The sequence below is a fragment of the Cinclus cinclus genome, chromosome 2, assembly GCF_963662255.1.
Source record: "Cinclus cinclus chromosome 2, bCinCin1.1, whole genome shotgun sequence".
Classification (NCBI taxonomy): Eukaryota; Metazoa; Chordata; class Aves; order Passeriformes; family Cinclidae; genus Cinclus; species Cinclus cinclus.
The window spans coordinates 42,608,991-42,681,079 of NC_085047.1; the positions used below are offsets into that span (position 1 = coordinate 42,608,991).

General features: G+C 37.0%; 2 protein-coding genes across 2 annotated transcripts; one reads left to right on the forward strand and one right to left on the reverse strand.

The window, feature by feature from the left end:
* Positions 1-8,757: 8,757 nt before the first annotated feature.
* On the reverse strand, positions 8,758-20,057 carry ANGPTL5 (angiopoietin like 5). Its single transcript, XM_062514481.1, has 8 exons — positions 19,956-20,057; positions 18,075-18,222; positions 17,004-17,107; positions 16,541-16,634; positions 15,661-15,761; positions 11,255-11,375; positions 10,040-10,225; positions 8,758-9,077 (listed from the first exon to the last, which is right to left on the reverse strand). The coding sequence occupies exons 1-8, from the start codon at positions 20,055-20,057 to the stop codon at positions 8,758-8,760; spliced, it is 1,176 nt and encodes a 391-aa protein (XP_062370465.1).
* Positions 20,058-23,412: 3,355 nt separating this feature from the next.
* On the forward strand, positions 23,413-57,347 carry CEP126 (centrosomal protein 126). Its single transcript, XM_062514488.1, has 10 exons — positions 23,413-23,495; positions 24,260-24,385; positions 32,902-33,047; positions 34,409-34,514; positions 37,646-37,844; positions 47,835-49,953; positions 53,787-53,911; positions 54,211-54,298; positions 54,823-55,032; positions 57,295-57,347. Exons 1-10 carry the CDS (start codon positions 23,413-23,415, stop codon positions 57,345-57,347), a joined length of 3,255 nt encoding a protein of 1,084 aa, XP_062370472.1.
* The last annotated feature ends 14,742 nt before the right edge of the window (positions 57,348-72,089 follow it).

The following is a 72,089-nucleotide window of genomic DNA, read 5'->3' on the forward strand; positions in this document are numbered from 1 at the left end:
AGGCCATGGGTGGAGCTGGGGCAGACCCACGGGCCTCCACAAGGATGGGATTAGAAACAAACTAGAAAGACTTAACAAAATAGCAAAGGCAAGAAGCAGAGGTAAATAAAAGCAGGAGATGATTTTCCTGGTGTGGATCAGACAGTTTCAACATTTGTCAGAGCACTGAGGAGACAGAGAGATGAAGAGAGTTCAGCCAGGGACAGGCACGTGCTAGGTGTCTAGTGAACAATTTAGTTTCATGCCAGTGTAAATTTTTTAAGGGAGTATGATGTAGGTGAGAAAGCAGGGTTCCCTGACCCTGTCTAAATCAACAAATGGCCATCAGTTTTCCTTCCTTTCCCCCCTACAGATATCTCCATGCCAAGCTCTAGCAAATCTTATTCTGCCCAGTTCATCCTTTCCTCCCCAAATCCCTGTCCACAGGAAATGGTGGGTGTGGGAGGCACGTGGAATCAAATCAGTTTGGAAAGAAGGTGCAAAGTCAGCATTTGAGAATAACCTGTTGGGGGAAACTATGTCTGCAGCAGGGGTTGGGAAGGCAGGGAGGGGTGCTGGCTCCCTGAATCCCCACACCCAGGACTGTCAGGGGACAGGAACACACAGAGATGGAGTGGCATGGCACCTACAGAGGGAAACTCTGAGGAGCAGGGCTTTTATTTGGTCTCAGCTCTCAGCTGATTGCTCCTGGGCAACAGCTGATTCCTTGGAGCACAATAGCTGCTGTTGTGCCAGGTCACTACTGCTGTGCTTTTGCCACCTCTCAAACACCTCTGGGGTTCCACTCCACATGTCAAAGGGGATTTTTAGATCTCATCTGGAGTCCCAGATCTCATATTACATTGAGCTTCTGAAGAGCAACTGAAGAACATAGATGAAAAATGAAAAAGTTAATAAAAAACAATATAGCAAATAATTTTCCATAAGTTTCTAAACCCAGTATTTTTCAACAGAAAACAGTTGGCCAGGAAAATTTCTAAGGCTTTGTCAGCTCCACTAAAACGATTTATTCATTCTTCACCAGAAATAAAACAATTTTTTAAAATATTATAAGAACCATGTACAGAGGGCCATTTAACAAGCAAACACCTTAAAATGCTTTCAGCATTCCTGAAGAAAATCCTTGCATAGGTATGCAAATTCAGAAGCAAGGAAACATTCCTCTACCTCAAGCATTTAATCAACTCACTATACTCATGCCTGTAAAGGACTCAAATGATCACTATTTCATAGAGGTGCCATCAAAAACTTCTGTAATATTTTTGGTGTTCACTTTATAGCTAAGGAACTTGACATTTTCTAAAGGTCAGCCTCTTCAAAAAAGCCTTATACAATTTACAAATTGACCAAAAGGGCCAGCTGAGATCTGCCTATCCAGCAATAAGAATTATCACATATTTGTACAGCAGATCTGATTCCAGAATAATCATATTATAAACTACAGAACATAATTTGCTCCCATTTAAAATGGGTTTTGAAAGTTTTCTCTCAAAAGACCACCCATTTCTTAATCTAAGATTACATGCTTCTGTGCATTGCAAGACTTTCTACCATGAAGCAAGTCAGAAATAGAGTCTTATGTCCCTCCTTCATATCCTTGACTTAGAAAATTCCATGCAGGCAGTCTATATTCCAAAGAATCTTTTCCCTTAACTATAATCAGGAAAGGCACATTTGGCTCCAGATAGTGATTCAGAAATGTTTTTCTCGCTCCTGGGTGACTTCTAAAAATGTTGAATCTTGAACTTGAGCACTTCCTTATCTGATGTAATTTAGAAAGCAAGTTTGTAAATAATTGGACTGTACCTGATATTGATGACATTAACTGCATCTATTAGTGAATCCATACATACAATTACTGTCTTTAGTAACTCTGTATGTAGTGATGTATAAAAAGATGAAGGTTTTTCACAGAACAGCATAAACTATTCAATAAGATTATGTTTGATTGTGTCCAAACCAACTGGGGAATTTTCCTATCCTTTTAAATCTTGTTTCATTACAGCCCAGAAAATAAATTAAGCCAAGTAACCCTTCATAAAATAATCTACAAACTCACCAAATAAAAGCTTGTCACACACATTTTTCAAAGTCAACAGAAGCATACAGCCTTTCAGGTTAAAAGTATTTTACAGCTACTTCTGTGAAGCAGATTAATCACAGTTGATTCAATTCAATAGAGATTTCACTTTATAACATAGCTGGAGCACACTCTATATATGCAAATTGAAGGAACATCTTGCCCCTATATGTCCAATACTAAATTGAAATAAATATTTCAGCTAAAAATCTTCTGCTTTTATTTTATAATTGTGGGTTCCAAACTGAGTCTTCAGCTTCCTGAAAAATACCTCCTTTCAGTATCCACCTACTCCACTGTGGGGTCCCCCCACAGGCTATGTGCACCTCCAAGCACTGCAGGGGCACAGCTGCCTCACCATGGGATGTGCACCAAGGTGTGCAGGGGAATCTTTGCTCTGCTGCCTGGAGCATCTCCCGCCCTCTTTCTGCACTGAGCTTGGGGTCTGCAGAGCTGTTCCTCTCACACATTCCCACTCCTCTCTCTGGCTGCAAGTTGTCTGACAGAATTCAATGACAGTTTGCCTGATGTTAATCCCAAGCAAAAAAGTGTAAGTTCTACAAGGGATCTGATCAATACACAACAAGAATAGCAGTAGGTTTTCCCCATCTCAAATACATTATCCCAGAGCTGCTACCACTGTCATTGATGCACTGGGCTGTGGCCAGCATTGGGTCCATCTTGGAGCCAGCAGCCATTGACTCATTTGGACATGGGGGAAGCTTCCAGCAGCTTCCCACAGAAGCCACCCCTGCAGTCCCCGTGCAGATTGCCTGCTGCCAAAACCTGGATGCACAAACTGGACACAGTGTTTTAGAATGATAATCAGTAATCAATCATTCATTTCCATTAGAATGCAAGAGTTACTTCTGCTTATGTCTTGTAATTATTAATTTAAAAGGACAGAAAGAAAGCACAGAAAAATAGTTGGAGCATCTAAAAAGGTATTAGGAAAAGAATATAAAGCAAAATCTGAAAAGTTACATAGCCAAATTCTTTCAAATATTTTGCTAGAAAATAGAATGTGCTTTTTCTTCTGATTGCAATTTCTGGATAAGAAAGAAGCTATTAAAATTGTAATAGCTAAAAGGCTTTCTACAAAATATTCTTTTGTATTGCTAGGACCTTCTCAACTTTTGTACTCTGGCCTGCTCAATTCTGTTTATTTCTCAGCATTTTAGAGGACTGCCAATGTGATTTGATCAGAATTAAATCAGAATGCTAGAAAAGTTTGAAAAATATTTAACCTTGCAACAATACAGAACTTTATTGAATATTATGAGGCAGAAATAGCTGCAAATACAAAAATGAATCTGTTGTCATATGCAGAAGACATACAATATGAAGCCAAATTTTTTAATACTGTTTTGTGCTTGTGTGCCTGTGTTGAGTTCTGTTTCATAAATCATGTATTTAATTTTGCAAACCAAACCCCCCCCCCCAAAAAAGAAAAAATAATTTCTATTTTATATCTGTTCATTGTAGAAAATTAATTGGATTTTGACATTTTTTGCCTGCAGTTAAATACCACAAAAGAGCAGAGACTGGAAGAATTCCCTTCATTTTCCTGCATATCTCATAGTTTTCCTAACCCTGTTTCAGCTGAGGGACACAAACCTATGCTTTTGTACATGGTCCAGGAAAAGAGGAACAAGGAGGGAGAGAGTGACATCTTCTCCCTCTGCACTTACTGTGGGTACATGGTGAACTCAGAAGTCCTGATCTGATGAGTGTTCTGACCAGCTCCTGGTAGAAGTGTCCTCTAACGCCCACCTATGAAATGCCATGCATTCCTTCTCCATGAAAAGTCAGGTTCATCAGAGGAATGAGGGTCTGGCAGGCACCCAGGCACAAGAGGAGATAAGCACAGTGACATTAAACCACAGCCCAAACTTATGCATCCCACCTTAACTAGGAAGCGCTTCCTACATCCATCTCTGGAATTGCAACTTCTGAGCACTTACAGAAAATTACCCACCACACATATTACACAGTCTTCATCCAGAGGTCCATCTAAGCAAGCCTCATACCTGATGGGAGCCTAGACCAGATGCTTGTGAAAGCTATCAAGGTAAAACAAGACTTAGTATCCAGAAAGTCTTAGTCTCTGGTGCAGGGGCTCCCTGACCTAGTGACAATGTTTGTGAACATAATAGCATGAGGCGAGATGTAGATTGGATGTTAAGGAAATTTTCTTCACTGAAAGGGTGGTAAAGTATTGGAAAAGATGGTGGAATCACCATCCTTGGAGGAGTTAAAAAAAAAAAGTGCAGATGTGGTGCTTAGGGACATGGTTTAGTGGTGGACCTGACAGTGTCAGGTTGAGTGGTGGGACTCGATGACCTTAGAGGTTCAACTTCCATGACTCCATTCAAGCCTTTTTGAATGCATGCAAACTTTCACTATCTTTACCAAACTGTTCTGTGAGCCCCTTTTCCCTAGAGCTAAATATAAAATTCCCCCTAAACCATTGCACAGCGCTGTACACAGCAAATAATGAAAACCAGAGTAGATGGAAATCTTGATGGGCATTGCTATCAGGGTTTTCTCATGGAAAGCAAACACCAGTGACTGCAGTTCTGGGCTGCAAAGAGAACACAGAACAGGCTGTGCCTCCTGCCACCCCGTGAATCCTGGGCTGGGGTAGTTCAGGGAGGTAACATGTGACATCTCTGCTGGAGGAGACTGTAGGCAAAATACACCAGAAAAAGAGGGGAGAGGAGGGGAGGGGAGGGGAGGGGAGGGGAGGGGAGGGGAGGGGAGGGGAGGGGAGGGGAGGGGAAAGGAAAGGAAAGGAAAGGAAAGGAAAGGAAAGGAAAGGAAAGGAAAGGAAAGGAAAGGAAAGGAAAGGAAAGGAAAGGAAAGGAAAGGAAAGGAAAGGAAAGGAAAGGAAAGGAAAGGAAAGGAAAGGACCCTAGAGCGCGGCGCTCCCGGCTCTTCGGCGCCCCCTAGCGGCGGCCCCGAGCTGACCGCGAGCCGCTCTCCCCGCCCGGTTTGGAACCCAGTGGGATTCAAGCCCTGAGCAGCGGGCGAGAGAGCTGGAAAAACGCTCTCGGTTTTCAATGGTTTTGATAACAAAGTATTACTGGAACCCAAGCTGAGCCTGGTCTTTACTTCTGAAGACTTTGTTGTTGTTGTTGTTGTTGTTGTTGTTGTTGTTGTTGTTAGCCTCGCCTGTGAGTTCCCTGCCAAGGACAGCCTGCCACAAGCACAAAACCCAAAATGGTCGGATCAGGTGAGCTTAGAGAAAAGCTGAGGCAATGGAAGATAACACATGGAAAATATATGGTTGTAAGCCCCTTTGATACGGGTATTAGCAGCCTTCTGTCTCACTGAGAATTGCACTGGAAATACATACCTGGGTTTATCTGCTCGTGCATGATTTCTACACACACACACACAAAGCCAAAAATTTAAATGATGGAGTGAAAAAGCTTTCTATAATTAAAGGACCATTCCCTTCTATACCTGTATTATATCTTTGTACAGTTCTGGATAGTACAGTGTCATTTGCACTGTTCTGTACAAGAAATATTCATTAAAGCATGTTGTAAAGTAACAACTTAACTTCTGGTTGATGAATATAGAACATGTCAGCAAAATCTGTGTCCACTAAAAGCCATAGATGCCTTTATTTCCTCATTTTAACTCATTTTACAATGAGCTGCTAAATGAAGTGCATCCCGTCTTTATAGATCAGAACACCTGGTAGATCAATACCCAGCCAGGAAAAGGGTGTGCAGGTTCCCAGTACTACTTCTGTAAATAACCCAAATTCTCTATACAGCTATACCAACAGAAATCCCACAAAGCACTTCTCCCATGCCAAGGGATTGACTCAGCTGGCTTCTGTTTGGCAATGGGACAATACAGGGCATACTTCAGAGGGAGACATGCAAAACAAAATTAAAACCACCAGAAGAGTTTCTTGTGACCAGAACAGTCAAATAACTAAACAATTTGAGATCACCAAACTGAGATTTACAAATTTAAGACACACTGTGGGAAAAAGAAAACAAAAGAAGAGCAGTTTTGTAGCTTCAGAGATTACTTTAATGTCCTTTAATGGCAACTTCTCATAGTTTGAATATCATCCCTGGAGTAGATATTAAGTGCAGTTAAACCAAGGTACTCTTTATTTGAAATACTCAACTGGTTTCTCTTAATATGTTACACCCTACACGTTACCTTATATTATAGTTGACACAAGACTGTTTGGGAAATAACCAACTGATTACCCATCCTAAACACATGGCCACACAAATCTTTTGCTATTTTATGACAGCTGGGAACCAGCAGTTGCAAATATGAAGCATAGGCCCCTGGAAATAGATAATGTCCTTGAAAATTCTCTGTGTTTATTTTTTTGTTTGTTTGGGGTTTTGTTTGTTTGTTTTCTGTTACTAGGGAGGAAATGGAATGAACCTTTGAAAACAATAGCCATCTATCGCTTGGAAAATGTTCTCTTGTCATTGCTGTATTTCAGATATGCGCCAGAAAGCTGCCAACTAATCTCTAGCACTCTGATTTTCTAGGCATACCCTACATTTTAAAACAATGCCTGTTTGCAAGAATGATTCTTTAATCTCTAATTATCTTTTCAGGTCCATCTCCTTTAAGATTTGTTGCTGCCAGCTAATCTAGCCAATGTTGACAATGGGGAGAATAAGCCTCCTAATTAAATGTGGTAATATCTACCAACACAAGTCTGCAATCTTCATTTGCCACGTTCATTTTTAAGCAGGAATTCTAATTAAACCAAAAGCAGCCTCAGGGTGTCAGTAGAATATAGCTATATATATCCAAAGTACCTACTTAGACTCCTGCTTGAAGGCTCAGACCTGGTTGATGATGTGGCCTCAGAACAGAGCCACACCATCAAAGTTTCAGGCTTTCATTAAAGCCATTACATATCCATGAAATTTCCACACCGGCGTTCTCCAGTAGGATTCCTGTGCCACAGGCTGAGGACTCTTTCTGGCATAAGAGCCCTAATACAGTGAAAACACCCAGGCTTGCAGCCAGAAATAAAACACTTTTAAAGCTCCAGTGCTTGTCAATCTGAGTGCAGAAGCTCTTTCATTTAAGCATCTACCTTTGTAAGTCTGCTGGGTCCAGGATGCCGTTCAAAGCAGTTGCATTCCTAATACAGATGGTGTGAGGGCAGGCTGAAGAGGTGTACAGAAAATCTCTACACCTCTAATTTCAAAGACTCCAGTGTCTGACAAAAACAAACCCCCACTGTGCTCAAAGAATTCAGTCTGCCCCAAGAGCAGGACCTAACCCCTTTCTCACAATGCCTCTACAAGGCATGTGATATTTTTCCTCAACTACTTTCTACCATGTTTCTCCTGTAAGCCTCTCCGTAAGGATAGTCCTCAGCTTCCCTCCAGCAGAGAGGAAAACACCTGCTTTTAGCAACTTTTAACCTCCAACTGTTAAAGGCTAGTCAAACATACAAGAAAAAAGGAATCTTTCCTCCCCTTTAACCTTGTGACATACCCTATGAAAAGCTTTGTTTCCTCTTATGGCTACATAAATCTTTGGAAAGAAGTCCTAAACCATGGTGGCTCTGAATTGATGATGGTTTCTGCTCACTGCATTAATGTTTGGTTAAAATAAAAAAACAGCAAAGAGGAAATTCATGGAGTTTTAACGATTTTCATTCCACATGCCACTACAGAGCTGATCTGCTGGAACTGAAGCAAAGATGAGAAATACCATGCCTAGCTGCTACAGATTTGATGCAGGTTCCAGAAACACTGTACTGACAATATTCACACTTTTATTGATATTATTCTACTTTTACTGACAGAAATCTAAAGAATTCACAATCCTTAGTTTTAAATGTGTTTACACAATTTAAGTTGGTTTTATTCATTACCACATTATCATTCACAAAGTGAAAGCCACTAAGAATGAAAAACAAAAGATCAGGCCCATATAACCAAAAATTAAAACTGCAAAGGCTGTATGAAAAGCTATAAGTTTTCTTTGAAATAAAATTTCATTTGTAGCCAATTGTGAAATAGACAATGGTAGAGTCAAAACTGGATTATGAAATACATTGACTGTGAAAATTAAATATAAAATTGGTCATAGTTCTTGAATGTCAACTATCAAACTTACTCGTATAAAAATCATGCCAATGGTATTAAAAACCTTATTGATACATTGAAACAACTGTTATCTTGCCTGATAAGGAATATAGAAAGAAAAGCTGATTCTGGAAATTAACTTAAGATGAAGTATTTTTCCAAAATGTTATGATGAAATTGCCAGGTATATGTTTTTTTTAAAATAAAATTTGCTGAAACTTCTTGACAATTTAGATATGTGGAGAGCATAGAAAGACCACATTCAAAAGTCAGCATTACACTTTTTTTATAATATTTTCTTCTGGTTCTGAGATTTTTCTAAGAGGCAGTTGAATAAAAGCTGACAAACACTCAGCTTAATCCTTTTTCTGAAAACCCAGTTTTTCTCAGGACCTTCTTTTTCAAGCTGGAACACTATAAATGCTGACATTTCATAATAAAAATGAGTAACAGTATTATAGAAATATCTAATAAAGTTTTAAGACTGAGCTATTTGAGTGAAGATGAAGGGTATTTATGATTGTAATGATACATCATTCCACAAAATTGCAAGGAGAGATATATTTCTAGTTTCATATGTTAATGGAAATATGGATAATTGGCTCTCCGAATTTTCATTGAAACTGATTTAATTTTGACTGGCTTTTTGTTCACTGTCCATGTATCCCAGTGAATCCCAGTTGCAAGGAATCTACCTGTGTAGCGATGAACACCATTAAGATTTGCAAGGCCACACTTGCTGAACCACCATCCAGTGTTATCACTGAAATTACTGCAGCTGTTCACTGGCTGTCCTTTAATAGTGCACACTGGCCTGCATCCATCATTATCAACATCAAAAGTGCTGAAAGGCATGGTATTTTGGTTATCTTCTCTTCTATATCCTCTAAATGCATCACCTAAGTACAACAGATAGAACAATAATTAGTTATTTACAGATAAATGTTTCTTACTGGATGCACACCTGGCAAACTTTTCCTCTGAATTTATTAGAAAAGTAGAATTCTTCAAAAGTTGTTCAAGAGCACCAGCTAATGAGCTGCAAAAGTGCTGAAGATGCAGGGAATAAAAAGAATATAATACCAAGAAATATGGAAGAAGCTGAAATTAAATGAAAAGTCCTTGTATTTTTGTTGCTTTTAGCGATGTGTGCTGTCTATGCAAGTAAAGGCTTCTGTTCTCAACAACAGAAGAAGAAAAGATAAAAGTAAACACAAAGGGTTGTAACTTCAGATTTTCCAGTAACATGCCCAAAGCCCCAGAGTGAGTCATGAAATAAGATGGAATTGTTAAAACACAAATGTCAGTTATTACTGTCTGTGTTGTCTTACTCAAGAACTTACCGAAGAAATAGTATTTTTCACAAATACAGAGTAAAGGACCAACACTTTCAGAGAGTATCTATTTCATTGACAATAAGGACCATTCTCGCATAACATGGAAAAAATCAGTAAGACATAATGCAATGTTTAATGCAAATCTTTGCACACTTAGTATATTTATGCTGTTATGGGAAGTCTGGAATTAATTTGTGTCTAGGTATCACCCAGCAACTGTTACACACTGTAGGCCAGCTTTGTTCCACTCAGTTTCTTTCTCTATCCTTTGTACATGACTATCTGGGCACTTCTGAATTATCCAAAGCATCATCAGGAACACTGCCAATAACATCTGTGATGAGATAATGAGCACCTAAATAATTGTTCATAAATAATATATGCATAAGTGTTCATTATATACCACAGAAAAACACACTAGAAATAAAATTTTTGAAGTTAATTATTATTCTTTTGAATGCATTTTTTTCATATTAAGAGAGGGAACAACCACTTTTAAATACTTCAAAGAAGGAAGTTCTTACCAGCATTTCCTGAATAATGCCCCAAATGGATCTTAAAAGAACATGCTTCATCCTCTATCCAAAATCCATCATATGACGCATAGGCTTGCTTGTCATTTTCTGATTCCAAACCCACATAAAGACTGAAATGAGTGGCTTTTTGATTTACTATGTCAAAAATCTTCCTCAGTCCAAGCCAAAATTCTCCTTAAAGAGAAATATAATATATAGTCAAGAAAGGGAAACTGTAAAAGAAAAAGTGATTGTTCCTGTTTTTTTACTTTCCTTCCTGAACTAAATGTAATAGAAGTTGCATTATAGGCTTATATTCCTTTGAAAAACTAATGAAGGAACAGAGTAATCTTCCTACTTCCTTAGGAAATCCTGAAGAATTCCCATGTGTGCATCATCTTCTTTTCTCTCTGTACTAATTTTTAGAAAATTGTCCAAATGATAGATTTTAAATATTTGTCTGCAATATATCTTAGAAGACCACAAAAACTGGATGTGCTAAAGATCCACTTGCATCAACAGAACTCAGTAGCACTCCTAAGGGCAATACTGAGAAATGATAAATGTTAGTATTCTATGAAATGCAAAAAAAAAAATGCAAACCCTATTCTCGAAATTTAAGCCCTGTTCTCGAGATTTGCTGCCTCTATAAATCACACTTGTAGCCTCATATGAGCTGCACTTCTTTCTACAGAAAAATTGTGACCTGTGTGCTTCCATTGCAATTCCAGATAAACATCTGAAAAAGCAAATGGGTTTAGGCTTGCAGGATTAAAGGTGGCAATAAAAAATTAATAACACATTTGTGTTGGTATAAGCTACGGAAATATTTCCATTGTTCATAACTTTGCAAGCCCAGTGGTGAAATGTTATTGATTTTTCTCTGCTCTAAGGAAATATTTTACAAAAGTGATTCAAACCAGCAAAGGCACTTTTTTTTTAATCTGAAAAGAGCAGAAATACAAACTATAAATTATTTCAAGCAGAAAATATAGTATTTTATACACTCTTGTGAGACTGCAATCGGTGAAGACTCTAGTGGGGTAATAGTCATTATTGGGAAGATCACACAACAGATTTGATGAAAAAAAATTCCTTAAGTAAAAGTAAGACTTTTAAGAAACAAGAACTTCATACTACTAAAACTACCATGCAATTTAGTAGATATGTAGCTCACATAAAAGCAGGAGAAATGTAGAAATTTAGAGTATTTAAAATTAATACCAGTAAGGTCACCAAATCCATCCAGATATTCAGACCATGTTCTCTGAAACTGAACGATTCCATCAGTTCTTTTCTGAACCACAGTCCATCCACCTCCTTGAAAATCCATGTCACACAAAACCTAAAATAGGAATGATTAAACATTCTCGAAGCAGATTTTTGAAAAACACAGTTTAATAAAGGTGGACTATTCAGAGTTTTGCTAAGTAACATACTTTTCAAGTATCTTTTTAAAGAGCTCTAAGAAAAAAAAAGGAAAAAATGAAGATGCGTTATTTTCTCATATGTTCTTGTTGAACTGTTTGGTTTGGATATTTCTTCAACCAGTAGAAACTGCTGCATGTAACAGTCTGCTCCTAACAGATACAATAAATAAGCTTTGACAAACTGTAACATTTATAGCATGAAAGGGAAGCAACTTGCAATGTCATGTATTAATCAGGCAAAATATCATCGATACAGGTAGCAACACTGAACAAACTTTTACTTCAGCAAAGCAAAGTGGACACAACTTCTTACATGCTCTCCATCATCATCATGCTTTCTTCCATAGAATATTGTGTTTGTGGCACCTGGGAAATTTAGAGCCTTTAGTAAGGGTGAGGAAATGGAAAACAGTGACAGCAATAACCCGGCATATAACAGTAATCCACAGCAGCAAAAACCTCTACCTAAGAAGTGGCCCTGATTCAGGGAAGTCCCAATGTGAACATATAACTGCCTGCAACTGAGCAGTACCATACACTGAATTCAAAAGATCAGCTCTCAAATTTGAGTCTTTATGAGTCTTTGCTAAAATTTGTGCCCAGCAGTATGTCAAATGGCAGTGGTCCAGCTGCCATCTGCTCTGCTCTGGAATATCACATTATGTGGCACGTTTTCTCCTCAGCCCAACTAACTTAAGATATGTAATTGACTTTCCCAAGTATATCCACAGTGCCAAATCTTGATCACTCCAACTGGGATTATAAAGTCTGGGAATTTAATGTGAAAAGATCATATTGCACATTTATACACTGCACTACCTAAGATATGCAAAATAGTTCTAAGGGATAGTATCCATAATTAGTGTTTAAAAACATGGACTCATTTTTGTCTCCAAATGTGACTAATATCAGGAGAATTAACCTGGAAAATGCTTATAGGTAGAGTAAGTGAGTGAGCCAGTAAGCTTCTTGTGGTAACAAAAGTAAGTTCAGAACATAATGCTGGCTGTGATAACATTAAGCTGATGCACAAGTGATGGAGTGAAGTAAAATTTTTTTTGATGCTACAGGAAACATACAAAATGAAACATGTTTCAGAAAAGAGAGATTTGCAGTCTTAGCCAGCTGATAAAAGTGGAAACTAGGTGTAAGTCAGTTTAACCCTCAAAAAAAATTGTGGCAGACTGAGCATTATATGTTGAACCTTCATTGCCTGTAGTAGCCAGATATTTTTCAGGAAACCAGACTTGCTCCTTAGCAGGAAAACATCAACATCGTAGTCAGAGCACCTGTGATTTAACAATGTCTTCTCAATGAACGACAAGAAAGCAACACGACAGAGCTGCAAGTTAATCTAATAAAATCTGAGGGATCTTGGATCTTCAAGATACTTTGGGCAATTCTTGCAAAACAAATACTAAATTAATCATAGTAAGGTTCACGTGAATGAATAAAATATTGTGACCTTTATTCCCTGGAGAATCACATGCTTATTTCAGTCACCCAAGGAGGACAGAACTGGAATAAAAAGAAATACAGAAGATTCCAAAACAAACATTTAGATGAAAATACCTAAACCGCATTCAAAATTACCCCATTGCCTCATCCACTGTCTTAAGAAGATGATTGCATGCTTGGCTACTCCTCTGACTATGAGTCAGAAATACTATGAGGTATAGTATACCACTTGGTCACAACATCAATCTTAGGTCCAATATAAATCAGCGGGAGTGTTGATAATTCACAGAAGGAGCATATATGGTTCTACATGAGAGGTCATCACCAGCTAAATAAAAATATTACATAGATGGAGACAAATACAGCAGTAGCTGTGTAGTTTTCCTAATCCCTTATGGGAATTTTGCAATTGTAAAGCCTCAAAATAGCTAATCTTTAGCAGTTTGCTCTGTGTCTCATATCATGAAAGGTATGAAGGGCATGATTGTGCCAGCTACAACCTAAATTAAATGAGAAGGAGGACACTTCTACTGAATATTTCTTCCCTTTCCACCCACAATGTATATAAGAGGTATATTCTAAACAGCTGTTTAGTTTGTCTGATCCAACTGAGAAATATCATTGTTCTAAATTTACCGATTGAAATACATGTAAGAAATTGATCACGGTTAACTTTTCCGAAAGTGAAATTGGTTTTAATCACCTCATGAATAAATGTTCAGGCAAAAGACTATTTGAAAGTAACTTTCTGTAGTGACAGAAACCTGACACTACCACTAAAGCTAGATTTTCTTATTGCTCCTGGAATTTGGAATTCAATTAGCCCAAGTTAAGCATCAAAATCTATACTCACTTTTGGAAACATGAGGTATCAAACATGAAGAATAAGAATGTGATCACATTGTTTAAATAGTTTTCATTTAACTTATATCCTTATGCATTTTATTCTAAACACATTTTCATTTAGGTTCCACTGCATAAAAAGGCACCTTATTGCTGCAAAGATCCACAATGAAATTAATTGTTTCATGTTGGGTTTGTTTCCTGTTTTTTTACCATAGTTTCTTACTATGGTTTCTTATTATGGTTTTCTGCCTCTGTATTTTTTCTTATTTTACTGGTCTGCAGACCAGCATTTGCAGATAGCATTCTACATTTAGAACTCTTGGCTATTAGCCTCTAAAAGATGCTTTGCAATTTCTTTTTATATTTTAATGTCTTGATATTTTTGTCTATCATTTTTCTTGTACTCCTTTTATTCTTCAACACATGAAAGAATTCACATTAAATAGTTTTCCTTAAAAAAACATTCTTTATGGAACAAATATTTTAGATATTTTTCTCTGAGAGTTTTTTTGGCACTGTCCCTCAAGTTCTGCGCAACATTTACCAGACAAAAAATGAAACGCTCATTCTTCCCCTTATTTATTGTTACCTTGTTCTTTTAATCAAACTGCTATGATTTTGCTTTTGCCTTTCTGGAATCTCCTTCAATACAGAAGAAATTCTGAAACAGATGCCTTTTTTGCTATGTGGTAGCATTTTGTTCATACTACAAATATGGTTGTTCTGTGAACACTGCAACATGTCTTTGCCTTTCTTTTACATGGAAGGGACTTGTTGATGAGTTACAGATCTTTTTCCTGAGCTCACTGCATTGTACGGAGAGAATTTTTATATCAAAGGTTGCAGAATCAAGTTCATTTTTCCTTTTGAGATGCCAGCATAATTCTGAAAACTTTTCTTAACCAGTTTAAGCTCCTTTTTGTAGCATTTTGAAGGGCTCCACTTGGCTAGAGAAAAAAGGACTCATCCTGCCTTTGTTACATATAAAGGAACACTATAAAGTGAGATATTAAACTTTGCTAGTTATTAGTTGGCTTAAATTCCTCATTTTTCTTCAAAAAATAATGACCTCAACCTGTATGGCAAAGTTGAAGGTTTGAAAGTGCCACATCTGCCTTTCCACTATGCATAAAGCCTTCCCTAAATAGAACAACCCGAAATGGAAATAAATATATAAACAAAATATTTCTTCTGTTTGCAAGGACCTTAATATACTGAGTCTGAGGAAATTAACCCCAAATTCCTTTCTTCTAGATGAGAACAATTAATCTGAGCAATTACATAAAGTGCAGTGATAGGAAGCATGATTGCTGCAGTTTGTTTTAGGGATATATATCCTTGTTTTAGGAATATAAATCCTGCAAACTGGATAGGAAAACCACAATTTCAGATGCCTCTGTGCCTCAAGACTGGATTATAATGATACTCAGACAAGAGCTAAGCACCTATTCCTCAAACCAAAACACATCTGCACCTACACTTGGATGACTGAATCAGCAGTCCCATCACATGAGAATGCAGTTTTATACAGCAGAATCACTCTAAATCTAAAAGTCCCATCTTAAAAGCTAAATGGATTAGTCAATTGCTCTTCAGTTTTCCATTTCTAAAACAGAAAACAGGTCTTCTCCATACCCAAAAGAGGAGCTGGAAAACACCTTGGGTTTTTCTCGTTGGTATTTTTCATTACATAGGAAAACTGACAATGAGTTTAAATTACTTCATCGAAAATAAAAAACTTGTCAAAACTACAGTAATAGCAGACATGTGCAGATGATTTAATATATTTTTCATTCATATGTTGAGAAACTGTCATGGAAAACACTTTAAGTCTATTAAAAGTATTCTTAATGAATATTCTCAAGCAAATTGTGACTATAATAATAAATGTATTACCTCAAAAGGATAATTTGATCCTTCTGGATGGATAATGTACAGACCACTTGGAGTTTTTGAAACTGAACCAACAGTATCTTTAATATGAGTGCAGTCCAGACCTAAAGACAAAAGATATTCAAGCAAGTTCATTAGCAAAATATGTTTTTAAACATAGATTAATGCAGGAATATAACTTTTCTTGGTGGCATGAATTATTTGAAATACAATTTTCTTCTGACACAAACTTTAAAATCATGTTTTGTCATGAATATCTCTTGTGAATTAAAATTCTCTAAACACCATTTAGATTCTAAGTAAGTACAAATGACACTGTATTGACAAAGTTCTTTCTAATCTTAATAGATATGATACATACCTATATGAAATTAAAGATTATGTATCTGGGTCAATTTACAAATTCTTTTTTCATTTTATTTATTACACCTGTGCTGTGAAAAAGATATATTATCTGAGAAATAAAGTATTTTTCCTACAGATTTTTGTATTTATACTTGCAAAAGCCTTTTCAATATAAAGTATATATGAAAAACATTCCATTTGAATAAGGATACTGCAGATGCAGAGCACACTTTATTTTATTGCAAAAGAACATGCCATTCAGCAGCTTCAGATCACTTACTAGCTGATAATCATACTTGGTATTTTACATAAAAACTAGCATGCTAAACACAATGCCCAGAGCTACTAGCTGCAAATTATTTAAAACAGTATTTATGATAACACTTTTAAGCAGTTTATTAAGTTTACAGAGTTTATATGATATTAACACAGGATAAGTGTCAAGGTTAAAATTGCTTGCCTTTGCTTTAATTAGCTCCTTTTCAAGATACAAAGATAAAAGGGGAAGGTGTCAAGACTACATTGGAAAAATACTTACCATGAGATTGAACTGCTTTATAAGGAAGTGGATCCAGATGTTTTCTCAAAATTACTGTGTTCAAAAGAACAAGTTTGTTCATGAGTTCATTTACCTGTAAATTCAAATAAAAGATTTTTAATTAGGCTGCAATGAAAAATTTTATATTCTAAAAATTTTTTTCTGACTCCAAGCAAACATAATTTGTGATATTGTGATGATAATAATTTGTACCAATGTGAAGGAATGGTCCTCCACTTTCCCTACTACAGTGTGACACTGAGATGTGAAACACGGTACTTACCATCCTCATAGAAATGGAACTCACACCCTACCACAGCTATAAGGACTGGTGATAAGACACTCTAATCTTACTGGTTTAATGACAATTTAATGGTTTAATGAGCCCCATTTTTCCTCAGAAAGACAACACCTGCTGTGAGAAATAACAAATACAAATATTTCTAATAAAGAATAAAATTACCTGATTAGAAAGGTAATCCAATGAAGACTGTTGATCATCCATCATGTCCCTTACCATTTTTTTTGTACTTCTGGCATATTCAGCAAGAGAGTTCTGCAAATTTCCTTCAAAAGAAATATGTTCATCCACTTTGTTTTCATAGCTCTAGAAATATTCTTGACTAAATGGCAACATACTTATTTATGACATCTAAGTGAATACTGAAGGTGTTTTACCTTACAGCACCTGAAAGTGAAATGACAGTAATACAGAGACCACAGATTAAAGCCAAAGGTGCTAAAAATTTCAGACTTTTTGATTGCAGTAAAGACATCTTAAGAAGTGATGGTTCTTCTCATTTTTTGAAGAAGAAATTAACCTTATCCTTGGGTAAACTGGACAACCAGTTACTGGATGCCACAGAAATAGAAAGAGAACTAGAAATAGAAATATATATGATTAAAGACAGATATATATATATAAGGTTTCTTGTCACCTTGCTAAAAATAAAGATCATCATCATGGCATATAATTAGTAGTATATATTTTAAAATCATATGAAAAAACCTAGAATTTACACAATTATTTTTGGAGGCTGATTATAAAATTTGCTGTGTAGTTTGTCAAGGTAGTGAATAGAGAATATCCTGTGTAACCCTCTCTAAAAGGTGAGGTGAAGCACACATTTACTCCCATGTAGCTGATTAAGTAGCTACCTAATTAACTACCTCCCACTTACACCCCCACATCCAGCTATGATGTTTAAATAAGGAACAGATACCCTCCTCTTCCTCTCTAATTTAGAGAGATACTGACATTCAGAGGTTAACAGATCTAGGTGGGTTGTGTGGCTCCTTGGATTTGCCTGTCTTCACTAATGATTTTTACTTGTCACACCAGCTGCATCCCAAAAACAGGGTACCCCAGATTTTCTGGACAATGCACAATTTGGGCAGCAGGGTCACAGGGCTGTCACGCGTGCTCAAGAAGATGAAAAAAATAAATTTGCACAGCATAGCGTAGCAGAGGAGAGGATAGCATAGCATGGCACTGCATAGCTCATCACTAAAAGTATTCTTTATGAATACATACTGCACATGTAATGTTTGTCCCCTCGTAAAATTTTAGCTTGAGCATCACATGGTACAAGGCATTGTTCTTTTTGATTTGAAATATCTGCAGATTTACTTTTCTCTTCTGCCTGGAGTGGTTCCTCCACAGCTCCAACATTCCTTGTGTCCTGTTTTACCAAACAATGGAGGGGGATATAAATTGAACATAAAGCACACATAAAATAGCTCGGTCTGTGAAAATGAAGTAGATTGCTTCACAGGACTTCCTTCAAAACCTGTTTTCTTTACAGCTTTATCAAGAGATAATTGACAGAGCTGAGACCAAAACCGATGAGATGTTCTCTGCTTTGCCATACCTCACAAAAAAAAAAAAAAAAATTAAAAAAAAAAAAGGTAGTGACAGAGGTAAAGAATAACCTCTGTAAATTAAAAAATACCACCACCATTTCTGGTGAGGTATTCTACTTGTGAGCTCTATAAGTGGGAGGCAAGAACTTGCAAATCCTGCCTTTTAGGAATCACCATACCCAACAGACATCTAAATGCTAAGGAACTTATTTTTACTGGAAAGGAGCAGGCTTTTGGATTTGCCAGATATTAGCAAAATACTTTTACTCTTGAAAATTCCTAAATTCAATATTTAAATGCTGATCAGGGAAATACTTGCAAAAGTTTTTAACTTATGCACACATGCAGTCATGAGAAGATATGCAGACCAATTCAGCATTAAAACAAATATTTTAAATGTTCTTATAGGGAAAAGAGTAAAGGGACAGTATTCATGGGTACATGATTACCTGAAATAGTGACAATAATAGCATTAGTAAAAGTAGTTACACCTGTTACTGATATTTTAAAATAATATTTTCATATTTAATAGTTTTTCTTTCATGGTGCCATATGACATAAAATAAGGGAATGCCTCTGATTCATCATTTAAAGAAATTACTAAAAGTAATTCCCAAAATATGTGTCATTGTCAAAAGACTAAGCAACATATTTTCATATGAGTCTTTGTTTGATGATTTCGTAATCTCAGCAAATAATTTGCAGTATGTTCATATATTGTGTTTTCAAATGTAAATAGGATCCTTATATCCTATGTCAAGATTTTAATGAAAAACAAAACTTATTTAGACTTTAATACATCTTCAACACAGTTTTCTTTCCTCTCCCAGTCTTCTCTTTCTGGAATTAGTACTATACCAGCAAGCAGTGAACAGGGTATTTTCCCTGATTTTAGCTCTTTAAAAGTGAAAGTAAAAACTACAAAAAACTGTCAACAAAGGAATTTTGCAAAAAAAAAAGGTTTCTGAATTACTAGTGTAATTGCATTTTGTACCTGGAGAATGGTAGAGAAGCAAAAGAATATGTTTCTTTAATTTTGAAATAAGCACAAAATAAAGGAAGAAAAATTATAAACACATCTCTAGAACTTATAAATAGAACACTTGAAAGCATGGCTTGTTCCAGGGCTGTCACAGCTACTCACCAGATGTTCAATTAAACACTGTTAAGCAAATATTTGTAATCAATATTTATCTTCAGCAAAAGCCAACATGAAACAAGCAATTAAGTCTGATCTCAGCATTTCAAGCAAAAACTGACTCTGCCAAAAACAACAGTTACTCTGCATTTAAAGTAATGCAGATGAGATTAAAAATATGACATAACAACTGAGCTGTGATACAGGACATTAACACAAAAATGTTCTAATATACTGAATTCCTAGAATTTCAATGTAGTTTCTTTTCTTTATCTGAAAAATACATGATTCCTCTGTATTTTCATACCTATCTTGAATAAGGCAATCCTTATTTTTAAAACATCTGTCACTTTTCTGTGAAGTCACTCAGTTTCATTCATTATCTTACCTAAACAAAGTAATAGAAAAGCTTACCTTAGGTGAACAATGTTCGCCATTATTTATGACAGTCTCTCCTAAACCAAACAAAAAAATATTAAGACAAATAAATGAAGTTACCCTAAAGTGGTGGTTCATCTTTTACTTGAAGAAATGCAAATGTTTTGATGGGTTTCAAATTTCTGTGGAAAGAATTGTACACTATGAAGGCCTGATCTAACTATTTGGGAATGTCTACTGCACAAAGGGCAGCCAACACATCACTCCTTTACTGCCTGGATTTAATAAACCAAATTTCAACTGCACAGTAGATTTCATATATTACTATTTGCATCCTGAGGAAAATTACTGCTTTCCACCTTCATGTGACACATCAAACAGATATACTTTCATTGTGATAAAATCTGACAGATTTTCTTATATGCTATTTTTGACCATTTATGTATATTTGGCATGAGTATTCTGTGCTACTTGAAAGAAAAAAAACGTAGTATTACTTGATGTTTTCAAATTTTTACCAAGTTTTTTATCATTAAAATTACAGAATCTGTATTGTGATGGTAGTGCACCCGAACAGACTGTGAAGGCAATTTTGGAATATGTCATCAAAGTAAGTTCAAAATAGAAAACTGAAAAAACATTATTTAAAATTAGTACTTTGCATTGCACAGAAAATCTTTTACCAGGAGAACAACAGCTGTCTTTTGGTTTCACTGGTAGCCCACCCATTTTAACCCAAGTACTGAGACTATCATTCAATACAACGATTTTTATCCCTGAAAAAAAGTCAAAGTACAAGAGAACAGCATGAAAAAAAAAGAAAATTAAATGTAGTCTACAGAAGCTTAATTAAAACTATGAGGCACTTACAGATTTCACACACTCAATTCCAGTACCTTTGTATTTTAAAACTGGATCTGATAGTCTAACCAAAAAAAGGTTCAGAAAGGTCCAACATATTTAGAGACTTTAGACACATTAAAGAATTTAAATTGTTTGTGATCTGGCGACATAAATGAAACCTCACCTTCCAATGTACCACTGGGAAATACACTTTCTAAAGGATCTTCAGAATACAGTGTTCAACTGCACCTTACACTGGTACAAGACAATGTTCCAAATTTGTCTTGATAATCTGGTTCATCTCCACCTCTATCGAAAGCTGGAATACACTAGAAATAGCTTTTGCTACTAAGATTTGTTGGTAGCAACCAACATTTGTTGGGAGTGGGGATTAATACACTTTTAAATCCAATGTTTTCTTTAAAAATGAATTGCTAAATGGTACTCAGAACCTGTAACTGAGAGTATGTTCAACTGCCTGCAAAATTCTGAACAACGTGGCTCTTCAAGATCCTTCAAAATCAAATTTTTAATTTTTTCTGAAGTACCACATGGCACATAATAGTTTTCCAGTATGAGGCTTAGTAGGGTTTAATTAGTGCATCAGCTGATGCTCTCTGAAGAAGATGCAGGCTGTGATCATTAGTTCAGTCTCAGGAAGAAAGTGAGAAGATTTCCATGGCTCTCTATATATGACATTAAGGGCAAATGAATGAGTTTTCTTCCTCTTTCTATGTTCATCAATAGGCAGCATGACAAATTTCAGGCAGGAATGGTTAAAGCAATCAGAACATTAACTTCTCCCATGAAGTTGCCTACACAGCTTGGAGAAAAACTATAGGACATCAGCAGAGTAAGGAAAGAAAAATGTGTTTTTGCAGCAGCACAGCTATGCTCCAGCCTTCAAATAAGACTTCAAAATAAATTCAGAATCCATCCCACAAAGTTTCTTGCTGCCCCAGAATAATCATGCACTTCTGAATTACATGGCCCTCAGCTTGTCACCTTCTTGTCCCACAGTCTGAAATATGTGAGGTTACTCATGAGAAGAAATTATCCAATAACCCTAAAGGAGGACTACGAAGACTTAAAAAAAAGTAAACAAGAGAAAGACAGAAATATATATAAACACCATACTTAGTTCTGAATTTCAGAAGGTATCTTAAGGTGAAGCTACAAGCTGCGTTGTGCTAGATCAAAATTTTCAGTAAATCTAAGAAAGCTAAAATTCTGTCAGCGACATGCATTGACCACGACCTTTAATCTTCCTACGTGTGACATGGGCTCAAATTCTGCAGTTTCCCAGCTCTGCCTCAGTTCTGCTTGAGTGACTCAGTTCTCCATCCTGACAAAGCCTTCTACTGCATCCTAAATGAAACAGCACATTTTATCAGGCAAACTGGGATTTTAAATGTATATGTGGCTTGAAAAGCACACAGTGGTAAATTGACAACCACTTTTCCCCCTTCTGCAACACAACAGAACAGATGGGGCAATGAAGGGGTGAATTTGGGGTTGGTTTTCTGAACTAGAGGTGAAAGACTTCCATTTCAGGGTCATCTTCTCAACTGCACTAACTGGGATACTATAAACATTAAACACATTTGGCAACCTGACCACCATTGGTCTTGACTGTAAAATGGTAACAGCAACACCCACCTCCCAAACTGCACTACAGATATGGGGGAGGAGGTCTGTGGAGAGAAGTATTTTACAAATGCAGAGTACTATTTTTCTATTCTTACCTTCCTAGTCAAAGACATAGAACAGCTGCGCAGAGGATGAAAAGAAAAAAAAAAAAGAAAAAAAAAAAGAAAAAAAAATTGGTTTAAGCTCAAATACAGCAGCCAAGAAATGTCTCACCAGGAAATCACCAAGGCATTTAGCCTGTTGCTGACAACTCATCCAAAGCAGGGCAAGACACTAAGACAACACACCCGGCTTTGCTTAAATAAGAAAAAAAAAGTTTTGCAGTCTTAAGAACAAACTGGGGGGGGGGGGGGGGGGGGAGTTGTTTTTTCTTTTTTTTTTCTTTTTTACTTTTTGAAACTACACTTAATGGACTTTTCATCATTTTTCTATAATATTCATCATTTTGTGCACCAACGGACGCACGAAGAAACTTTTGGGGGTTGTCGTTATCGTTGTAATTTCTGCGCCCCGCAGAGTTCTGCAAACCCGCTGGCGGGGCCGGGGCGGTGTTCGCCCCACGAGAACGCGCTCACTCGGCCCCCGAGTGTGCCTGCGGCTTTTAAAGGTCATCCCGCGACAAAGCACAGCGCTGCAGAGGATGGAAAACCCTGTCACGGGGTCCGGCCCCGCTGTCCCAGACGGGACGGGACGGGACGGGACGGGACGGGACGGGCCCGCGGGGAGGGCGCGGAGCGATTCCCACGCGTGGCTCCCACCCCGGCACGGGCACCGACGAGGACCGACCGGCCGGGCGAGGCGGGTCCCGGCCCGCCCTGTCCCCAGCGCCCGCCTGGAAGCCAGCAGATGCTGCGCCAGCCAAAAGCCCTCTCGCCGCAGACCGCACCCCCAGCGCCGCGGTCCCGCCCCGTTGCGAAGGAAGCGGCGTCGTTGGTTGCTACGAGGCCGGGCAGGACGCGCGGAGCGGCGCGGCGAGGCCCGGCGCTGACCCGGGCGCTGGATGGAGCTCGGCGGGAAGGCCGGCGGGGCGGCGAGGGGATTCGCCCCGCAGGAGCGTGCGGGAGGGCGGCGGAGCATCCCTGCGTATCCTTGCTGGGCCGGGCCTCTCTCGGGGCCGGCCGAGCCCTGCTGCGAAGGAGGGCCGTGGCCGCGGGGCTGCCTGGGGCCCGTGTGGGGCGGCGATGGCGCGGCCTCCGCCCTGCCCCCGGTCAGGGACCGCCTCAGGGGTGTCTTCAGACTGAACCTTGTACGGTGGGGGCGTTTAGCTGCCGTGGGAAAGTTCACTTCTCAAGCAAGTTCGGAGTTTTCTTGGTTCCCCACTTCCAGGAGATTATGCCAGTAGGAACAGTGTTTTCCATCCTAACTTGTGGGTTCTTGTTTTTTGAATTTTAGTGGTGAGAGCTACTGTCACAAACTCTTAAGTTTGGCCTGCACAGTGCTACTTAAATACTTGCTGGTGTGATGCAGGACTGATCTGGCTCTGTGGAGAACTTTCATTTAGTGGTGTTAATCAATTTTAGTGCAAACATTAGAGTATTTGGGGGGGGGAGGGGGGGGGTGTTTTCCTGTGTCCTTATGTTTATATAACTACACAAAATGTCCCTTCAAATGAACATAATACAGGTGGGATTTTTCAGCTGGTGTTATGAAAGATGAGTGCAAAGCCTCTTGTAAAATCCCTTTAAAGAGTAAAATGCAATTACATTTTTTTCTGGATGAGCATATAGTTAGTTATGACTGTAACATATAATTATGGGACCTACTCTATATAAGGTCAATCACACAGGCTGTTGTACCTTTTAATGAGTTGTTCCATCCAGTTTCTTTTGTCCTTAACACAGTCTTAGGGGTAGAGATTTAATATTATGTTTTGAACAGGATTTACAAAAGGAACGTCAAGCATTGAAAGAGGATCAAAAAGTACATCGGAGCAAGGCTATGAAATATTTGATGGAGACAAACAGAAGAAGAAGGCAAGTAACTAGGGTTCCTTTAATGGAGGATTGTAAAAAAAAAAAAAAAGAAGAAGAAGAAAAAAGAGAAAACCAAATCTCTACTGTTTTCACATTCACTTTGATAGCTCACTGCTTTGGCCTAGACGAATCTAAGCTGAAAAGTTTCACCAATCCAGTTTATTGCTGTAGGACAAATAAAATATCAAAAGAGCAATATTCTATTTATTTGCTAATTTTTGGAAACTCACTATAGTCACATCTCATATAAACTAAAGGTAAGTAGCACTTTCATCTTGTGGCTCTGATCTGCATTTCTAGTGTTTTATTAGCTGTGGTGGATGTATGAAAAATGTGCTCAGCTGTACAGTGTGGGCCAGCAGAAGGCAGTTGTTGCCTTCTGAAGTGGGTGCTTTTCTGTCTGCATGGCGTAAGAGCTGCACAGCCTCCCCTTCATGGTGAGGCCTTGTGCTCCCACTTCCCAATAAACACAAAGCAACATTTTTCTTGTACAGGATTATATTTACAATAAAGTTATTTTGTGCTGACATTTTAAACAGAGCTTTGCATAATCTGTCTTCTGCATAAATGAGAATGCAAAGCCATGAAATATTCTGTGGCAAATGGATTAAGTAAATTATGCACTGAAATGTCTCAGTGAAGTCCTTGTAAGTAGTTTATTGGGCATAGAGGTCTTTTCCCTCACACTGAGGTGGTGCTCACACATACAGGGGGCTCAGCTTTGTGTACTGGAGAGGCAGTTGGGTTCCTCCTTGCAAGCCCCCAGCTTCACACCAGCTTCTTCTGCCTCTTTTTAACTTGTTAATGATTCTGCCTCACAGTTCCCCTATCAGATGACTTCTGCTGTACAATGTTTACTTACTGGCATATGTTCATAACTTATAAGAGAGGTGGTATATATTGTTTATATTGCCATTTTAGCCTAATAGCATGTGCTATCAACTCACCTTTTGAAATATAAAGAAAAATGGAAGAGGAGATATAATCACCTGTGAGTAATTAAAGACAGAGTGCAACCCACAACCTTTGCAGATAATAAACTGAGTCTCAGTTGAAAAATTAAATACCTGATTTCATTTTCTGGAACAGAACCACTGTAATGCTACACATCTCAGATGTACACTGTTTATTGTATTACTGGTCTTGAAATATTATACTCTAATGTAAAAGCAAATACCAGACAGCCTGCATATTTTTGACAGACTGGTGTAGTTAAAGTAATACTCATGGATACATAAATACATTTCCATATGTATTTCATTGCAGCCTTAAGAAACACAGTACAAATCAGGTGAGCCACTTAAAAATTTAGGTATGGTATTCATAAAATGAAGTCATTTCAATTTGCGATGATTGAGTATGGCATAATTATTAGCACAATAAGTAATTCAAATGGAAATCTGTGGTAACAAGTTTTCTAATAATTGAAAAGGAATGAGTTGTTTAATATTAGAAAGGTAGTAAGTACATACAATGTTGTAAGCTGTGACATATATAATTAAAAATTAAGGGTCACTGAATATGTATAAGAAAGTAATTTGAAAATAAAGTTCCTTGAATATAAATCTTTTTTCCTGGCAGTTATGCAGGCGGGAATTGATTGATCAACCCTTGGGTCATATCTCAAGTCTATATGAGCCAAGTTCCATTAGCTTTCTTACACATGTAAAGGTGCTAGATATGATGATAGTTCTCAAAGGTAGCATGACCTTCTTAAGCTCCATGTTTTCACCTGGCAGCACCCAAAATTCTTCCTGCCACAGGTTACAGGCATGTATTGGGAGTTATTCTTGGCAGTACTAGTGTATGATTTCAAAAGAGAATTTGTATCTTTTCCATTTTTTTTATATGGAGAGTGTGAAGTGTGGCAGTCCATTTTCTACCTGTAACCTTCACATTGAATGGTTGAGGTTGAAAGGGACCTCTTGAAGTTATCTGGTTGAACATCTCCACTCAGAAAAGGGCAGCCTAGAGCTGGTTGCACAGGAATACCTTTTGAGTTTCTCCAAGAATGGAGACTACAACCTCTCAGGGTAATCTGTGTCAGTGCTGTCATCTTTACAAAAAAAAAAAAAAAAAAAAAAGTGTTTCTTGATATTCCAAAGGAAACATCTGTGTCTCAGTTTGGTCCTGCCAGCAGGCAGCACTGAAGGCACCCTGGCTCTCTCCTCTTTTCGCCTTCATTCCAGGTATTTAAAGACATTACTAAGATTCCTTTGAGCCTTCTCCAGGCTGAACAGCCATTCCTCCTAGAGAGATTCCCCAGTCCCTTCATCATCTCTGTGGCCCCTCATTGGACTGTCTCCAGTGTGTCCATGTCTCTTGTACGGAGAGCTAGACACAGTCCTTCAGTCCTTCATCCTGCAGTTCAGGATTCTCTCAAGTAATGGGGGCTGCAGCATGAGAGGAAATGGCCTCAAATTGCACCAGGGGAGGTTTGGATTGGATGCTAAGAAAATTTTCTTCACTGAAAGAGTTGGCAAGCATTGGAAAAGGCTGCCCATTGATTGCAGTGGTTGCATATTGTATACTTCAAGGCAGGGTTTACTGGTGGACTTGGCTACACTGGGTTTGCTGCTGGAGTTGATGATCCTAGAGGTCTTTTTCAACCCAAATGATTCTATGTTTCTGTGTTTAATGAAGATGTTAAAGAGGATTAAAGTACTGCTTCTGGGGTTCACCACTATGTACTGGCCTCAGTTAGGACTTTGTGTCACTAATCACCACCCTCTGGGCCTGACCATTCAGACCATTCCCATTCCACCTCACTCTGCTAATTCAGCCTGTACAGCAGCAACTTGTTTATGAGGATCATAGGAGAGACAGTATCAGCAGCCTTAGGAAAGTCCAAATAGACAATACCTCCTGGTCTCCTCTCATCTACAGGACTGTCATTGCTTTATAGAATTTTATGAAGTTGTTCAAGCTTAACCAAATTTAGTGTCAACCTTAAGTTTATAAATTTTCTTCTAAAAAGGTAAAAGCAATGAATTCCCTTTAGGAAGAAGCACTAGTGAAGATACAGGAGAGTTTATGCTCTCTCCTTAATTTTGTGTCATTTAGGTTAATTTTCTTCATATTACTTTTTGGCGGAAAAATTTTCTGTGGGTTTTTATTTGTGTTTTTTTTGTTTGTTTTGTTTGTTTGTTTGTTTTGTTTTGTTTCAGGAACCACCAGTAGGCCTCCTTTAAACAAGGTTCTGTCAAAGCACTTTTTAAGCTAATGAGTCCTGCATATGCATATGCAAGATTCTTGCAGATTGAGATCTTCTGTTTTCAACCTTTTCTATATGTACTTGTAAAGAAATTTTTCTTGACAGTCTACTGTTGATTTGTTGTAAATACTTCTAAAATGGAGTACCTTCAGCATTAAAAATACTCATCTTCTACAGGCTGTTAATTGGTGTAGTAGTAAAAGACAAAAACATTACTTGCTCAGAAAGAGCAAGGATAGCTTTGGAAATAAAAGTCTCAGTAACTTAAATCACTGATCTTTTTTCAACCCCCCTGATGTAGTCTGGCTGTTTTGCTTCTCTTGTACTGACCAAGCTCCTTAGTTTTGTGTTAACAACAGTAATTCAACACAGCAAAAACAAAACCCCATAGCCTACAGTTTCTACTGGTTGCCTGAGTATCAAGAAAGTAATTTCTTTATTGTCTCACTGATACATGAAGTTGCAATTTCAAGATCAGATGAAGAATGAAATATTCTCTGGGGCAGTAGCTGGCAGACATTCTGTTTAAACAACAGTATTCTGGAAATAAGAGCTACTGACTACATACTTGATGCAAATGAACAGGATATCATATTTTATGTTTCTATAACACACTGCTTTCTAAATGCCAGCTGTCAGTTTTGTTGGGGACTATAGACTTCATGCTGTTACTGCTCAGTGCAAAATGTATGTCCCATTTTACTCTGATGTTACTGTCTGCAGGTAGCTGGTTCATTCTGGAAATGCAGTTGTCTATGTGCATTTTAAAATAAACCTTACAGTCCGTTATCTTGGTTCAGCATTTTGAATTACCTTGAAATAGCTAATCCATCTGTTGAAGTTGGGGAAAGAAAACTGTATCAGTTTCCAATCTATTCCCAACCTATTGTTCTTTCCATAGCACTTTATTTTCAACATATGCACAAGCTTTGTGCTCCACCTACTGGCTGATTAACATTGATTATTTGATAAAAGCTCTTTAAATCATTCATCACTTTTGTTGATAGAGAATGAAAAGCAGCCTACGGCCAGAAGTACAAGAACAATGTGAGCACTTGGTAAACAGAGAGGGCGGAGTGTTAAGAATTCTGTATTGCTTTCTACATCAGAATGGAACTGTGGAAAGTAGGTGATCACTGTAACCATGTGGACTTGAAATGCAGTATTGCCATTTCTGATAATGGGCCACAGGACTGTGCTGAATTTGCAAGGCCTTGAAAAATATGCTTGCCAAGCTTGCTCTCTTTGAACTTTTCTTGACCTGACAGCAGCTTTGTTCTGCTCGGTTTAGCTGTAACAGTAATTTCTCTAAAAGACCAGGTGTCTGTGGCTGATTTATTTTGCCTTTGTTTATTTTTTTATTGTATGACCATAGTTTTATATAGATAGCAGTAAGAAGCAGTTACTATATGCAGAGAACGAGATATTTATGACTCTAAAATAATGAAGCAGTATAGAGGAAGGCAGGCCTGCTATGGTAGCAAGGCTTTGAAAACTGGAGGTGCAGGATGTGGTATGGAGGAGTACAGGCAGCGAATAGTAAGAAATGGCACACAGGCTTGGCACTGGAGACCCCTTGGCTATACTCACCAATAGTCAGCTAAAGAAATGCAGAACTAGATCTGACAAACCTGGGTTTAGAGGTAACAGGGAATAGAAGAATAGTATGTAACATACATTGAAGGCACCATGTATGGAATATTTGGAGGTACTCTGGAGCTACAGATTAATAATGATAGAGCAGACGTGTAAAAGTGTATTACTAAATATAAAAATTACTCCAAGTGGATCCTAAGATGAGGGAGAAGAAAGCATTTACATGAAGATCCTATTGGTCCTGCTGAAGGGACTCCAGATGCTGCCAGTTCATCCTAGCACTCCAGCAAAACCAGAATGAAACCACAAGCCTTGGGATGCAAAACAGCAATGCAAGAATGAGCATCAGGAAAAGGGATAAAAACTCAATGTGTAAATAACAGTTCAAACTGGTTTATCACTATTATTGAGCTCTTTTCTGTATAGATATACTCTAAAATTATTTTTCAGTAACAATTCTGGATTGACAATACTTGGACTCTTCAGATTTTAATTATGCTAACAAAAAGACAGTGCTTCACTATATGAGGTGTTCTTGGGTTTTGCCTATGAACAAGACTTGGAATGTGACAACTGGTACAAAGTGCAGGCAGCCCTCCTGTGGATCTTTGGGGCATATTGCAGGACAGTCCTCTGTGAGCCCGTACAGTACTGTAAGGGTCAGTCCTTCTGAAGCTCTTACAGCAGTTTCAGGCTGTCTTTTTGTATTCAGCATACAATAATCAAAGAAGATGAAGGAATAGATTTAATATGTCTTACTGGTCTTGGTAAGTGTCTCAGATAAAAAAGTTGATTTTTGGGAAATTTCCACAGATCTTTTTAAGGACATAAGATTGCTTCCTGTTTGCCCATAAAGGGAAATTTGAGTGTGAAACCACATTCTAGCCCTTTCTTGATCCTGCTTTAGTCTTTGACCACACAAATATCTCCCTACCTCAATATTAAAATTACTGTGCACTGGTTTGCAACTTGATGTGGCAAGAGAAGAATAATATCAACTCAGTATCAAAAGGCTCATTTCATAGCACTCCATACACACTGTATATATTCCTTTTTTAATTATCATATTCATCCAAGGCTGTAGTAAGCATTTAGTTCACCTGGGAATGTAGCATCTATCACTTCACTGTGAAGACGGTTTAATAAAATTATCCAGGATGTAGTTCCACCATCTAGTCATACTGTTTTTAACATAAAAATGCCTTCCACATAATGTCTGTATATGTGAGACAGCTAAGTATTTTCAGTTTCATATTCCAAATTCTCCATAAATATTTTGGCAGCCGTTTCAAAAATTGCTGCTCCATTGGGTTGTTTATAGTAGACAGAAAAATTGGGTTAAAAAAACACCAGTCAGGAAATTCTTCTGCTAGCTATCCATCTTAAAGCCGTACTCTTTTGCCAATGTTACATCTGTGATATGAACCTGAGTTGGTGGCTTAAGGAGAGTACATGAACAAACATTTGCTTTTAACTGTTTTTCTGTAAGATGTAAATGTGTATTTTTAAAATTGTTTATTTTATGTAATGCACCTGGGTGTTACAATTTATATTCTGCCAGGTCAAGAAGTTAATAAGGCTTCACTGAATAACTTTAATACATTTCCTTACATTAAAATAAGATACTTTTTTCTCCTTCTTGTCTTAATCCGAACCAATTGTGTTAATTATGAGCTGTGCTGAAAAAGACCTCTTGCATCAGCATTTGGACTCGCTCATTCCCAGCTATATGAAACAACAGTCTTCCTTTTAATACTTGTGATTAAGAATGTGGAAGAATGCAGCTAAGTCATATTCAAAATAATATTTAAAAAATAAATACTCTGTCAGAATTGATTTTTTTTCCTTTTTGGAATTATTCACTGGATTTACTCCAGGTGTAAAGTTGTAAAATTTCCCACATGTCTGAATTTAACAAGTACAGTTCAACTAGAGGCCTTCCTGATCAGCTTCTAGAGATATTAAAGGGCATCAAGAAGAATGTGTTTAAAGCACTTATGAGGATAGGCAAGTCTGTTTCCTCTCTTGTGATTTTCATTTAGTCAGATTTCTGTATTAGATTTTAAGGTGAATGAAATACTGAAAGTATTGAACTCTAGTTCTTTTTAGTTCTAACAGGTTTTCACAGCTATGTATACATGAGTTTTCAAAACAGTGAAAGTTCTTTGTCTCTGTCTGCTATGCTTTGGCTTCCAAGTGGATTAAAGTGGATATTCCTGTATAAGTGTGTACTTGGGAATTAGTTGGCGGTTTTTCTGGTTTTTTACTATTGTGCAATTACAGCCTTTAAGCTTTCTAAAATAAAAAGTACCTATTTCAAATTTTTGTGTTTGTTTTCACAGGAGATCAGTCATCACTTTGAAGGGATACTAGACAGGGTCAAGTTGAATATTTCAGTTTTAACTTTTTCCCTGAGAAGCAAAGAGAAAAATAAATGAAATAGCTTGAGTTAAGGAGTAGATCTGTGAAGTAGCAGCTTTGTTCCAGTAAACAAGAACTATTAAAAAACTGCTAGTGATTAGAGTTATGGGAAGGTATCTTATTGTGATGAGAGAAATGAAGAACATATGGCTAAACATTTCTTTCCACTAATGCTGGCAAGAGGGGGACCCTACTTAATGTCCTAGTGACCTGTTAAATCACATTTTTGATACACAGATGGGAAGTTCCCAGCTGTAGTGATCTTTGCATGGCAGGCTTTCAAAGTTTCACGTGAAGACCATTATTTTTATATTATTTCTGCTTTTAGAATAGAATCTTTCCAGGGATGAGGCATCTACAACCTCTCTGTGTGGCCTGCTCCAGTGTTTCACCACCCTCACTGTAAAAAATTTGTTCCTCATGTCTAGTCTAAAGCTACCCTCTTTTAGTTTAAAAACATTAAATATGACTTGCCTACATAGGCACTGTGCCAATAAATATTCTGGGCATATTTCACTCAGGGAGCTAGTTTTTCAGTAAAACTTGATGATTCTGTCAGCAGGAGAAAAGATTCCACATTGCTTCATGAAGCTCATGCCTGCTGAAGGAAACTTTTGTGATGATGGTTGTTTTTTACTAGAGCCTGCTTTGCTTTCCATTCAGTGAGAGGACACATTTAATGTATTTTTTAATAATAACAGATATTGTCAATTATAGTTTCACGTTACTTACTGTTTTATCCCATTTTGTGCTTCCAAACTGATGGTCTTTGAGGAAGATTCTTAACAGCTATGACTTGATACTTACTCTTGCATATTTATAGGTAAAAGCTGTAGTCCTTTGTGCTATTTTAAAATAGCAACTTTTAAACTGTTATTATTTCCCCAACAACTTGTAAAAAGCACGCACAGAGCATTTGCAGTTAACCTTCCTACTGATTTGCTCATTATGATACACTTATGTAATGCTGTAAAGGCTGTTGTAAAAGTCACATTGGTGACAAGAACTGATCGAGTCTCTGTTAATTCACATATAAAAAAGAATCAAATCCCTGGTTGAGGTTAAAAAATAAAAATATGTTTTGACTCTTCTTCAGCACCCACTGTCCCATTTACATACCGACAAATTCTAAAAATCTGTCTGTGCTGAAGTTAATAGCATTTAATTTATGGACAAGCAAGCTTTTGTACTAGAATGGCAAGTTGGTAAACAAATAAGTTACTAATATTTTGGTAAATGTAATTTCTAAACATAGGAATGATCTACTTTTGCTTATTAAATACAGGGCCTTTGAAGAAAGACAGAAGGAAGAAGAAGCAAAAGAACAAAGGTTTAGAGAACAAGTTCTGCAGCAGAGGAGAATTAAATTTCAGGAGGCAACTGCTAAGTTCCAACATGCTCATCAGTCCTTTTCTCCACACAAACAAACGGGTTTGTCAGTTAAAAATTAACCATTATTCACAATACAAGTGTTTTTATATTCACGGAATCAGAAAATAGTTAAGGTTGGAAGGAACCTCTGGAGGCCATTAGTCTTTTCTATTAGTAAACAAAACAATTAACTTCACTCAAATAATTGAATTCACAAAAGCAAAACTACTGACAAGTTCAGATCTGATACATATGACAATTGGGTAGGTGAAATAAAAACAGATTTTTTTTTTTTCTAAAAACTGTATTGTGAGGTATTGCAGTCACAGCAAGTCCATGACCTCCTTGAGGTATTGTGTCTTCTTGGGTTTTCCTCGCTTTTTTGACTTCAGTGTACTTACTGGTTGCAGTACTGTGCTTTCACAGCTGGGTGAGAGGTGCTACAAAGCCACTGACAATTACTAGGATAGTATAATGATCCTCTCTTTGAACCTTTGAATATAAAATATTCAAAAATGTCCATTTTGTTTATCATTAAGTAAATGTAGTCCTAGGATATATTAATATGTTACATAACTTTTTTTTTTTTCCTGAATTAGTCTACTTTCTAAGCTGTACTCTTGCTGGGAAGCAGTGATCACTTCAGCTCAGTTCCTGCTTTCTTGGAATCAGTGCAGATTGGCAGGATTTTGTAACAGCATTGGCCAAGTCTTATTTCCTGTCAACTTTCCAGTGTTCAAATGCTTAAGATATGGTCTATTACTTAGGTATTCTTTAACAGATTTACTCTCTCAACTGCAGTTGTGCCAGCTGTGAGGTAATGTCTCTGACTTCAAGATCAAATGTCAGATTAAAATTACAAAATAGAACAGTACTGGCTTAGGGCTTCTTCATAGCTCTACTGACAGCCCAGACTCTGTAGCAATAGAAAGAATCACATTTTTTTCTCTTGGTTGTCATTTCTAGAAATTCTGCCTCTGCTACTCTCTACCCTACTTCTATTCACCTGAAAGTGGCAATACATTGTGCCTGTCTGGACTCCTTTCCCCACTGGTTCAATTATTAAATTACAATTTGGCCTCTGTAAAATATCTGCAAGCCATAACATTGGCTTAGTGCATGAGTGGAATAATCATGATGTAAAAACAAAGTTAGATTTTTTTAACCTCGTATTTTTTCTACAGTGCAGTTTAAAAGGAAATAGCAAAACTGTTGAATACATGTGTGACTCTAAACACTTAAATAGACTGGGATTTTGTTTCACAGGAACTTAAGGTGCTCTTGCATGTCTAATAATGCTAAACTGCTGTGTTTATTGTAGCTGTCTGGATTTAGGCTTCTAAACTTCAGCAACTTAACCAAACCATTTATGGTAAAATATTCCAATTTTAAAAAACTTTTTCCCCATTGTGTCTTTTTAGCTTTGGTCTCTCCAGTCCAGACAAAAGCACCTTTTCAGTTAGAAGAAGCTCTTGAACAAATTAAAGGATCAGTTTTAACACTAAACATAAATGAAATCGACTTCAGGTAAGCATTCCTGTTTACTCTGATAATAAAAGGAAGTAATTTTCTTACTGTATTCAATAAACAGCAAACAATTACCTTTATGAAATTATAGGGCATTTCTCTCGTGGCAAAGTAATAATTTCTGTGAACTTTTCCAATGAAACATTATGCAATTTCCTTGAGTTGTTTGTGTCCAGTTGGTAAAACAGCATAGGAGATGACACAAACCTTTTCCCTTCAGTGGAATTCTGGGAGCTGTCAAGACTAACTCAGTCTCCAGTCAGTTATAGCCCAACTCAGATTGCCATGGTTATCAAGCCATTTGCTATTCTCAGAATTATTCTGTCTAGGTGATTTCTTATCCAGATTTTTTTCCTTTTGGCATCCAAGGATACTCTAGTTTATATGTTCACCCAAGGATCTCCTTTCCAACTGTTATTCCTGTATATCTCATTCTTTATTGTGAATGTAGAGTGTTCTGGTAAAAATTTAACCTGTAATTTCATTTTTTTTTAATCACATAAAATTTTATTTGCATACTTTTCATCCTACCCAAGCACTGTTACTAAGATACCTTGACTTATAACAGAATGTTCCTTCATACATTGTTTATTCATCTGCTGTATTTTCTACTAGTTCCTGGTTACCCCTTTCCTAATCTCTCATTTCTTTCACATTGCAGCTCAGGGGGTTATTTTTGCTATTGTTTCTTTTGTTATTCCTTTCTGCATTTCAGTTATTTTCTGTATGATATAAATTGTGCAGATGTTCAGAATAGAGATAAATTCTGCCTGAAAGAGGTCTCCCTACTTTCAGGCATCAGTGTGTTCTTTATTGTGACATTAATACTCAATATGTTTACATATTTCTTCTGATTAAGATCACATTTGCTGGTGATAAACTGGTCAGTTGAGAAAATATTTTATAACTCATAGAGCATAACACTCATGCTACTTTCTAGTCAACATTCATAGGAAGATTTCAAGAATAAAAACAAAGAAACAAACAAGAAATCTAAGGAGATTAAATTTATATGTTCATAGTATTTGACAGTTTGTTTTCCCATAGTAACCAAATTTAAGAGAGAGCTAAGAATCGTGCAGTTAATTATATTTCTGTAAGTTTGAAAAGAGAAATCGCTCAAGGAAAAAGCATGAAAATCAGTAACCCCAGTATCAGAAAGGTTTAAAAGTTGAGTCCATTATGATCTATTGGGAGGTCATAAGACATCTAATACAGATAAAACAGAAGAGCATTATGAGAAGGTTCTGAACAGTGAAGGTTCTTCAAAACTCACCAGTTCCGAGCTGTAGAGCTTTAAAAATTTCTTGTAATCCCTTTAATTGGAAATTTTGGGACGGGTACTAGCTAATTCATGTGAAGTAGTAGATACCTTTCTATATTTCTGTTGCTTCTTGCAGTTCTATAAATGCTGAAGCCAAAAGTCTTGTGTTGTCTTCAGAATTTACCCTTCCTCAGAAAGAGAATGCACAGAATTCATTGACAGTCCCCTCTTAGAGGAAGGAATGAATACAGTATTAAGTATGCAAGAGAAATATATCTTCAGACCCAACTGAATATCTGTGAATTTTAAAAGATTCTAGAATTCATAATGTCTGTGCTTTAAAAGGTGTAAAGAAATAAAGTAAGCAATGGAGGCATATTAACTCCTCTTGGAGAAAGCAAAAGTCCCAAAACACCTAGTAAGTGTATTCCATGCTGCAGCAGAGCCATTTTGCTTCTAGTAGGGTTTAGTTATTATATACTAAAGCAAATATTTTACAGAACTCATTAGCCAACAGATGCTGGGATGCTTGTACATTAGGTGTGTAAATGGCATGCTGCTCTTTTTACAAGATATATTTCCCTGTTGGTGTTTAAAATTGCTGTGTTTGATGAATTTCAGTCTTGGGATACAAACTTTAATATGACAAATCAAAAATGGCCTATGGAAAAGTTGGAATGTTGAAACTTTTATAAATAGAAATGGTCCAAGCATGTAGAAATTTTTATAAATATGAATTGTCGAAGTACTCAAATAAATATAAAAAAAGTTGTGTGTGTCCAAAAAAACAACAAACAAGATTTTTCGGGGCCAGGTGTCAGTCGGTCTGGTTCACAACAGCAATAAAGTTTTGGGATAGGGCAGATATCTGCCATTCAATAAAAAACCAGCATGGAGTTTTCTGAGTTCAGTAAATAAATAGGTGACAGCCTTTGCTGTCAGCCATCTCATCAGAAATAATAAATTCCATTTTAGGCTCTCCTTAAGTCACTGCAATTAAGCCAATGTTTTTTGCAGTCTTGTATAAAATCTCCTGAAAAATAACAATAATCTTAATGGTTTGAAAGTTTCCATTTTCCATTGCTCTAAAATTATAAGTATTGTAATAAATACCAAAAAAAAGTCTTATTATTTACCCACTTGAACTTGAAATAGATCCACTAAAAACGAAAGGGATAATTTTAAGTACAGGAAGAGAAGGCTCAGAAGAAAGACCTTAAGCTGAAGAAATGGATAGAAATAGAGGAAAGAGGTTACTGAATTTCCATACATATGTGAAAAATATGTCTTCAGCTGAGAGCTGGACAGAGGGCCCAACAACACTATTCCAAAGCTATTCCAAAGATTTATTTATTTTTTTTTTGGTCAGGCAACAAGTACCAATTCTTTAACATGCCACAATACTGACATTACTAATCATTGGTAGATTTGGGGTCTCTGGATACTAGAAAGCCTTCTTGCTCTTCAAAGTAAGGGAATACCTGACAGCATCAATACAGTTATGCTCTGCACATGCCAACTTTAAGGAAAAATAAAGCCTATTTTCCTGTTTGTTTTTTCCTTTTTTAAAGAAAAACAACCCCCCCCCCCATGTTCCGTTCCTCTAAATTACCAAACTCTTGGCTGACATTTTCAATATTAATGCAGCCTGAGGCAGTCACCCAACAGCCCAATCAGAAAATTTTATTTATAAATAAGAGAAGTTTTAAAATGGAAAGTGTTGGACACTTTCAGACAGTACTAAGAGCTTTTGTTGGGCTTTTCATCATTTATTGATGGTGTATACTTTTTGTAAGAAACACATTTAAAAGTGTACAGTTGATGCATAGAAATAAGACAAAGTAATAATTTGCTTGTTTGTATCAAGAACCACAAATGACGCTTCATCCTCATCAGCATCTAGAAGTGATTCTTTCCACCAGAAGCAGAATTCAGCAATGTTTGGCTGTGATGAAACAATACAGGAGAGCAGTAGAACAGACACAGATAGTCACCAACTTCTCTTCCAGAAAAATATGAATGAAATACAACAGCTCCTTGAAAAACAGCATCTCAATGACTTGGAGGTATGATATTTTCATTTTCATGTGATTCATTGCAAGATGCCTGTAAGTGTGACAGAAAGTTTCTTGAATGTGATAAAAATGAAAGTTCCGTTCAGCTGTCTTTATCAATTAGACAACATGGGAGGGCACACTGCCTTATCAGTAGATTGTTTTTGTAAAAATTATGCATATTTTCCAGTAAGAAGTCAGAGATCTTTAAAAATCTTTGTAAGAATGCTTTCGCAAATTCATCCAAGATACCTGTTATGTTGTCCTTTTTTTCCCGTTAATGTAAGATTTGTATGTCAGACTTCTTGTTTCTGACATTGGTAGCCAACAGTTGATCACAGGAGTCTTGTGCTACTTCTGAACTTAAAATGGTGATTTTCAGTGCACACCCAAGTTTCTGCTGTGCTGATTGTGACAGGTCAGCACAAAATGTTATAGCAATATAATGATGGGCATATCAAATGTTGGGGGAATTTTTTTGTTTGGTTGTTTTTTTTTTCTCAGGGTGTGGTGATATGTGAGAGATTGACTTCAAGTCTCTTAAGATCATTTTTTGTCATCTTTGGAATAGCTGCTTCCAGCAATGAGCTTTTTCTGCCTGTAGTAATTTTTAGACCAAAAATCACTTTAAAAAGTCACCTTAGAAACAGTGAAAATCGAGAACTGAGCTCTACAGTGATTTTTAGTTGTCCATTTTTAAGTGTGATTTTATGTCTCAGTGCTGTCTGATTTTGGAAACACTGTCTTCAACATTATATTTTCTGGAAAAAAGAGGGCATACTTTGGGGCTCATTCTTTTGTTTCTATAATATCTATTGGTATCCAGAGACGTGGTATCTGAAATGACCTGGACTCCATGAAGCCCATCCATTGATTTTAGTCATGGCTGAAGGCATGGAATCATTGGTGGCCATAGAACAAGGGCTTTTCCTTTTAGTACAAGTGTATGGATAACTTGTGAAAGACTTGAGAGAGTTCAGATATGGTTTGATACTGATGTTTCTAGGAGCATTCATCTCTGCCTTTGTATCTATTTTGTTATGATGGTTATGCATGAAAATCTTGTGCAGCTAATGTCGAACAGAAAATCTCAGTCAACTGGAATGACATTCAAAAGTTGAATGAAGAAAAAGCGTGGTTTGTACTGGCAGTGCTCATTCTTATTTCTAAGCATAAAATAAGGAAGAAAAAGTGACAATTTATGGAAGGGAGCTGATTAAACTGAATTCCAGATAACCACTTTACAAAAATACGAAAAAGTCTAAGCTTTTTTTTCAATATCCCATTTGCATTTCCATCTCTTAGAGAGTTTGCAAATCCCTTCCTAAATGATGATGCTGTATTTGGCAGTAGCTGCATTAGAGCATCTTAGAATTAGAAAACAAAACACACTCTCTTAGAGAAAAATATATAAAAAGATTCTTCTAAATGTATTTTAGGACTTCTATATTGGAGTGTTTTATCAAACAGAATTATCACTTCCTAAGTGAGTTCTAGGGGAAAATGGCTGTGAGTCATGCATAATTTTTTGCTTTCAGTTTTTATTAAATGTTATCATCAATTTTGTACACTGCATATAATATAGGAATTTGTATTTAAAAATTAATGTACTTTTGAAAATACATGTAAAAAAATTTGCTTTTTTTCCAGAAGGTATTTTTCTGCTACCACTAGGGGTTGCTCAGCTTCTTTCGTCTGATGAATAGTTTCAAAATGTAAACATTTATACTTCAGACATTTGGATTTGCTTTCTTAAAATTGCACGCTTTGGATTCTGTTTAGAAAAATAGTCAAGAAAGCTATTGACCTTGTTCTAAGGCTTGAGTTTTGGAAGTGTAATACTTGGATTGTGCTGGTGGCTGGTGTGCATGTGCATTGCGACTTCCGGTTTTGTGAAATAATATTTCTAATACTCTTACTAATAAAATTTATAATTTATAATGATTTAGAATACACTTACTGAAATCAATCGACTTCAGTAGTCTTGATACTACCTGTTTTCCAAAGTAATTTCTGAAATTAAAGTATTTCACTGTGCACATGCTTTGCAACCTGGCCATCCACTGAAATCCTTTGACCTCTCTTTGTTTCTGTTTTTACAGGCCCAACAGGATTATAAAGATTCCTAAAATTCTTTACTTTCCTACAGGGCAATAAAGTTCTATGTGAACCTTTTACCAGTAGATTTGTTGTGTTCTGTGCTTTTAATCTCTAAATATTTGTACAGATTCATTGGTAAGCCATGGGTTTTAGTGGCTTCTACCATTTTCCAAAATTATTTCATGTAAAGTATTGAGAGCAGTAGATTTTATTTTATGCAATAGTTGCATCCAAGCCACTACATCAAAATTACTGTTTTATGTTCATGATTATGTTCCATTTTGAAGAATTTAATATTGCTAACTTCATTCACAAAAAAAGGTTTTGTCTCTCCATCTTTTACTGGTTTTATTGCATGTATAAATAAAATCTTTAGAGTGGAGCTGGTAGAATAGTCTTTATCTAAAGCTTCATGCAGCTTTTCACCAATGACATTAGTCCCAAGGTGCTTAACATTTTTTAGAACTGTTAATTCATTATGTTGAAATTTTCCATTTCTGGTACCTGCCTTGAACTGAATAATTTAGAGAATTTCCACTAAATGGCTCAAATGAGACAAGAAAGAGTATTGTTCAGGTATTTTTTATCTTTTTTTTTTTTTTGGTCACCTCTTCAATTTCATGGCCATGCAACATTATTTTGGTCAGAACAATATTTCTAGTCTCTACCAAAAAAAATACATTATGCTTGAATTAAACTGATAGCGTAACATTTTATGTCTGCGTTTCATTTTTTAAACAAAATACTTGGAAGTAAGAGCTAATTCAAGACAAAATCAGTATCAATTATCACATGGAGATTGTATTTTCCTCTTCCCCCTTTATATGACTATAATTAGTTTACTCAGGTGGTATCTGTGAAATCCAAATTTAAACCCCTTTCCAACTGATTTGGAGCAGGGTTTTACCATGGTTCACTGCTTTTTCTGAGCATATTGTGCAGTCATTGAAGTACTTGGTGCCACTCTTTCTATGGCTACCATTCCCCTTGGAAGAAAACATGTCAAATAGGAATGGAACACTGGTATAATTTCTTAGATATTGCAACCCAAACACTAACCTTAGCAGTTTATTCTTATATTATGTCTAATACAGGAAAAATTTGTATCTTACTGTAATGTGTGTGTTTAGACATGTTACATGTAAAATCACATAAGTCTCTTGAGAAACAATGAAGAATATTTTCCACTGAACTGCCTGATGTCACCGACCTTGCAGTTCACTTGTAAGACTGTTAGCTGTTTGTGTTACTGTGCTTTTTGAGTTTCAGTGTCTGTGAAATGAGGGTGTTTCAGGTAACTGATGGAAAAACTGTAGTGTGACTGGAATGAGTTAACCAGAGGTTCCTTCTGCAAGAGGTGTTGTGTCAGTCTAATTCTTCAGAGCCATAGGCAAGACCAGCATGGAAAAAAAGGAGTGCTGTCTACAGAGTCTCTCCCAAGCATCAAGAACTTTTAGAATGCTCAAGGCTAGTTTAGGGAAAACAGACTCTGTTGGGGAGGCTTAGGATAAAATGGCCTTGAAGCAGAAGTTAAACTCGATTTTGTAGAGACCATTCAACAACTTGAAATAGGTTTCTACAGTTGCCTTAAATCTAGAAATGTTGGCCATTTTTTTACTTGTAAATGTGAGTGTTGACATTTTTATGTTGATCATTTAAATTATATGACAGGCCTGACTGATTTCCTTATTTTCCTCTTGGCAAGAGGAGAGGTGTTCAGTTTTCATTAGCTTTCAACCAATATTGTGGCTAACGGCTATCTTCCACATTATTTCAGTAATCCAAAATTCACTTGTGCTGTAAAGACAAATGGAAATATATCTCCAGACCAAATTATTTTACCCAAATACTCGACCTTGTTTTGATTGTGTATTCCTCAAGAGTAGGTTTTGAGGTTTTGGGGGAGGTTTTTAATAAAATAACTTATTCTAAACTTGTGCTGTATAAAATCACATGACAATCTTCATACCTGACCATCTGGAGTTCATTCAACAGTGTCTTTGCTCAGTTCAAAGCATTTCTTGAACAGGTAGTAATCTAGGATTGAAGCTGAAACCACTTTTCAGTACAGAAGAGATTGTTTCAGAGTTAGACTAATACATGGATAAGGTTTTGTTTGTGGATAAGTTATGATTATTATACATACAGCATAGCTCACAAACCACACGAACAAGGAAATTGGTAGTGTCCTTTAATATATACATGTTCCATTTTTACAAGCATATAGTTTTTTCATAAGAATTGCCATACATATTAAGCATGACTCCATTTTTGGATTTACATTCATATCCATGTGTCCATGTGTGTGTATATGCGTGCGTGTGTGCATGTGTGTGTGTGTGTGTGTGTGAAGTATTTTTACCATATCTCATGACTGGTTTTGGAGGAATTTGTTTTACTGCAACAGAGTAGGATGTTCATAAATGTAGCTGAAATAAAGGAAGACAGTAAAAAATAGCGGTATCAAATCTTTAGTGTACTGCAGTTACAGTAAGATTTTCCCTTGTGGGAAGGGACTGGAAGATGTAAAGTTTGTGCCTATGGGTCTACCAGGATTATACTAATGTGGTCTTATCAGTGATAGTATATAATGGTGTCTCAAGGGGATGTTGGAAAATTTATTGATTTCTTGTGAAGATTGAAGTATCAGACTCCTAAGTAATTTTGCCCCTTTGAAGATGGCAGAGTTGTTTTTCAGGTTGTTTTAATAAAGATAAGACTTTTGTGAATTGTAAAGCAACACAGAATTCAGCTACTCTTTTCTATCCTAGTATTCTGTTTCTATCCTAGTATTCTAATGGTGGCCTGGGTACTCAGGAGTCTAATCAATTATTACATGATTTCTAATATTAATTTTTATAAACTTGGAGCAGCACTTCTGTGGCATTTAGTAGCTTGAGCTTTGCTGGGCAGCTTATGCCAAATACTTTCATATCTCCATAAGGAAGTATGGTTCACAGTAAGTAAAGTACAAAATAAAGCATCAAACCAAACACCCAGAATTCAGAGGACAAGGATAAACAGAGAGTATCTGGGACCTCTTTCAGAAGACTGAAAGTTCTTGAAATAAACAAAGAATTGCACCATTTCAAATAGTGGCAAGATTTTAAAAAATTAACCTTTTAATTTGGTTGGCTATTTAGGGGAAGGTAGATGCTGAAAGCTTGTACAATTTCTTATAAATCATATCCATGAAGTTCTTAGGAAGAATGTACGTCTTGAAACATATCTGATTGAAAAAAGTTGAATTTGTAAAACAAGTAACATGTAAGGCAAAGAATTTTTTTTCAAGATAAGTGATTATGCTAATGAAGCTTGTGGTGAATGTTGGAAATTACAGGAAACTGCCTTATTAGGTAAATTTTTTTCTAGAAAGATACAAATATAAATATTAAAAAATGCTCTGAGATACATCATTTAGCCTTCTGGTTGCGCTCTATGGAGTCAGGCTTTGTACTCAGTGATCCTCATTGGGTCCCTTTCAGCTCAGGATGTTGCATGGTTCTAAAAGTATTTCTATATCTGACCTTTAGGATTTCCTTACATAAATCCACCTTCTGCTATAGCTGCTGCTGTGCAGTGCACAAGAGTGGGACCATGTTAAAAACTCTTCCATCCTTAAAAAGTATACTGCTAAAATAAAAACCGATACTTTTTTCATTGACTACAAAAATGTATACTATCATTTTAGAAAATAAAGAGCTCTGCTAGGGTAGCTCCTCAGCTGAAAGAGCGATTATCTTAAAAATTGTATTCATACACTGATTCATTCAGGAACTGTGTACTGGTCAACTAGTATTATCTATTCTTTTTTACTGATGTTATGGCTCCAGTCCATTCAAATCTATTAACTGTAATCATTCAAATTATTATTAGTTAAATAATCATTATAAAGAACTTCTAAAATTCATAGTTCATATCTATGCCCAGTATTTCTCTATGACTATCTGCCTTATCATGTTTTTTAATTTACAATCCCATGATATTGTTACATGACAAATTTGTGGGGTAGACAATGCCAGCTCAATTTATTAATTCATTAATAGGTTAGAGACAAACAAAAAAAAGAGTGAACAATGCATTATGGTGCACACTGCTTCACCACTTAATAATTTAAAGATTTTAATAGTATTTATACCTAACATTATAAATTGCGCTCCTGGAACTGAATGACTAGATTAGTGTGTGAGAGTTAGACATCTGGGACAGGGTACCTGAGAAATAGTACTCTGAGTACTGAGATGCTAAAGCAACAGAGAGACAAGTTCAGCTGCAAATCTGTTTCTTACACAATTATGCACATTTATCTCAGGGCTTACTAAGACTGAAAATCAGAACAAAACATTGGTATTCGGTGTTCAGATCACTTTTCTTTTAAATCTTCTGATAGCATGGCTTACTGAAATTGCCCGCTTGCTTGTGAAATTAGAAACAAGTTTTTATCCTGAGAAGTTGGAACCTGCATTTCTAGCATCCTGTGGTGATTTTCCAAACAAGCAAATCAAGTTCTTTCAAAAACTCATAGATTCAATAGATAGGTAGTTTCTGTATCCTTAGCCTGGGAGGGGATCAGGCACCTAGGCAGCAGACTGGGAAAGACAGAGGTGTTGACAGCAAGCTTTTCTCTGGTCATCCTATACCTTCATAGCTTCTTTGGTGGGTTTGGCACAATAGAATGGATCTCTTGTGTAAGGTAAGCACAAAAATCCTTTCACAGTGTAACTTGCTCTCTTGAGTCTGCACAGATCTTCTGAGAATAAGTACTGTGCAGTGCTATGAACCTGATGTTTTTCAAACTCATAAAGAAATTAGATTTAATTTTTAATGGATTTTCTCATTCCATAGTTGGTAAATTTGAAACGAGTTGTTTAGGTACCTCACTGGCTTTGGAAGTTAGTTTTGCATCTAAGTAAGTTCAGTGGTGTCTTTTACTTCATAGTCAATGTCAAGTATAACATCATAAAAATACACATATAAAAAGCAAAGAATTTATGTAAAGAAACCAGTTGAAATTATCAAAAGTAGCAAGTAGTGTGAGAGGTGTGAGGGGCCTCAGTTTTCAGAACAGGTAGAATTTTTTTAGGATTTTATCTTCAGAAGAGTGTTCCCATTCACCTCTTGGAATTATGAACAGTCTGCACTTCTTTTGCAGAAAATGTCAAATACACATGTAGCAACTCTTTAGTGTAGTAGCATTCTAACCAAGTCCTTTGGTAGAAAATTCACTTGTCAGGTTCACTAATAATTTTACTTGTTGCTATGTTGGTCTTTCACTGGCCGTATGAAAGATCCCATAGGCTCATGTTTTCCTTGTTTTAGTGCTTTACTAAAATGAAATTGCTTGACAGCTGTTTTAAGTCCTAAGACATACAAGTGACCTCATTAATATCTCAGAGATATTCCTTTCCTAGGGATGTGGATACATGTTGGTGTTAGATTTCATGCATCATAACATAAAATAATGCAGGCTATGGGCAATACAGTAAATTGTACTTATATAACAGGAAAAATGCAAATCCAGTAAATAACAATGTAGTACTCTATGAACATTTTGTTTTCTTATCATGCTATAATATTCTCACAGATTAAATAAAAGTAAGTATTTGGAATTTCCAGGTTTATTTCCCTGCACTTATTGATCACTAAAAAAGATAATTGTTGAATGCTGTTTTATTTCTGCAGAAGTTCTCCTAATTACATATTTTTACAAGGAAATGGGACATTCATTTGCATTACATAGCAGTCTAAAATGGGAAATACTTAAATGTTTTAATGAGAATGTTAAGCATCTTTAATGTGTGAAAGGATGAGATTATATGATGCAACAAAAGAAATGTAAACTACTAAATTTGCATGAACTAAGTAAAAGTAAGGGTGAGTGTGTGTTTAAATGAGAACTCTTTCTTTGTTCTTTTGTTCCTAACATTTCTGGATGTTACCTCAACTGAGATTTTGTTTTCTGTGGGGTTTTGCTTTATAAGGAGCATACTTTTTTATACAGTGTAGGAACAAGTCAATTTTCATCCTCTGGAGCACAACTCTATATCTTAATTTATAAAAGTTGGAAATTTTCATGCACCCTCCAGATTTATCAGCTTAAATGAACTTACTGTCAAGAGGTTTTTTAAAATTGATCATTACAAAATATTTTCTGTCTGTCATTTGAGAAACACATGTTTTGCCATACAGGTGCAGTTTCCAAATTAGACAAGAAGTAAGCCTGACAGCTGTAATTGCTTTTCACTGCTTTTATCTCCTTCAGAAACTTTCAAAGTTAGTTCTTAAATTTGCCCTTATACAGAAAACTCTGAGTATATGCCTTTTCCTTTTTTAGGGAAGTTCAAGCAGAGGTTAAAAATATAATTTAGCTAAAAATAAAGGTTAATAAATAACTAACAAAGTGCTACTTATTCTTTCCTATTGGAAGGACACAGGTTTGTATAGGTTTAGTTTGAAAATGTTCCCTAAAGGGATCTCTCCCTACACTTCCTTATTTGATCTTCTATTTAGTACCTTTATCTCAGGTCATAACTATAATGGAAGGCTACCAACCTCTAAACATTTAGTGCAAGATAAGATTTAATTCAATCATAAAAAGTCTTTCTGGACTTACTAAGCTTTTCTTCTGCAATTTAATATATTTGTACAGCTAAAAAATATACAATATTTAGATATAACAATTTTATTGGAATAAAAAACCTTTACTACAAAAATGCATGATTATTCGCTAAAGAATTCTGTGTTTGGGGAGTTTTCAAAATGTTAATCCTATGTCATTGCTAGGGGATATGTAGTCACTCACCTAGGTTAACAGATTTTGCTAGTTGAAACATTTTACTTTGGAAGTCACTAAGAAAAAAAATCTTTATTGCATAAGATTGCGTATCTAATTCAGTTCCTCTTAACTTTTCACACCTATTTTTCAAGCATAAGGTTTTAAATTACTTAGCTGCTGAGCTGTGTGATAGTGAACTTCCTGGAAAGAGCGCATGAGACTGTGAAAATCATGTGTTGATTTGTTGACTGTGTTAACATGTTTGTTTTCCTTTATGTTCATGTGTATTTTTAAGTCTTGTACTTAACAAATATGTATTTTCAACCATGTCAGCATCTGAGTGCTTGGAGAGAGGAGTAATAGTGAAGAAAACATTTGTATAATACATGCATGCAGTTGGCCCACTGGTGTTTCAGATGATGCCAGTTGCTGTTTTTCATCATGCCATTAAAATTTAATGAAAAGGTTGGGAAAGTGGATGAGAATCCCTTATGCCCTGGGACTTTTTCTGTCCTCATAGAACAGAAGCTATCGTCTTCTTTCTGAAAGACTTGAAGGATTTTTACTGGGGGGAGTTGTTAATCACTGTGATTATGATAACCAAGAGACCTTTTTGTGTTTGCCATGACAAGGCTTAACTCCTCATCACTTGTAGTAATTTGTATGGAAAGAAATATACTCAGTGTAGTATTATGGAAAAATTGCAGTTTGGGGTATATCCCCTGTCAAACCTTCGTTTTAATGGATTCTATTTCAATTTATAACTCAAGTACCCTTACAGAGGATGAAAACCACCCAATCTCATAGGGAAATTCAGAAACAGTACTGTTGTTCAGGTAAATCTACTTCCTATTTTTATTACTGCGGAATTTATATATAGTTTAAGATTAGTTTTGCTGAACTATGCTGCTCTGTCCTCTGGATTTCTTCCCAAACTATGTAATTTTCTTTTGTAATACAGGTAAATTTGGACTTGATGGAAACACTCACAGAGATATGACCTCAAGTCATAAAAACACTAGGCTCAATATTGATTTGCTCTAAGGTCTCATTAATGAAAAAAGTTATTATTAGTAAAACCACATTTCTTATAAATCTGAGAGTTTGGTTTTATGCCTGTATTTCAGAATTTTCATCAAGAAGTCAAAGAAACAGATGATTCAGAAAGCCTGATGAGCCTTGACAGTCTTGAGGCTGGAGAACAAAATGGAAATTGCACAATGCAGAGTGAATCATCTTTTACCGCACAGTGTGACTGTGCCCTGTATGATCCAGAAAAATGCCAGACTAGGAATAATGGTTTACTTCACACAGATCAAAGTACTTCTAAAAATGCACATCTAAATAATTGTCTGAGAAATGTAGATTTGTTACACTACCACAACATACCTATTCATGATCTTTTAGCTAAATATAACTTTCTAACTCCTGCTGAACATGCAAACACTTCAGAAGAGGAATCATCTGCTTCTCACAGATCTGGAAAACAACCTGCAGAATTCTCTGCCTCTGGTAAGCAAAAGAGCTCTGTAAGCAATGCATTTAGTTTTCTGCAAAATATAAAAGACAGAAGGAAGCCATCCTCTGGAACAGCTAGCACATTTGCCACTGGTCATCCTGTTTTCAATCCTAGCAGAGCCTGGGGCAGCCCTCATTCTATTCCAGGAGAAAGAATTCAGGATCTGATGCAAGATCAGACTTTTAAAATGACCCCACAGGAGGGAACTAAATCTATGCAAGCATCCAGTCAACCTATTGCAACATCTGTAATCTTATTTCCTAATCAGGGATGTTCCACTGGCATTCCCAGCACAGCTGATATGTTACCAAAGGACAAAAACATCAGTACAGGCTTTTTTAAAAATACTTTAGGAAAAATGACTGAAACAAAAGAAGAAAATATTAAATGTGTGAATGATATTATTTCAGAAACATCTTTATTTCAGGACATACCAAATGCCTCTGTTCTGTTGGAAGTTAAGCAACAGAATAATAAAGGAGGAAAAGGAAATAGAATTGAAACTATGTCACTTTTACCTGATACAGAGTTCAATTCTGACAGTCCTGCACAGGACAAAATCCTGAAAAATAATATTCTTGAAAGAAAAAGAGTGAAGTTATTCAGAAGTATCTTAAAGAAGGATTCTAACTATGAACCCAGTCACTTTAAAGCTGTGGTTACAGACTATGGGATCGGTTTTGGAACTCAACTTACGTCATCTATCAGAGACAGTTTAGAACTGGCAAAAATAAAAAAGAAAAGTGTAGAAAATGAAAAATCCAATAGGAAGCTAAAGTGGTGTGAACAAATTGATCAGATAATATTAGAAAATAATGAAAAATGCTATGAAAAATGCATCAGTGAAATGCCTTCTTCACAGCTTCAGTGTGTTCAAACTACAAATAACGCTCCTAAGAATAATTTAAGTATTGTTGCTCAGCCCTCAAACCCCATGTTCATAAAAAATTATCAGGAAAATTCTCATATACCAAAACCAAATATTAATGCTGAAAAATCAAATAAAGAATACCCATCTCAGGATATATTTACATCTGCAGGATCCTTTTCTGCTAAGAAAGCTTGGATGGTATCAAAAGATGAAGCAAGTAAACCCCCAGTACGTAGTAATAATGCTAAAATTAAAGAAGGTGGTCAACTCAAAAATAAGGCAAAAATATCCAGAAGAGTAACATCTGTAAGAGTCCAGTCATGTTTTATGCCCAAGAAGAAAAGAGGCACTATGTTCCAACTGCAGTCAGCCACGGAAGCCAACAGAACTCAAAAAGCTCCAGGAAAATATCTCGCACCTCACCCACCTTCCACACCTCTGCCGGGAAACAGAAGTGTTGAAAACACAGTCAGCCCTGGGTGTCAGTCACTGCCGCCTGCCAGCCTGCAAGCTACCAGTGCTAGCAACAGTCATTTCAATGACAGGCATGTTGTGCTAGCAAGTCAGGTTTTAAATAGGAACAGTGCAGAAAACACTGAGAATACTGCTAGTTGTGCTGGCTTAGCCACTGCCATCTCTACACCTGACTGCAGCATGGCCAAATATGAACCTTGGGCAAAAAATACTTGTTCTGTAAATAATGTTCGCTGTCAAGATCATTCAGTAACTTGCTCTGAGAGAAGACTTGTTAACACAGAAAATGGATTACATCTCTATCATATCCCAGCAGCTGGAAAAACAAGCACCTTCTGGCACGGAGCACATTCTACCCAAGCTCCAAAAGACTCTGCTACTGGTAAGAGTCATGTTTCTGGGTCTGGGGTGAGGGGGATGTTCAGACAAAAGTCTTCTTCAAATGCATCACAGATTTGTTTTCAGTTAAAACATCCAACCTGTCATCCATTCAAACAACACAGCCAGTTTTAACAAGCTTTCACCATTTGTCATTCTCATTTGTATTCTAGTGGTGCCCAGAGGCCTCTCAAACACCAATCCTCATTTCTAATAGCTCTCTGCAATATTAAATGAAAAGGAAGTATTTTCCCTGAGATTATATCCATGACTAATGAGCAGATGTGACAGGTGGTCTAAATAATGGTATAGGAGGAAGTGACTTACGTTTATACAAGTGAGTTTTACAAGGTAACTGAGAGTGATAGCTTGTTTTCCAACAGTCACTGCCACAGTGAGTGTGAAAGAAGTTTAGTTCTACTGTGTTTTTTAAATGCTGACACTATAAATGCCTACAATTACTGAGACTTAGTCTAAGTAATACTATTGAAAGCTGGGCAAAAATTAAAGATAAGTTAAAATTAAGGAGCTCCTGCCAGGCAAACTTTGCTGTGCTGCAAGGTATATCTGATTTATAAAGAATTTTAAGAAATTTGGGGAGCAATCCTGCATTTTATTAAAAATTAACCTTGGGAACAATATGAGACACAGATCAGTTGGTAAGATACAGGAAATATGGATAAGACATTTTTAGGAGAATAAACTTTAATCTCCTGGGGTTTACATTTCAATTTACATTTCATGCTTTTTGATTTGCCATGTTAGTGCTGTGCAGCCTAGCTATATTCTGTGCCTTGGGCACTAATGACATCCTTGTACTTGTAATTTCTAAGTAGTATGCTGGTTTGCTTCCTACTGAGGGCTACAGCTGGAGCTCCTGAAACTGTAATCCCTGCTTCAGGTACAAGCAGTACTCCAAACTGCTTCACATACTGGGATCACCCCAAGGATTTGCCATGCAACTAAAAGAAACTTTCTAGCAAAATAATGAATACCCATAACTTTAAGCCCCCCACATTTCTAGTTTTATCTACACAGTTTTAACTGTGGAGTGATTCAGAACAACTCTGTTGTGTAAGAGCAAATGTAGGCAGGTGAATATTCTTGGCCTAAAGCAGTGGCGGGAAGAGAAAATATTATCTGCTTGTCTGTTCCAGTTCAAAGTCAAACAGATATGTTTAAGATCTGTGTGACTTAACCTATTTGATTTTACATTGGAAAATAATGAAGACTTGCATTACCACGCTTTGCCTTCAGCAGACATTTTTGTCTCTTGATGTCCTTATCTGCACATCAGATCAATGAATCAGGAAATGTCCTGGGTCCCAAGTTGTGCACTACTGACAGTGTTTTCACTGCAACTTTAAGTGCTACATCCCCAGTGTCACATACCTCCAGCTCTTTTAGAGAAGGGCTGAGTAACTGCCTTTTAAAATTTATATGGGTTGCCCCTCTCTCAGTATCTGCTTATATTTTGTATTTTGAAAGTCTTATTTATTTTAAATACTCTAGATAACTCTTACTGACTTGCTATTATCTGTTCAATTGCCTGGAAATGCACATAGACACCATAGTCTTGTCCTCAAGTGCTTCAAGTGAGACTGAATACTGCAGTGTTCTCTGTTAAAATACTCTGCAGAGTTCCATGAGATCTGTGAAGACACATGTAGAAAATGTGATTTGTTGTAATGCTTTGCCAAATGTACCGAAAGTGAGAACCAGATGAATACAATTGTTGTTCATGAGGATCTTAATTTAGTTTGGCTTCCAGGCTTGAAGTTGTATATCTTCTGCCTGACACATATTATAGCATATTATTGTAGCTAGATATTAGAATTTTTAACATCTTTGTTTTTGGTTGGTAAAGGCCTTAAAAATGTGTTTAACCTTTAGCCTGTGACAAATATGGGACTAATTAATATAATACAGCTAAATAGTAGTAGACTGCTCAGTATCTCGTTCCCATAAAGATACTATTATTTTGCCTTTTATGTCTCAAAGGAATCTTCTCCTTGGCATTGTTCTAGTCTTGCAAATTAACTAAATTAAGTATTGATGCATGCAAATAGAGCAACTTTGAATTCTATTTTTCCAGAAAAACATTATGCGATTACTAATACAACAAGGGGGTTCTTGTTGTAACATTTTCTTTTTTTTGTTTTTTATTTTCTTTCATATTCAGTATAACGTGATCACATTTCCTTTCCTTTTCAGGTGCCATTAAGCACCATGTATAATGTTACAATAATTTGCACATAACTAAATGGCAGTGTTTCAAAGCTAATGTCCCCCATGTTACTATTGATGGCAGCAGCCAGGTGACTAGCTTCAAATATGTTTCTAGGATCAGTTATTTTCTTTTCCTATGGGTGATAAGAATTCTGCTTTAATGTCACTGTAATAACCAGAGAAGAAATAAAATTGTGTTAGAATCAGTAATGCAACTCTTCGCCAAATTATGAACTGCACATTAAACTGCACATGTAAATATCTATTGTGTAAATAAATAGGTAATTTGTTTTCCCAAGTTTAAATCAATTAACTCCATTTGTAAATCTAGTAATTGTGTTTACAAATAAGAATATAGTATCTCCTTGGTATGTAGATTCCTGAGTTGCTCATGAAAATACTAATTTGTATCTCCAGTCTGTATGCATGAAAAGTTTAATTAAGAACATAATTTTAATTTTGAAACTTGCCACTTCAATTTTGAAAATGTATTGCTACACCAGACAAAACTGATATAAATTTGAAGTACAGTGTCTAGATTAGACTTCTCTGGCTGAGAGAAAATGCTGTACAACAGTACTGCCTTTTACAATTTAGCACAAAGATGTATGAATTGATAAGATTAACTACAAAATGCCAAGTTCTAGAAATAAGGTTTAAATCCATTACTTTTAAACCTCACAACACCTGTGAGGCAACATCTGGAATACTGTACTCAGTTCTGGGCTCCTCAGTACTCGAGAGATATGGACATGCTGGAGACAGTCTAGTGAAGAGCCACAAAGCTGGTAAAGGGACTGGAGCACCTCTCCTATGAGGAAAGGCTGAGAGAGCTTGAATTATTCAGCGGCGCCTGCTGAAAGTACCTGAGGAATGGGTACAAACTGAAACACAGGAATTTCCCTCTGAACATCAGGAAACTTTTTTTTTTTTTTTTTTTTTTTGGTGAGAGTTACTGAGCACTGGCATAAATTACCCAGAGACTTTCTTGAGTCTCCCCTTGGAGTCACTTAAAAGCCATTTGGGCATGGTCCTGGGCAATGAGCTCTATGTGGCACTGCTTGAGTGGGGGCACTGGACCAGATGGCCTCAGAAAGTCCCTTCCCATCTCTACCATTCTGTAATTTTGTGAATCAAATAAACTTCATGAACTACTACATGTTTTCTGCACACTACTATGTAATGTTAATGAAAGTTGAATCAATTGACAAAAAAAGTTGAATCAACTGACACATAGAGCAATTTATCAACAGTGATTTATTGTGTTGGACAGTTAGACTTTAAGATTATTCTCCAAATGCAATTTATTTTCTAAAACTATGTTCTAAAAATATTTGATTTTTTTTATATCGCAGCACACCTTTTGTTCTCCTTTTCACTTGGTACGACTACCTTGTATCTCTGTACAGACCATCTTTATTATCTGGCACTCAACATGGTGCTTCACTTAAGCTGCTTATGTCCACATCCAGAAAGGTTTAAGGAGATCAGATGTAAATATCTAAATGTGGACAGAGACATTTACTCACCTTTATTAGTTTTGCTACTACTGTATTTATCATGTTGTTTATACATTTTTGGTTTACTTTTGTCTGCGTGTCATTTAAGGTGGTGTTCCCATTACAAGACAAAATCAAGTTTTTGACAACTATGAATATAAATGCAGAGCTTTTTCAGAATGCAGAAGACAAAGTGTTGTCTCTAAAATGTGGAAGCCCACCCATCATGCACAGGTTAATACAAAATACTATAGAAAATGAAAATGTTATTTATCTTCTAAATGGAAAGAGTTTCAGGAATATCACAGATTTGTTCATTGTCACATGATTTTGAATGAATATGCTCAGTCATCTTGCTGTCACTGCTAATGAAAAGAATAAAACCAACTAGAATACATCTCTATATTTGTGTACAGTAATATTTTTTCACTTGAAAACACTTGGTAATACAAAATAATAAACAAAACATGTTCAGGAGGTAGTATAGTTAACCTTAAATTATACTTAAGATACTCTTAAAATATTTTTGATAGAATTCATTATGTGCTGTCCAGCTGAGTCCCATTCAGTCTGCATTTGATCCAGTACAAAAGATGAAAAACATCTCTAAATCTGAGGAAGGTATAGTAACACAACTCACTTCATTTCTTTGTTAAAGTAGAATGACAGAATATACCCTCTGTGTAACTTGACTTGTGTCTTTTGGCATCAGTGATTCTAAGTAAGAAAGGGTAATTCTATACAGCAATTTTTTTGTCTCTGTAAATGTAAGATATAGCATCATATAGCGTGATATTAATGGTTTTGTAAGTGCATTAAAACATATATTCAATTTTCATTTCATTTCTGTTATCTTTAACTGTATGTGTCACATATAACTGTATAATGTGGACAGATATTGCTTGCTATCTTTACATATTTCCAAACTCATTAGGACTTGCTCTGGTGCTATTTGTAAGATGCATTAGTGTTTTAAATTGTTTCATTTTCTAACATTTCATGTTTCTTCATTTTGCCACCTTTTTCTTCTTTTAACATCAATTTTGTGTATTTCACAGACCTACAGTCATGAAAATTAGCAGTTTATTTAAATGTTTATTCAAATGAGCCCTTCTCATTTGAAGTTCCACCTGTAATCTCTTCAGTTTCAGAAAGTACTGCTCAGTTTCTGGTGGCAGAAAAACTAGCAAGTACACCAATTGCAGAAGGTGAAATCCTGGCAGCCATGGACCATGTGAAGCCAGCCAGCCAGCCTTCACTGCTTAAAAGGGCTCCATGTCCAGTCAGGAGTGCTCTTTCCATAGAAGAACGGAAAATTTTCCAGTCTCTGGATTGCCTGAATCAAAAGCTACAGAGTAAGTTGGACAATAAATACAATGCTGCATCAATTGATTAAATAACTTTATATTTTGTTGCCATAGATTTTTTTTATTAAAAACATGAATTCTGTTATATAAATATTTTCTATTATTATTGTTATTATTAATGTTATTGTTACTTACTAAATGTATCAAAATCAGAGGGCCTTTCTTTAAGTCAATGAAATTAACTTAAAATAATGGTGACATTTTCTTGGTAAAAAATAACTCTAAATGTGATGGGAGGACACCTTCAGAAACTGGCTCAGCGTAACTGTACATGTTGTTTGTAAGAGAAGTTTGTCAAAATTTTTCCTTCAAGGTGCATCAGGTGCATCAGCCCCACTAGGAAATCTGTTCCAACTTACCCATCATAATTTTTTTGCAGTTCTTTTTGCAAATTATTGCCTTCTATGTCATATAGTTTTGAAAATGTAGCCCTTTATAATGAATGACTTTTCTTACTTCTTATTTTTCAGAATGTTCCTCTCCTCCATGAATTCTGAAAGGCTAGAAATAATGAGTTCTGATATTGCCGCAGATAAATCTAAATGTTTAAGCGAATATTACTTGTGCAACCATTTTAAAAATGTCAGACTTACCTAAGTGTTCTCTAACTTGTTCTTCCTTTATGCCAGGTGGCTTTCTTACCTGCTTTATATACTGGTGCTCTTTATATGAACTCCCCAGTCACATCTTCCTGGCTGTGAAGAATGTGGGGAAAAAGTCTGTATTTGTTCTTGATAATTTTTTCCCCAGTAATTGATTAGCTATGATAACTATTACACTTGAAGAACAAACTTACTTCTTGAGTCTCTTGCTACTTTAGGATTTGCTTTGACTGATGTGGTTATACAGGTCTTCCATTAAAAATTCCCATTAGTTTGGCATAGTTTCAGTATTTTGTGCTCCATCCTGTACTTGAAATCAGTGGGGACCTTATGACTTCGTCTCTTCGCTGGTCTGCTTGGCTTTTTGTATGATTGGAGTAACTGCTTGCCATTTGTGCTCTATGCAATTTCCAGCTCTCCTGAATTTTACATTTTCCTTGGACTTTTATAATATAAAATTTTACACGCCAATTACTTGAGTTTATTAGAGTGTGCTTTCTTAAAGTCTGTTTATTTCACTGGACTACGCCATTTTATGGTCAGATTACCCAAGTTTACCCCGTTATTGACTGGAATCAAACTAAACCAGGGCTTATTAAACTTCTGCACACTATCCATATATTCTATATTACATGGTGAATAGTCTGACTTTGAGGAAAAAGGCTTCAATTTCCTATAAACTGCAACAGAAGAATAAAAGATCTTTGCAATTGTTTAGAAACTTTCTTAAGCTGTAGTTTACAATTGTTGCTCTGTCAAACAGTGGTTCAGAATTTCATTTTATCATAACCTGTGGTTATTGTTGCCAGGCAAATGGAAATTTAAAAAATACATTTTTACCAGAGAAACGTTTCAGTATGATGTGCTCAGGTTAAGAAAATAGATATAAAAAGAGAAATATGAGCATATAAAACTAAATATCTGTATAAGTAACAGAGAAATGATAAAGAAGGAAATGGTAAATTCAGCAAAAGAACTGGGAGCAAGAATGCTGAAGTTTTCAAAGTGTGCAAAGGAAGACTGTAAGAAAAGTACATGGCAATATGGAAGTAACCATGAAATAATCATAGGAGTTAACAGATTGCAAATGAAGTAACTGTGAAAAATTAGTGTAATACATATATGTACATACGTATCTCAGAAATTTAATTAGCTTGCCTGATTATTTGAGGATTAAAATTGGTTAATAGGAAGCTGGGAAATTTTACAGGTAGACTTACATGTAAGTACTTGCAAGTAAGTGTTGTATGTATTTACATATCATACAAGTACATTGCTTTTCTGAACTGTTACCTTTTTTGCACACCTAGTTTTGGCTTTGTTTTCACACGTTACCAAATTAGCCAATCTAATCTGGAATATTTGTTGCCAGAGAGTAGATGTCTTTCTTTTCACTAGCTTTAGATGTCTTTATTGATACTAAATTTTTTGTTCATATACTAATTAGGTGCAAATTTTAAAAATAAAGGTATGGCCTATACTTCAGGAGCTGATGATAGGGGAAATAAAACCAGTGCAAATAAATTACATTTTCGCAATCTTCATTTTCCCAAGAAAGTTTTGTGTTGAGTAATTGACTGTGAATCTTGTTTTTATTTAAGTATTTTGTTTTTAAAATATTCATTATATATTTTCATGCTTTTTTCAGATGTTCAGGAAGCCATTATCAGAAACCCATTTGCTTCACATGTTTTGCAATAAGCAGCCCTTAGTAAGTATGTAATTTAAATGTGTTCAGCTTTAAATTCTACAAACTAACCTTAAGGTTTATTTTATTGTAAAAATATAATTGAAAATACTGATATATCAATCAGTTCAGCTGGCTTGCCCTAGTTTCTATTTATGTAAAAGAAATACCAGCAAACATGAACTTTATATTTCTGTAAACAGGCTTTAACAGTTTATATCAGACTGCATCATCCTCTGGCTTCATTTTCATTTTAATATCTGAAGACACTTGCTAAGTCCAGAAGGTTCCAAGAACTTCTAAGGAACAGTAATTTAGCAGGGTCCATTTGAAGTATATATAACTCATAAATAATTTGTATTTCTTAACAACATAGAGAGAAGAGGGGTAATTATGCATGACAGTGCATAAAATAATTGTTAATGCAATAAATTCCTGCTTTGACCTGAAGATATAGCATTTTCTGTAAGTGATAGGTATCACCTTTCTTCAGTAGGTATTTGTATTTTGTTTTGTATGTTCTAGATCTTGTCAGTTGGAAACAAAAGATGATACCTGGAATGTAAAAAATGAATAGGCATATGAGTTTCTGAAGTACAAAATTTACTTTTCAGAAGTTCAGTGTATGATGCAGGAGTTAGTATTTATAATTCTGTATCATCAATCTTCTCCGATACTATAAATGTACATGGAAGAAAAATTATAGATATTACCATATACTTAGAAACATAGACTCATACAGTTGTTTTGTTTGAAAAAGTTCTCTCAGATCATCAAGTCCAACCATTTACCCAGCATGCCCAGTCCATCCTTAGCCTACATCTTTGAGAGCCATATCTACATGTCTTTTAAATGCCTCCAGGGATGTGGTCACCACCACTACCCTGTGAAGCACATTTCAATAACTGACAACCTTTTCCATGATGAAAATCATCCTAATATCCAATCTAAACCTCTCCTGATACAATTGGAGGCTGTTTCATCTTCTGTCACTCGTTACCTGGGAGAAGAGACCAATCCCCCCCGGCTCCCCCCTCCTTTCAGGCAGCTGTAGAGTGATGAGGTCCCCCCTGAGCCTCCTTTTCTCCAGGCTGAGCACCCCCAGCTCCCTCAGCTGCTCCTCACAGGACTTGTGCTCCAGACCCTTCCCCAGCTCCGTTGCCCTTCTCTGGACACGCTCCAGCCCCTCAATGTCTTCCTTGCAGTGAGGGGCCCAGAACTGACCACAGGATTGGAGCTGTGGCCTCAGCAGTGCCCAGCACAGGGGGACAGTCACTGCCCTGCTCCTGCTGCCCACACCACTGCTGATCCAGGACAGGATGACAATGGCCTTCTTGACCACCTTCTTGGCCACACCCTGGATCATGTTCAGCTGCTGTCAAGAGGGCAGCCCCAGGTTCTTTTCCACTGGCACCTTTCCAGCCACTGCCCCTAGCCTGTAGCACTGCCTGGGATTGTTGTAGGTTTTCTTTAACAAAAATCTTAAATATTCTTTATTCATAAGGCTTTTGCAACTTTCTGAATTTGAGACTGAAACACCCCAGGAAGCATCCCAGCTCCTAAATTCACAATGATTGCCTGGTTTTGAAGTGGGATTGTGAAAGGACCACAGTGCATCAGTGCCTTTCTTCTTGTGAATCTCAATAATAGGTGTGACTTGGAACCTCAGCTTCCTTTCTTCTGCATCCTGTCTTATAAATTTAGTTGTTTATTGCTAAACAACTTGTAAATTTTGCTTTTTCCTGAACAGTTACCTTTATTATATCTGAGTGTGTTTTAATAATGCATTTTTGAGCTTTTTCTCTGGTCCTTCATGGTCTGTCCTACATTAAAAAAAAAAAACCAAAAACCACAGCTGTTCTCCTCACCAATTCACCAATGTGTTTGCCTGGCTTTCAGTAGACAGAATTTTTTTTTGGCTGACTGATCCATGGAAAAGCTTTCTCCCACTAATTCATCTACAAGATTTATTTTTTCATTAATAAGATATAAATGCTAGATATTGCTCAGGCTGTCCAGTCTCTGAGACCCTTATTTCACTACAAGTACTTAAACATTGAAACAGGCGTCCAGCTGTAGATATACATTCAAATCTCAGGCCACTGGTTTGGAATTCTTACAAGTACCCAGCTGCAGAAAAAGTACAGATGAATGAGATTTCATCAAATCTGCTAGGAGAAACAATGGGTTTTAAATTTTAACTTCACCAAGAGAACAACCTGTTTCAGCTCTCCTTGTTTCAGACCACCCAAATAAAATATGGATACTTACTCAGTAATTTCTGTGAAGGACATTGTGCTCTGTAATACCAACCTCTAAGTTCAGATGAAGGATGCAGTTGTTTATAGAATGGAAAACAGATCACATGATACCACCAAATTATGTTTCTTGAATATTAGACATAATCACATTTCTCTTTATATGCATGTATGTCTCATTATTTTCTGTTCTATTATAGAGTATTCAGCAATGCATGTCCTCCGCGTGGGTGAGCCCTGCAATAACCTCACAGAAGTACCAGAGTACCTCCAGCTGGCAACCTACTGCAGTTGTACAGGAGTTACTAACATTATCTGCTACAGGATCTTGTGGCTTTATGTACTTTATATGCAGTGTGTATACTGTTTGACACTACAAAATTCGCAACAAAACTAAGAAGAAAACAGAAGTTCAAGTAATGAATGTCAATTGACTAGTAAGCATTTTTGGGAAAATTAAGTCTATTTTATTCTGCACTTTAAAAACCCATCTGAATTTTGCTAAGAAATGGAGGCTTTTAAACTTCTTTTTCACTTCCTTTGCTGTTTCGATAAAAAGTAGATAAGCTTTATAAGCTTTTTTAATGCTTTTTTTTTATGATAGAATCATAAAATCACAGAATCATTTCAGTTGGAAGACTATTGAGTTCAGCCTGACACCACCATGTTTACTACCAAACCAAGTACCCAGGTGCCATATCCACATCTCTTCTTTTTAAAACGTAGTAGAATCAGTCAACAAATTTAGGCTGTAATTAGCTTCAAGAGGCAATAAAAACAATTTACAAAATCTCTTGATTTATAACTCTGTATTAGAGATCTGATTTTCTGTTCATACCTACACAGTAACAATTGTAGGGTTTGTCTGGGGGATTAAGCACTCCCGTACTTCCACCAGAGCTGTGCCTCATCCCCACACAGTGTTACTGCTGGTCTTTGAAATAAAGCGTATGGAAACTTAGGAGAACTTTATTTCAGGACTGGACTCAGTACCATAACAGTGCAACCATGGGAACACATCCCTCCATTACCAATTTTGGTATTCTATAAATGGAATGCATCTTCTCAAAAGAAGCTCTTAAATGATCAGTTGGCAAACTTTTGTTTTTCCCCATCATACCAAGATCATCATATCATTGTCATTAAAAAGTGCTGCCATTGCTTAGGAAGGAACCAGCCTGTAGAAAAAAAAAAAGAAGAGGAAAACATGTGCCCATCATAACAATAGACAGTTTATCAGGGTTTAGAGCTACCTGCTGGTGCATTGTGTCAGCCAAGACTAAGGTTAACTACATACAGCAAATAGCAGCCTAAATTTTACAAAGCAGGTTTAGGGAAAGATTGACCTTTTTTTAATAAGATATTTTGAAGAATGGAATAATAAATAACCTTTCTCCTCTAGCTAGGAATTACAACATCTTTGGAGGAAAAGTCTGGCTTAAAGGAGCTGACTTCAGTCTGGAGCCTATTAAGATAAACTGTCTTTAAACATCAAAATTGCAGAAACTTGGTTTCTTATGAGCACTGTTGCCATCTGTTCTGACAGTTCTGCCAGAAAAGGGAAACTATAGCTGAAGTCCACATGCCTAAAGGATTTTGATGTGTGTCAGTACTTACTTGGTCTTTGGTGCTCAAAAAAATGTAGAATTCCGAGCAAAAGGCATGAAACAAACTAACAAGGAGCATTTTGAATTGGAACTCAAAATTGGTTTGCCTGAAATACTGAGCCCATACAGCTCTGTTTGTCTGCAGTCCCCTGCAACATTCCAGTACGGTGAGGATTTTGTATTTAAATAGCAGGGGAAGGTTTCCCCAAAGAGATTAAGACAGGGAAAAGCAAATAATCCAGATACCAGAGGCCATGGTAGTGGCTAGTCAGCAAGCCAGAGCAGCAACTTAACCAGGTTTTTACTCCTGTTAGTCAGTTTAGGTGGCAAAAGTAAAGCCCATGAGTCAACTTCCTCAATTACATGAAGACATTCTTTCAAAAGCAGGTGCCTGAATTTACATTTCTAGGAAAATAATTTCAAATTAGTTTTTTTATTTAGACTTGTGGGCTTCAACTCAAAGGTAATAACCTTGTTTCTGAGGTCGCTTTGTCTATTACGACAATAGCAAAGTATAATTTTTGTTTAGGTGTCTAAACAGGGTGACCCTTAGGTATCAGGAATGTGCACTATGAAAGCAGGCCCAGAGGCAGCAGCTAGATTCTGAGCACTTTGAAAAGCCAGAGCAGAGCCTTATGAGGGTGTCACTAACAAGCAGCCTTCCGAGCGCAGACATGGCCAGGAGAAGGCCAGGGTTAGAAAAAATGGGCTGATGTTAACACAACCTTTATGCCCCATCAGGGCTTTACAGGGTGTGAAAGCAACCTTACCCTACAAGGTCCACCTTTTCCTCCATCATCTGTGTAGCAGCCTCCAGTGCTGCCAGAAAGAAAACTCTCTACTTCTGTATCTGGGAGGCCAATAGCCACCATCCACTCCAGCACCTACAGCTAGGCTTTAGGATGGCAGGAGCCAATGTACCTGAGGCCTGCCATTGGCATTGGAGGCAGACGTGACAGGCTTGACAGTGCTGTGGATGTGAGTGATAGGTGCAGCTACAGACATATGGGGACTACAACAAGTCTTCAGTGCTGATAGGGACAGGCAGCAAGGCAGGGACTGGCTGGGCTGCAGCTGGAGCTCCCTGGGAGTTCTGAATAAGACTCTGGTGCTCCAGGGTTTCTTTCCTATGGTCATTGATAAGGTCTTGGTGGTGGCAAGAGCTGCAGTGGTAATGGGGGAGAAGAGGGGGACTGGGAGAGATCAGAGACACCCTCCTCCTCCAGCCGCTGCTCCTGGTCAATTTGCTTTAATGGGAAAAAAAGTATTTTCTTTAGCTACCAGATTCACAGGCTAAAAGAACTTCAGCCCTGTGAAGGGGGAAGGCCTTTGCAGAACCACTACTGACGCCTGTAAATGACATTTCAAGCACTTTGAACACTGTTTTGTAGCCAAAACAGACACAAATAAACTCTTACGTGTGTGTGAAATTGCATCAGTGAACACTACTGTGCTAAACAACCACAGGCTGCTAGGAGGGTGCATCAAAGCATTTGAGACCAAAGGGCTACCTCAAAATATGCGTTTGCCTGTGTTAGGCCAGTGTATAGTATATACAAGTCTTGAGTTGTGTGGCAGCATCTTTGGTAAAGCCCCTGCTGGGAGGAGAACCTGACTGGTACTGTCAAATTCTGCAGACACAACAGGAATGACAATGCAGAGTACAAAAGAAACTGTAAATGCATGGGCAGAGTCCCATCTAAAACATGGCTGGTGGTGTGTGGGAATGACCAGACTTATTTCTCAGCAAATACACTAAAACACATTTGCTCCATCAAGCAGGCAGGAGGTGTCATACCCTTTTCTCCTCATCATAATGTTCATAATCATATGGGTCATGATGATTCCTTCTCTAATACCATTGCTTTTATAAGAGAGAATTCACCCAAACTGAATTTGATGCCCTATAACTAGAGATGACTCTACAATATTTCAAATCATAGCCACATGATTCCTTCAATATTGAATATAAATTCCAAACCAGCAACAATGTTGGTAGTGACCCAGGGTGACCGAAATATCTGTGGGTGACATGAATCTACATATAAAGCGTTTATTATTGTATATATTAATTTTGGTCTTTTTTGAGAAGGAAGCAATTGTTTAACATTTTTATTTCATCTCTGTCTAGTAGTTTGTGCTCTTTCAGACAAACAAAAACAAAAACCAAAAAAAAAGAAGGAAAGAAAAATTGAAAGAAGAAATAAATTTTTTAAAAAGGGAAAGGAAAGGAAAGGAAAGGAAAGGAAAGGAAAGGAAAGGAAAGGAAAGGAAAGGAAAGGAAAGGAAAGGAAAGGAAAGGAAAGGAAAGGAAAGGAAAGGAAAGGAAAGGAAAGGAAAAGGAAAGGAAAGGAAAGGAAAGGACAGGACAGGAAAGGAAAGGAAAGGAAAGGAAAGGAAAGGAAAGGAAAGGAAAGGAAAGGAAAGGAAAGGAAAGGAAAGGAAAGGAAAGGAAAGGAAAGGAAAGGAAAGGAAAGGAAAGGAAAGGAAAGGAAAGGAAAGGAAAGGAAAGGAAAGGAAAGGAAAGGAAAGGAAAGGAAAGGAAAGGAAAGGAAAGGAAAGGAAAGGAAAGGAAAGGAAAGGAAAGGAAAGGAAAGGAAAGGAAAGGAAAGGAAAGGAAAGGAAAGGATCACTTTTCTATGCTTTTTATTCCATTTTCAGCAATGTTTTTATTTGATCTCCTTACATGTGCCATGATGAGATCCCAAAAGATGCTGAATCTCTTGACAGTTGTGCCATCCTGCAGTTAGGTGGAAATGCTAGTAGAGTGGACCACTGTCTGTTATTGAATGATCACTGAAGTGTTGTGCCATTAAGCAAACTGAAAAAGTGAAAATATATTTCTAAAAAAGGAAATGCAGCTGAAACAATTCATATTTAGAGTTTTCATAAAAGAAAAACCCAATAAAGTTCAAATATTTCTGTTTATAATTAAAAGTTTGACTTTTCACTTCAAGATAAAGTTTTGAGACTAGCTTAAAAAGATTAGTCAAAAGCTATGTGAAATGTTTTGTTTGAGGTCCACTTAAATATTTGTTAATTTCTTACCCATGGAAATTATTTCCCTTTCTGATTTCTCAGTTTTGCCATCTAACAAAAAGCAAAACTTGCACAAAAAAAAATCTACTCAAGAGGTCTGAACTCTGTTCTCAGCTGTAGGCAAAGGGTTTGGCACTGGGGAACACGGCCTTCAGAGTTCGTTTGGTCAGAGTACTGCCGTTATTCTCTCGTGGTTCTTTACACTACAGCACTGATTTTTGTGTTGTCCAGTCAGCCCATGCCTACAGTCTCCTTTGGAGAATGGAGCTATATGGGGATATGGGGGGCAGGATGATATTTACACAGACCTTTCATGCTATTGCTCTTAACAGCAGGCAGAACTAGGGAGACAGAACGCTGGGTGCCAAGGGTGAACTTCTTTCACTTCCTGTAAAGTGAGTCCTACCGAAGACAAGAGGTGACTTGGCTGACAGGTTGTGCATTTAAGTTAAGTGATTAACAACCCACATTTGATGGAGCTGAGGAGTGAGCTTGGGATTTCCTAGACAGCTCCTAAGCAAGCAATAAATTAGTAAGCCTTTCCCTGTTTTCTTGGATTGTTAGAAAGCTGGATGAAAATGTGAAAGCAATTATGTCCTTCAGAGCTCTTCAGATGACTCGGGCTGTACCATCCACACCCTGTGACTAAGTCCCTCTCTCTGTCTGTCTGGGATTGTCAGAGAGGATCGTTCTTTCTTTCTGAAGCAGAATGTGCTGTAAGGTCTCCTGGGATGGCAGAGGTTTTGTGGACACAATGCGCCTTTGCAGACAGAACTAAACCTTCCAACTCAATGATCTTATTGTACATATGTGTGTTTGTTTTATAGAGGGATGCAGATATATAGGGTATGCATAAACAAATTTGTTTTCCTTAGTAATGAGCACTGCTTTTGACAGTGTTTTTTTCTTTTGTTTTTAGACTCCACTATAATGCGTACTCCTGTATTGTTGCTGCAAAAATACCCTGCTGCAAGCGGGGGCATTTGTCTTCTTTTGAGGGGGGGTTGTAGACCAAATATGGCCCAGGCCTGTTTGATATTTCTCTCGTAAATGAAATGATGACAATCCTCTTATGACTAGGAAACATTCCAGAGCTGGAGTGTAGGGTTACACAATGGTACAGTGTCTTGCCCCTGATTTATAATTTGAGAAGCAGATTGTGTTCAGGCAGAATGTGACTTGAACAATGAGGTTTCTAGTCCTGATCTCATTAACAGAGATTTATACCAAGAGGCTATTGTATCTTGTTCTTTTGCTTTGCCATGCCAGCAAACATTCATAAGGTTATTTTAAAAAGAAAGCTTCTGTCTCACACTTGGGTCAGAAAGTTCTCAGGAAAATAGCTAGTCACATACAGAGTGGCCTAAATCTGCACTTAGCTAAGGCTTATATTTCTGGCCTGAATATGTCTCAGAATGATTACTTGATGAAACATCATATTAAAACTTATTACATGTAAAGATTTTTGGAGACATGGCTTAAAATGCCTTTTCACATATTTATGTTTGTTCATGGTTGATTCACTCTAAAATAGCTTAATATTTGTAAATTATCCATAATCACCAAGAGAAGGCTCTTCTGGTGCAGAAGAACCAGCAGAAGGTGACATAATAATAACATCTTGAGAGCTACTTTCCCTCCTGCTGCCCCAGAGCCTCTGTGCTGGGAACCTGCTCTTTGTCGACAGCTGAGCAGTCATTGTGCATCCAGAAGAAGACATACAGCACATTAATTAATATTTCAATAATGCTGCCAGGCCACTTGGCCTGATCACCAGTAGAAAGAAAATGGAGGTTCTTTTCCTCACTCACCATGCTAGAAAATAGACTGGCCTCTCCGTATGTGTTCAGAATGCAACTCTGAAGCTTGCAGACCAGTTCTGCTCAGGCTTGCAGATCAGTTCTGCTCAGAGAACTTCAGCAGGAAGCTGTCTCAGAGTGTCATAGCAAGACATGAAGTCATGCAGAACACAGCAAAATCCAGCATGGCTCTTGGGAGATTAAAGGGCACCATATCTGGAATAGAGGAGGCATCTGGCTTGAAAGTGCCACACAGCTGTCATCACCACTTTCTCATACTCATGTGAAACATGGACAGCTTATCATTATCGTGGCATGTGACTTCCCAATTTCACCTGCACTGACTACTGTGCTGCTGCTGGTATAAATAAGCACACAGCGCTATTAGCCTGTTATTCAAGATCCTGTCAAATATCAAGTGCTGTAGTAATACTCTCGTGAGCTGTGTTCTCCCAGGCAGCTGATGCATGTCAGATGAGAGGCCTCTCAACCCCAGATTTGATGGCCAGTTTCCACATATTAAGCACCCAAGAGTAGGTGAGGAGACAGGGCAACAGAAATACGTCAGGCAAACCTTCAGATGATAGCCAGCTCCACATCACAGAAAAACTTCTGCTAAATAGCATCTCCTGTTGCGAAGAGCATGGATTGACCAGACTGCACATAGAGAAATGTTCTGCAGTACAGGGGCATGGAGAACAGCAGATGTTGTACAGATTGACAGCACACCTTTGGTGTGTTGAGTTTGTCCTGTGACAATAGGACCCAGTAAAGGCACGACAGCTGAGTCTTTGCATGTTGAATGAATAGCAACAGTCATCCTTAAATCCCATGGCGGAATTATAGATAGACCTTCCATTTGGTCTCCTCTGCCTGAAATCCAATAGAGTTTAAAAGAAATTATACAACATCCTCTCATCAACTCTTGACCTCAGTGTTACAGAAGAGTTGCATGGAATTTTTTACCTTAATTTTTCCAACACATTTTTAAATGGATTCAGGTTATCTCAGCTTCCTATCATGTACCTTTGCTCTCTGGTAAGCCTGGGGAAATAGGAACATGTTGCTCACTTTTTCTGTGCCCTTCAATGTTTTGCAAGTTTTCCAGAGGAGTTTGGACTGTACTGCAATAGCAGCTTGTCTATCTTGCTAATGACTTGTCACTGAATGCCAGACAGGCCAAACATAGAATAATTAGGATAGGAATGAATGACATTTTCTAGGCTATATGTGAATGATAAGCTTTAACTAACTTTGGCAGTCTTCTGCTTAATTTGTACCTCTTTTCCTTTGGCTGAATGCTTGGTGTTAAGTGATAGAAAAAAGTGAACTTTTCCTTCTTTTTTATTCCTCCAAATGTTTTGGAGGAAAATATTTTCCTCCAAATTTTCCTCCAAAATATTCTTTCTCTCCCACAAAAGCCACACTTCCCATAATTCTTATTTTCTATCATGAAAATTCTCCTTTACAAGTTTCCTATCCAAGTGCAATTGATTTCTAGCATTTATGCTTGCTTTATTATGAAGCACTGGAGAGACAATACAGACAGTTTGTTTTACTCCAGTTATTAAAGCCCTCTCAAAGGGCAATGATCTGACAAGGAAGTGCTTAAAGCAACAAGTCCTATGTTAAATCTCAACACCAAAAAAGTTTTCAATTGCTTTCTGTGTTTATCTTCTTGCTCTCATTGCCGTTCACAACCAGTGCAGTGCTTACAGCAGGATTACCTTACCCAGCCTCTCCTCTGAAAACTGCCCTTTCCGTGTTTCTGAGGACCTAGCCCCAGAGTAAGAAAAGCAAGGCAGAAGTAAGCAGGGGAACTCTAGGAGAAGGCTTCTGTCTTCGTCTCTGGAAACAAGCTCCACAATGTGTCTTTTTAAATCATATTTTGTATTCACACACAGTCAATATGAAAGGAACCATGTTATTAGATCCCCATACGTTGATTTTGAAAAAAAAGGTAAATTTTACAGAAAGGGTCCTACTGATAAGAGCAAACTATTACGGCAAACTCATTCTCCAAGGATTAGATCCCTACACCATAGGCCAATAGGCTACCAGGGCCAGCTCCTCCACCCCTTACCTTGCTCTGAAATGTGTGTTCCACATTAGCTGCATTTGTTAGGCGTACTCTAAGGGTATCTCATTTTTCAGAGCACTCAGGGACAAGTAGATTTGGAGTCTCAAATGCCTTGGACCAATGACTGATACCCAGGTAGCCTGTTAACTGAACGGTAGTAGCATTTCTGTTCATGGGTGAGAACAAAACTTTGGGTATGGATTAGGTACTGGACCTGTGTCCTGACCTTACGTATCCTAAGATACATGCACGTCATTCTGAATCTTCCAGAGGCTAGCACCCTTCAGAGAACTAAGTCATTAGTCTTGGCTTCTAGTCACTCTTAAGATAGATAGACCAAAAGTCATAGCAGTTGTGCTGCCTCATTATCTCAATGAATTAGGACAGAGATGAGGAATATAAAATATTTCTCCAACCCTGTAACCTGTTGAGATTACATTCTACTTCTATAAATGAATATCTGTATCCCAAGTCTGTCTCCTGCTTCTGCAGTGGTTACAACCATATGGTCCAACCTCAGTGCCATTGAACCCCTATTAGGTCCCTTGCTCACAAGCTCTGATAGCTCATGTTAAAATCACAGGGTCATTTAGGTTAAAAAACCCCCCTTAAGATTACTAAGTCAAACCACTGAGCCACTTAGGGTGTCACAGACCCAATCTGTCCATCCTCCCCTTCTCTGGAGGTTTGCATCCCCATGGCTCAGCTGTACTTCACAGCCCAAAACATGTTAATGAACACGCAGGCTGGGACCTGAGACACCTCAGGGCTCTGACTCACCAGCCTTGTCATGGACAGCACTGGAAGTAAAACAAGTGTTTTCCAGACTATCCTCAAGGGTTGTTACATAGGGGACATTCAAAGAAGAAAGAATTGGTTAGAAAATACATACTTGCCAAAGAGAGACCCCCTGTATGCTCTCAGTACCCACCCACCTTCTCCACTTCTCAGGGATCTGGTAGATGTTTTAAGCTCTTCTGGACATGAGCACATGACAGAAAAGGAGAGCAAATGGCACTATAACAATAAACACTATAAAGAGACCATTTCCAACAAGGAGGCTGCTCCTGGCACTGCATGTCAGACAGTGGCTATGCAGATACATAAATGCTGGCTACACAGATTAATATCTCCATGATTTATGATTTCAGCTAAAATACTAAAATATTCCTGTTCTCAGTTTAGGCCTATTTTTATTTTTTTTCTCTGTTTGTGTCATTATATCCACTGCCATATCAATATCTAAGGAAAATGGTTGCAGGGCCAGAAGCTTCTGGATCCAAGCTTTGGCAGGCTGCAAAGAGGAAGAGGAAAGGAAAAGGAATTTCAAACTCGGCTGACTATGGCATTACCATTCCCAGGAGACCCTGCAGCAAGGTGTAAACCTTGCCAAAAGCCATTCGGGTACATATGGTAATTTGAACAGCAAGATCTACAGAACAGTCTCCAGCACAGCTGTGGTCTAAATGTATTACTTTATATAGGTCTGATGCAACTGTCCTTTGTGCATGAGTTGGAGAGAGCATATTGCCCCTCGTTTTGTTTTACTTTTTATCAGCACTTGCAGAAGACTCAGTCTTACCTCTTCTTTCACCTAAAAATGCTATGGGATATGTGTCATTTGAGAGATTCTGTACAAATATCACAGAATCAAAGAATCATGGAATAGTTTGGATTGGAAGGAGCCTTAAAGACCACCTAGCTCCACACCCTCTGCCATAGGCAGGAAACCTTCCCCTAGACCAGACTACTCAGAACCCCATCCCAAGTGGCTTTTGACACTTCCAGGGATGGGGAGTCCACAGCCTCTCTGGACAACCTGTGCAAGTGCCTCACCACCATCACAGTAGAGAATATTTTTCCTAATATTTAATCTACATGTTGCACTCCTTCATCTTAAGGCTATTTCTTTTTTTATGGCTTCCTATGGCTGCATAGCCTTGTGAAATGTTCCTCTCCAGACAGATTGTAAGTCTCCATGGTTTCACATTATAGCAACTCAAATGATGAGAACATCATCAGGACAAGCTTTGACTAAATATACAGAAAACTGTGCTGAAATTGTTTTGAGAGTGGCTAATTACCATTCCTCATCCAATATAAAAAAATGTTGAGACCAGTTCTAAGTTGTCCTGAATCTGCCATTAATGGAGGAAGAGAGACCCCACACAAAAGAAAAAAGTACTTTCAACCCAGCCCCAGCACAACATGAAAGAAGTTAGTGCCATCTTCCTGCAGAACACCTAAGGGCTCTATTTTCTGAGGTACCATCATCTGGGCTCTGTTTTTCCAAGAGAAGTAAATACTAAAACTCTTTCATCTGTCTTTTGAAGTGACCTTTGTTGGCTAGTAGGATTTGCACAAACAGGCAGCTCCAGCAAAACAGCCTTCATGTTTCCTACTGGTCATACTAAAGATTGCTAAATGAAACTGCTTGCAAGACAAAATCTCTTGATTTAAAGTTTTGGTGAAGGAGGATATTGTAAGACACTATATCCAATTAGTGTAAGTATGATTATATTCTAAAACAGTCAGGTAAAATTGATCAGATATCATTTGGGGAGTCAGATGTCCCTACTAATTCAGCATGCTGATAGCTCAGAATCTGTTACTCATGGGTTTTTTAAATGTTGGGGGTGTGTACCACATGGAAGGGAGCATTATAAAAGCTACTTTTCAATATTCTTATATTATTATATCAAAATATGTAATAAGTATTATATTGTCTATATACTAAATGGTATATATATATATCTATTATTATATGTTGCTGAGAATATCATTGCACACTTATATGGGGTCTTCTGTAGAATGGGAAGCCAAGGAAAAGCTTGAGTTTTGTGGCTTTCTGCATGGAGCTAGGAATATAGAAAACATACAAGGAGACTACTTTTCTTTTGAATGTAGAAGCAAGATGATTCTGAGAAGTGGGACTATTCTCTGCAAAATACTTTGATTTGGATTTTGTGCTATTGATAAAAATCCAAATTCAAAACGAATATGTTGCAATTAAATCCTAATCAGAAGTGATTTTTATATTCTACTTTTTTCTTCATTTTGAAAGGAGAGAAGGTGAAATAAAGTATTCAGTATACTGAGATTAATAATTATTTGTACAACATTATAATAGTCAAGTTAGGGACAGGATTCAAAGTTCCCATGCATTTTAACGGAAATTGTGTGTCCACATTTTTTGGAAATATTTTAAAATCTCAGATACAATTTATTAACCAAGCACAAAAGCATTTGAACAACACCCAAAAAGAGCAATAAACACACAGAACACATTGCAGCAAATTGAGGTGACTCCAATAATCCAATGGCAATGCTTAGTTCAGTTCCTGAATACCAAAATGTAAATCCTGTATAGAAGATTTGCAGAAAACACTTTGAAAGACAATATAACTCTCAAAATCATACAGATTTTGTCAGTCAAAATTCTTGTTTAGTGATACATAGCTGTCAGCCATGTTACTCCTGAGAGCTGACAATGAACACAGCTTTGTGGCAGCCCTGGATAGTCCTATCAATTTAGCTTGGCCCTGCATACAACATCTGGTCCACAATTAATACAGCATTTTAAAATCCTTCTGGTACTATAAAATGCAAGATATATTAAACCAAATGAGTCTAAAAGTTACTGAGGTTTTTTGGTTTTGTATTTTTTTTTTGTTGTTTCTTCTGGAGAAGAAAAAATCTGAAGGGTTAGCGAAGACGGAATTATTAATAAATTTTAAAAAGCCAGAGTACTAAATTTGACATCTCTGCCAATTCCTCAGATCTCTTTTGTCCTTAATAAGACAGTGCTCACACATTAGCCTGTCGGGTATCAGATGGCCCTTTTGTGCTTATTCATTTCCTCTAAGGAACGCGACTCCTGTGGCCGCTCGTGTTTCCTTTGGCAGCTGAGAAGCTGGAGATTTACCACACCGTAAATCTGCAGCTGTAGCAGGGCCCAAGTCCCACCAGGCCC

Bases quoted from the DNA above. Each gene is read 5' to 3' on its own strand.
- ANGPTL5 (XM_062514481.1), bottom strand. From the start codon at position 20,057: ATGAACCACCACTTTAGGGTAACTTCATTTATTTGTCTTAATATTTTT. The intron at 17,108-18,074 runs GTATGTATTCAT...TTTCTTTTGAAG, and splicing joins GGACAAACATTACATGTGCA to GAAATTTGCAGAACTCTCTT. The intron at 15,762-16,540 runs GTAAGTATTTTT...TTTTGTCTTTAG, and splicing joins TAAAGCAGTTCAATCTCATG to GTCTGGACTGCACTCATATT.
- CEP126 (XM_062514488.1), top strand. From the start codon at position 23,413: ATGGAGCTCGGCGGGAAGGCCGGCGGGGCGGCGAGGGGATTCGCCCCG. The intron at 53,912-54,210 runs GTTAATACAAAA...TATTTTTGATAG, and splicing joins AGCCCACCCATCATGCACAG to AATTCATTATGTGCTGTCCA. The intron at 55,033-57,294 runs GTAAGTTGGACA...TGCTTTTTTCAG, and splicing joins CCTGAATCAAAAGCTACAGA to ATGTTCAGGAAGCCATTATC.